The 72,089-nt window shown below is 39.7% G+C and overlaps 2 protein-coding genes and 3 long non-coding RNA genes across 6 annotated transcripts; all 5 read right to left on the reverse strand.

The window, feature by feature from the left end:
- Positions 1 to 3,562: 3,562 nt before the first annotated feature.
- On the reverse strand, positions 3,563 to 5,428 carry LOC109200018 (uncharacterized). The gene is made up of 3 exons (XM_019355392.2): positions 5,121 to 5,428; positions 4,582 to 4,696; positions 3,563 to 4,374 (listed from the first exon to the last, which is right to left on the reverse strand). The coding sequence occupies exons 1-3, from the start codon at positions 5,276 to 5,278 to the stop codon at positions 3,847 to 3,849; spliced, it is 801 nt and encodes a 266-aa protein (XP_019210937.1). The 5' UTR covers positions 5,279 to 5,428; the 3' UTR covers positions 3,563 to 3,846.
- Positions 5,429 to 14,353: 8,925 nt separating this feature from the next.
- LOC109200020 (nectin-4) lies at positions 14,354 to 16,395 on the reverse strand. Of its 2 annotated transcripts, none has more exons than XM_019355396.2 (3): positions 16,248 to 16,395; positions 14,888 to 15,234; positions 14,354 to 14,627 (listed from the first exon to the last, which is right to left on the reverse strand). In XM_019355396.2, exons 1-3 carry the CDS (start codon positions 16,303 to 16,305, stop codon positions 14,586 to 14,588), a joined length of 447 nt encoding a protein of 148 aa, XP_019210941.1. In that variant the 5' UTR covers positions 16,306 to 16,395; the 3' UTR covers positions 14,354 to 14,585. The 2 variants fall into 2 exon arrangements, with proteins under 2 accessions (XP_019210941.1, XP_019210940.1); XM_019355395.2 differs by having other exon boundaries at positions 14,866 to 15,234.
- A 2,998-nt stretch (positions 16,396 to 19,393) lies between these two features.
- LOC112845044 (uncharacterized) lies at positions 19,394 to 32,853 on the reverse strand. Its single transcript, XR_003217831.1, has 5 exons — positions 32,810 to 32,853; positions 32,541 to 32,723; positions 22,941 to 23,027; positions 22,350 to 22,436; positions 19,394 to 20,643 (listed from the first exon to the last, which is right to left on the reverse strand). It is a non-coding gene; the product is annotated as an uncharacterized LOC112845044 (long non-coding RNA).
- Positions 32,854 to 33,148: 295 nt separating this feature from the next.
- LOC109200026 (uncharacterized) lies at positions 33,149 to 35,309 on the reverse strand. Its single transcript, XR_002060251.2, has 3 exons — positions 34,918 to 35,309; positions 33,691 to 33,726; positions 33,149 to 33,398 (listed from the first exon to the last, which is right to left on the reverse strand). It is a non-coding gene; the product is annotated as an uncharacterized LOC109200026 (long non-coding RNA).
- Positions 35,310 to 43,091: 7,782 nt separating this feature from the next.
- Positions 43,092 to 44,295, reverse strand: LOC102079183 (uncharacterized). The gene is made up of 2 exons (XR_268424.3): positions 43,682 to 44,295; positions 43,092 to 43,598 (listed from the first exon to the last, which is right to left on the reverse strand). It is a non-coding gene; the product is annotated as an uncharacterized LOC102079183 (long non-coding RNA).
- Between the last annotated feature and the right edge of the window lie 27,794 nt (positions 44,296 to 72,089).

The raw sequence follows: 72,089 nt of genomic DNA on the forward strand, positions 1-72,089 counted from the left end.
CAGTAACGCATTACTTGTAACGCGTTACTGTAATCCAATTACTTTTTTCAAGTAACGAGTAAAGTAAGGGATTACTATTGCAGAAACGGTAATTAGATTACCGTTACTCTCCCGTAGGAATGCTGCGTTACTGCGTTACTAAAACCGTGATTTTTTTTGCGAGAGTGTCTCATGACAGTGACGTAAGCGAGTGCGACGTTCGTGACAACAGCTGTCTGCAGATCAACAATGGATAATATATCGAGTGCAGGAGAGAGTATGACCGTGCAGCGTTTGAAGCGTGGAAGTACTGACCTTACTTTGAGTTTGATTCCATAAAAAGTGACAAAAACATCCCACGTTGTGCGTGGGAAGAAAACTTCTTTTTACAGCGAAAAAAACTCTAAACTTCCAAGCAAGCGCCGAGTGCGCTACGACGTAATGTGAAATTCACAGAGAAACTCGCGGAGTCTTCAACTGACCGCTGCAGCACACCTGCACCAGGGTAAACCTCCGCCTACCCCAGTCCAGCTTTACAGGTGAAAATAGAGCAACAGGACCGCTGAGTCTTTGATTTTATTTATTTTCTGCTGTGTTTTACTTGCATCTATTTGAAAGAGTGAGTGTAAACACAAAAAAATATTTTATTTTATGTGCTGGAATGTGCAGAAAATAGGTTTAAATGTTAAACAAATTTCTTCCAGTCAGAGAATGTTGCATATAATTTAATTTTTGCTTGATGCATAAAGTTAAAAGATTAAAACTAATAAAACAAGTTTTAAAAAGAGACTTTTCCATTTGATTACATTTTATATGATGGATTATGCAGAAAAAGTAGAATTGGACTGAAAGATCTATCGCTTTATCACCTATTCAGGTTGTAAATCGTGTTTTTAAAAAGTAACTAAGTAACTAAGTAATTATTTTTGAAAATAAGTAATCAGTAAAGTAACAGGATTACTTTTGGGGGAAGTAATCAGTAATTAGTTACTGATTACTTTTTACAAGTAACTTGACCAACACTGGGGATAAGTGGGTGCACCACCTCCCCCTGTTTTACAACCCTGGGCCTAATGTCACCATTGATGAGCAGCTGATGCCATTTAGTTGTGAAACATATTGCTTCACATGTAAATGTGTTGTGTCTTTCCACTCACTCCACTCGATTATAACTGATTTACTTTTTTTATAACACTATATAAAAAAAACGAGAAGCACATTAATTCATAAATGTGACCTAACAATGATATAGGGAAAAAATTAACCATGTTTGCTGTTCATACGGCTTTGGGATGAAGTAAACATCTGTTGAGTAATTTAACACAATATTGTTTGATAGTGTTAATCTGGAAAGCCAAAACTCTAGCGGGTCCACCAGACCCATGAACACTGGCTGAGTAACAAAAATACGAACACCACACAAGGGTTAAGGATGTCAAAAGTGACAACAGATGTAGAATATTTTCTTTAGATGAACCGTGAGCAATGAATTGCAGAAAAATGCTGGATGTAACAAAATGATAGAATTTGAAACTCATCTATACACAGACTTTAAAAAAATAATTTGGGACAAAGAGGCTGAAAGTGAGACAAGAACAAAGCAACCACACACCCTGCATCACCAGGAGCAGCAGCCACAGTCATGATACAAGGTAGTTTCATATCAACAGAATTCAAGAGGTTACAGAAACTATCAAAAGCAGAATTATTGATAAGATCAGAGGAAGAACTAGATAAAAGCTCCACATTTTTCTTTATTCTTTTGTGGGTTGAACAAACATTTAAGCCATTTAGAAAATATGAGTAAATTAGAAACAGTCTAAACAGTGAGAAAATGATTTACCCTTTCAAAGCCACGTGTGTTATACTTGATACATGAGTTTCTGTGAATTTCTGACACTTCTTCAGTGTGATTTTATTTTCCTCTGAAAACCTTTGTGAATGGTCATTGAACACTCCATATTACAAAAAATGTGAATTTTCTGACAAATATTTCATGGTTCAGGCTCGCTTAGTCTCACCGTGTTACCTGTGTCACATGTGTCACATGCAAATTGTGACACTGGATCATGCAAAACAACCTTTGTGGCATTCGGGCAACACTAGCTCAACATCTAAACTGTATAACTCTATTAAAAAGCTTCTGTGTCCTTCACAAAGACTTTCCATTGTCTCTGTGTGCAGAGAGAAAAGACAGAATAATATTTTACACTTCACACACACACACACACACACACACACACACACACACACAAGCAGTCTAAACTGTGAGAACATCAGGTAAATGATTGACTCTTTCAAAGCTACGTGTCACGGTTCTGGGTCATTTTGACCCAGCATTTTGAGTTTCTTATGTTTTGGTTTATTTTTGTGTTGTGGATTATTTTCTGATGCTCTTGTGCTTTGTTGATTATTATTAGAATTCTATGTTTCTGTTTATATCATGATTAGTGATTAGTTCTTAGGTTTGTGTCTCATGTTTAGTGTAGGTTTTGTTCTGTGTCTAGTCTGCGTCTTTGTGTAGTGGTTTCTTGTTTCCTGTTTTATTGTGAAGGTCTGTGTCTGTAAGTGTATTCAGTTTGCCTCACTTGTCTCGTCTTGTCAATTTCTTCCAGCTGTGTTTCCCACCTGTGTGTAATCTCCCTTTGTTCTTCTGAGTGTATTTAAGTCATGTCTTCTCATGTTCTAGTCGCTGGTCTGTCTGTTAATCTCCTGTGAATCCATTGTGTGTTTTCCCTGCCGTCCACCTTCAGATGCCTCTGTTCACCCTCCTTCATGTTTGTGTTTAGTAGTTTAGTTTTCCCAGTTCAGGTTATCTTTAGTTCTGTTTGCCGTTCTCAAATTGTGTTTTATCTTACAATAAACCTCCTTCGCACCTCCACGAGTGCCTGCAATTGGATGCTCCTTTATTTATCTCCACACGGCGAGTGGAATGAGCTGTGACACTACGTGTGTTATATTTGATAGATGTATTTCTGTGAATTTCTGAGACTTCTAAATCCTCAGTGTGATTTTATTTTCCTCTGAAACAGTTGTGAATGTTCATGAAACACTCCATATTACAAAAATTGTTAATTTTCTGACAAATATTTCATGGTTCAGGCTTTTATATGTTAAAGGGTTATCATACAACAGCTTTCTATAGAAAACAGCTGCATTACTCTTGTTTTTCTCTTCTGGCTGATGCAGACAGGCCTGCAGCAGCTGCTTAACGGCAAAAACATTTCATTTCTCTTGCTCAGTAACACAGTTAAAAAGGTTTGGTTCAAAAGATTTTATGACTATTTTATTTTCTATTCTGTATGTCACTGCTGATATACTCATATGAAGCTTGTTCATCCATCCATCCATCGCAGTCTCCCTTTGAAAGAAGCCCAGACCTCCCTCTCTTCAGCCATCTCTTCCAGGAGGACAGCCAGTTGTTCCCGGATGTATAATGTGAAGCCTGAGCTCATTTCACCTCAATAGACTTCCTGTAATTTTTTGAAGAATTTCTCTCAGTTTCTTTTCCCACAGTAAACTCCCCAAGTACAGACATACCTGGATCCAATTGGTACTACTTCAGAAACATCTGTTCAGTGGCGGCTCCTGAAAAAAATCTCAGGGGGGGCAATTTTTATGATATCGACTAAAATGACCCATTTAATGAGTACATCAAACAACACAATTTTAATTTAAATTTAAAATGAACAACCATATTCTGGCCATTTGTATAGATTTGTAAAAATGAACATGAACAGATTTTTTTTTTTTTTTGAATGAATGAAAATAACTATTGAAAACAACAACTGTAAACTGATTGGGGGGGTGGGCTAAAGAGAGAAAGAGAGAGGGATGGAGAAAGAGAGTAAATATGGTTAAGGGTTCTTATTTGTACAAGAACTTTGCTCGTCTGTCTTTCTGAGTGGCAAATTTCTCGATGACCCTGGTGTTGAAATCAGGAAGTTCTTGTGTGAGTTTTTTCTCTATGGACAGCATAGCCAGAGCGTTGAGCCGATCCTGAGCCATATTGTTTCTCAGGAAAGTTTTTATCCTCTTTAAAGTAGAGAAACACCTCTCCGATTCTGATGTTGTCATTGGTGTGGTGATGAGGATGTTAAGAAGACTTACAGTTTCGGTGAATGTGTCTTGAAGGTTGTTTTCCATCAGAACCTGATAGAGCGCCAGCGCACCACTACAACTCTGAAACTCCTCGTTGTCGTAGATCAGGGACAGTTCTGTTTTAAGTCTGGCTTTGTCCAATGAGGGATAGGCTTCCACTGTGGTTTGTAGTGCTGCATCTGGAAAATTTTTGCTGTGTTGTTGGAACAAGTCTCCTTGCAACAGAGTGGCGCTGACAAGGTGCTTGGTGAAAGAAAACCTCTCCTTGGCATGGCTCATAATGGTGTCGCACACCTATCCAATAATATATAATTGGTAAGAGTTAGATTCAGTGGTAAGACTTTGGCACATGTCTCATGTTAATCATTATTCTGAAAAAAAAAATCTGTCCATAACAAAACAAAACAGTCATGACCACTATATCAAATGACATCTGACAGCATCGTCATTAGATTTTATCTGATGATCCGATTTAAATCAGACCAAGCAGCTAGTGCTTACCTCCAGTGCCAAATGGTGTTGCCTGTCTTCCCCCAATGTTCTCCGTCTCTTTGTGGGTGGGTCTTGAACAGGTCCCCTGTACTCCTCATCCACAACCAGATTAGGAAGTGCCTCCCTGATCCAATACATAAGTTTCATTAATGGCTTCTGAAAACTGAATAGGGATATATTAACCAAACACAAACCAAACAAAGGTTGTGTTCTAATTACCGGGAATTACCGGATTTAATTAATAACCGGACCTGGTTTAATGGCTGGGGGAAAACCAGTGCAAGTAAATAAAGGCCCTGGCCATAATTTCAGGAAATAGCCTATGGTATAGGCTACATCAAATCATTACTGGGAATATACTTCATCAAATATACTTAATCAAATATTTTTCATAAAATTACTTCAAAGGCTGATATAAATCAAAATTATCTGAATTCCATTAAACATTTAAGTCACAGAACACAGAATATATGCAGAGAATTTGATAGAATCTATGCATAGATAATTAACATTTATTCTAGGTTACATATTTATGCTTTTATGCCTACCTGATAGCCTGCATGCGGCTGATGAATGTCTGGGTGATCCCTGCGATGGTGACAGAATCGATGTTTCTCTTCTGTAGGTGGTTATACAGCATGTCTACATGTGGCATTATCTTGTGAAACAAGGCCAGGAAAAAACAGAAAGCTTCGTCTTCCAGCATTCTCACGAAACCACCGGCATCTCTCTTTGTAGGGGCATCAAATCCTTCACTGTTACGGATGGTCTGAAAACACCTCACCAGATCGTCTTTATGTTCATACACTGTATTCACAGCACGACTGTTGAAGTTCCAACGGGTTGCCGATGCACTTGGAAGTCAGTGCGCCACCACCTCGTCAAGCACTGCAGTCCTCTTGCTCGATTTAGTAAAAAAAGAAGCGAATCCTGCTATGTCGGAAAAAAAGTGACTGATTTGAGGGATGTGGGAGGTTGCTTGTTGCATTACCAGGTTTAACTGATGGGCATAACAATGTACGTAGTGAGCGTTAGCATAAATGTCCTGTATCTTACGCTGCACTCCTCCAGTGGTACCCCTCATTACAGCGGCCCCATCGTAGGCCTGGGCGATCAACTTTCTCTCTTGTCCCTGGGGGAGGATGAAGCGCAGCCTCTCCGATAAGGCACTGGCTATTGCATCTGCACAAGCATTGGGTAGCTTGATGAATTCAAAAAAACGCTCTTGAATACGGTTTCGTTGGTCAATGTATCTTAGCACCATGACTAACTGACAGTGTGTAGAAATGTCAGTGGTTTCATCAGCTTGAATGGCTAAAAACTTCGCTGCCTTTACTTCTTCCACGATCCTTTCTCTCAGAACTGCCAACATGCAATCCAGGATCTCGTTCTGGACTGTTTTCGAGGTGCCTTTAAATACAGTAGCATTTTCAAGGTGTTGCCTCAAGTCGTGATCAATTGATGCCATCAAGTCGACTAAACCTCTAAAAATCCCTGGATTGTCTGAGGAATCACTTTCATCATGTCCCCGCATTGCTAGCTCAAAAGCACCACAAAACTTAATACAATCGATGATTTTAGATAAAATATGACGGTTTTTATCTACCTCTTCGTTGTGCCTTCTTAAAGCAATCCGATGTCCATCATCTAGCTGCGCCGCTATGCTAGTTTTCCCTAGCACAGCTAGCTTTACACTGTTGTCCATATGAACTCGTGAGCTTTCATGTTTCTTGATTCGTTCGGAGAGGTGCTTTAAGTCGGTTTGTCCAGATTGTGTCCACGTCAAATCACACTTGTCACTTTTGAACAGTATGCACGGGAAACAAAAAAGTGCATTAGCTGTTCCACAGCCTGTCAGCCACGACTTGCGCTGGAACCAACTCCGACAAAAAGTCCTGTTGTATGCTTTTGACTTCTCCTTCGTTGCCTGGGTTAGTTGAATTTCGGGCTTGTCAGGTCCCAACTCTTTAACTTGCAGTTTTTCTGCCATTGTCCTTCTGGCAAAAGGGTAGGTTAGAAGCGATCTAACCGAATTTGGGGGAGGCTGTGCCTCAACCGTTAACAATACCGCTGCCATCGTCTCTCTCTGACCTTATAGCTCACTTAGGCTACTGACTGAGGTAAAATTCTAGAACAGCAAATCTTTGCGCGTTTTCTGCAGGGGCGCAATTTTAAGCGCCCCCAAACCATTTAATTCAGCGACGCTGATAGGTCAAATATTTATTATTTTCCCCTGGCAACCATTTAATGATAGGCTATTTCACTGCATATCAAGGGCGCTTTGACGAGTGCCCCAGAAGAAGAAAAACACCGTTTGTTGGTTGAACTTTAATGAGTCAGCTGGTGAAAATGTTAAAATACGCCTGGCTGTATATGGGCACACACATAGTAAAACTATCATTGATGAATTTTTTAAAAATATATATTTTTACTCCTCCACATTTGGGGGGGCGGAGCCCGAGCGCCCCCTATGGGCCAGCCGCCACTGCATCTGTTTAGCATGAGATGTCTCTGTGTCCCACAGCTTGTCTCCCTCCCCTCACTCCCATCCAGTCATGGCAGATGGAGGCCTAAGCCTGGTGGTTCTGGATGGGTTTTCCTTATGAGGTAGTTTTTACTTCTCACTGTGGTCAGAGTTCTTGCTCATACTGTAGGGAATCATCTGATTGCTGGAGTTTTCTCTACTTTCTTTGTTTATGTGTATGCTTATGTGCACATGTGTACGTGCACGTGACTTTATGTAACCCAGCTGGAGAAACTGGTTAAAATATGATAACCTTTATAAGGTATTAGTTTAGCTATAGAATCAATCTTTTATTTGTTTTTTTTTTTACTGTCACAAGAAGTGATGATGTGAAAACAAATGTTTTATTTACACACTTCCTGATGTGCCTAGCAGGAGCTTGTTGTGTGTTAACATGGAGAGTTGTTACCAGCCATTTGAAAAAGCCTGTGCGTGTATTGCAGCTATGTTGGTTAGACAAAAGTTCAAACACGAGTTACAATTTATTCTGTTAACTGAAGAGTACCACACTTTGTCAGGATGTAAGTAATTGTAACTTGCAGTTATTTAATTTGAATGCTGAAAGAAGTGATAGATCAGAGACTATAAACATGTTTTTAAATACAGGTCAGGTCTTTTAGTGAGCTATGAGCTCCATGAGGAAGGGCCAGTGTTTCAAGTGTCTCCAGATGCCTTTTTTGGCTCCTGACAGCTTTCACTGCACTTCTCACAGTGCTTCGCAGGCTCCTGATGAGAGACATGAGGGGGAGAGCAGTGTTGAAAATGATAAACTACCAGTGAATTGTATATTTTAGAGCTTTATATTTGCTGCGCTTGCAATTTCACTCACTAAAGAACAAAAAGTTTTCATAATGGATGCGTCCACACCACACGTTTCCCTTGCTAGGTCTGCTGACTGCAGGTGAGAAGACCTGGGCAGCAAGTCAGGGAGAACCCAAAAGTGTTGTCCTCCCTAAAAATTAAATGCTTATAAAACAGTTATGCTGTTTATTACTATACTGTTCACTGTGTTCACTCAGTTGAACTGGTGGATCCCGCTGTTTGTTGTTATTTATTGCAGGCCACATCTTGTGCAGGCTTCTCTCATCCACTGCTCACAGAGGTGTCTAATGGCCTGTGGGCCTCATTTGAATATGATGTGGGTCTGATTTGCATGGGAACAAACTTGCCTTGTCAAATACATGACAGCATCTCACACAGTTTTATTTTAAAAGCTAAATAACACGATTGGGTCTGTGACTAAAGTGAGTGCAACAGTACAGACTGGGAAGAAACTCACATTCCAGGGATAAAATGTTGGAATGAGGTGTTTACTGAGCGTCTGACAGTAAACATTAGTGTTGTGTGAACTGTGCAGCTGCTAACAGAAAATTCCTGTGTATTTAGCAGGTGGGACTGTGCATCATACCACAAAGGTTAAGAAAGATCCCTGCGTTAGACGCTGAGAAGGTCATCAAGGGAGCATGACGTGCTCTGCTCTTTCATCCTGCAGCTGCGTTGGAACGAGAGAGTGAGGGGTGAAAAAGCGCCCTCCTCCAACAAGAACGTACAAAGCTCCAGCTTAGTGATGTGCCGAGTGAGACTCTGTGCCACCCACAAGGGATCAGTGATGGAACACAGACGGCGCCTGATAAACAGTCAGGGAGTGTTGTCTGAGAATTCCAGTGTGTTTTTGAGTTAAGGTGGTCATTGGTGGGAATTTCTAATTGTGAACATTCACATGATTCTCCAAACATCACAAACACAGGAACAGTGTGTACTGCTGAGTTTCAAACTTTTCTCTAGCCCTGATCTGATTTAAAGTGACCAGTGTAAATATAATATGCAAATTTCATTTGACTAACAATGACTTGTGCACACTCTGCATGGCAGCAATACTGCTTCATAGGGTGATGCCAGTTCCTGACACATAGGATCTAATGCAAAGCTTTCTTAACTACCACAGTAAATATATCAACAACCTTTTGTTAAACAGTAAGCTCCTTTGACATATCTAATTATTCCAGTGAGTCACGAGCTTCGTTCAGCGTTCCTGTCTGGATTGATATAATGCAGGATGATGTAGAGTGCAGAGGGGGGTTGCAGCATGCTTACACATACACATGATAATGGGTAGAGTAGACTCTGGGTCAGGAAGTCTGAACGACATGTCCTGAATCAAAGCTAGGCAGAGAGATGTTTTGTTTTTCTTCTTTTCTGTCTCTTACAAAGGAGGGGGCAGACACGAGACAAGGTCGGGACGTGGACAGAAGAGGATTTGTAGCTGTGAGGAAAGACACGGCTACTTGTGGTGTTAGCTAAGGCTGACCTTGATCACTGATATCAGTTAGATGTTCTTTGTATTTATCCACAGGTTGAATGGTACTCACTGTCCCTGATGGCAAACATCTGGACATTGCAAAATATAGAACTGCACAAAGAAGTGTGTGTGTGTGATGTTTGGTGATGCATGTGTGTCTTCATCCCTAACAATACTGATGATAACGATTCTTTTACAGAAACAATCACTAAATGGGAAACATTGGATGATGGGTTTCATAAACATGTTTCACACAGAATAACTTCCTTATCTTATAAACAGCTTCTCATGGATGAACAAATTCATGTAACTAAAGTGTTAAAGCTCTCCTTCAGCAGGTGAACAACAAATGCTGTTTGATATTTCCATGTATAATCTGATATTCTTCTTCTCTCAAGTTGTTCCTGAGTATAATTACTAATATTTTGCATACAAATTTCAGACTCAGATGAAGAAGAGATGATAGTGAGAGTAAGGATGACCACTAAGTGTAAAATTGTACCTTTAACAGTGTGGAATGGTGCAAGTAGTGAACTTCTCTAAGTATGCAATGTTGTTGATATTTATTGGTGTTGAATTTGACCTTTTGTTTTCATGATGTTTGTATGATTAAACCTTAATCAAAGGGTGAGATGTTATGGACAAATTCTAGTTTATCCTCACATTTAGATTTATGTGTTTAGAATCTGTCTGTATGATTCTTGTAAAACCTTTGCCTGCTTAAGATGAAGCATGAAGTATGTGTCAGCATGACCTTGTGAAAACTTTTGCTAGCCTAACAATGTTTCACTATGTTATCTGCTAACAGCTTCACAGTGTTATCTGCTGGTTTGCTTAGAGGGATGAAGCTCAAGGCTGCGCCAGGTGCTGGTTCAGGAAACTATAGCGTAAGTTTTCTTTGTTCAGCAACAGCCCGGGTTGGAAAAAGACTGTTGTAACTGAAAAGATGCACAGAGTTTGTGAGGTGGATAAAAGGGGCGCTGCAACGCCTCAAGGTTAGAACACTCATTACTTTGAACCTTTTATGTTTTGATGTGTATGTGTGTTCTCCTGCTCGCAGTAACATCGCAGCTCTTTCCGTGTTGCAGACTTTATTTAAAAAATTCCACGACAGCTTCATATAGAAACAGCACCCTATGTTGGGTGAGTGCTGAGTGTTTGTATATGTGTGCATGAGGGTGGGAAAGCATGTTTATGTCTGTGTGTGCCTGTTTGTCTGTGTCTATATGTCAGGTCGGGTCTTAGACTCCACCTCCCTGGGCACTCCCAGGCCCTCCAAGTGTGGAGGCCTATCTCCCCTCACCACACTCCCTGCTGGTAACTGATGCCCTCAGGGGTTGGTGCATTGGTGTTTCTTGGTGTCCGGGGCTGGGCGCTCAGGTATGCACCAGCTCACTCCCGGTGGCTACTTGGCGGGGCCTGGTGCCTGTCGCTCGGTCAGGCCTCTTCCGGGGCAAAGGGGGCCCTCGGGCCTCCGGCCTCGGGGCCTGCAACTCGGTTCACTCTGGCACAGCTGGCTGCCGGCAGAGCCGGCGGGCACGCCAGTGCAGCCCCCTCTGGCTTCTGCTCCGTGGCTACTGGGTGACCCCTCGTCTGGGGATCTCCTCAGCCCTTCCCAGGAGGGTGGCACGGATGCCCCTCCGGTGGTACTCCTTGGGCTCTCGCACTCTGGGGCCTCTGGATGTCTGGAGCCTGGATCTCCTCCATGCCTGCTTCATGCCCTGGGGGACGGGGCTATGGGCCTCCACACCCTCTAGCAGACCGTTACATGGGGAAACCTTTTGTATACAAGCGCGTTGATCCACACAGGTGTGCACACGGGTGTTCACTGTTCGTAGACATAAACTACACCTTTCTTAGCTGCTACTTCAAAGCACATTGTGCGCTGTCTGTCCTGCGTGCTGCACAACAACTTTCAATATTTAGTATTTACTGCTGTTCACACTTAGCTAGATTAACGTGATGGTGTTGTGTTTAGTATGTTGCTTTGTTTTTGTTTGGGTTTTTTTGCTTGTCTTCTCTTCTTTTTCTCTCAACAGGTGATCCAGGAGATTTTTTTTTTCTCTTTGTCTTTGTAAGTGCCCTTTCTCACTGTCCCTTTTCCCGTCTGTTTTTCTTTTCCTTCCTCTCTTTCTTTCTCCCTTTCCTATCCCCCAGTCATGTCTGTCCCATCTGTAACAACTGAAAATAAAATAAATAATAACAACAAAGTTTGATCAAATGGACCAATACGGCAATGCCATGATGATCCATTTGGCAAAATAAATCCATTTGGTATCCTTGTTGGTCTTCAGACAACAATTCTGACGGCTAAAGAACCAAATGGGACAGACAAAAAAAAAAAAATGAAACAGCAGTGAATCAGTCTCACTACTTGACATCTGCTTGTATTCTGGGCAAGAATTGTCATTGTCTGGATTTTGCCTCAAGTACAGTGGGCTTTCCTACTACTCTGAACTTTTGTGTTTCACCTTTATTCCCTATAAATAAATGCACTGTGTTCACTTGGTGCCATGTGGGTGAGTCCTGAGTGTTAATAGGTCATTGTGACACTGACAACGTGGTTTTTAACATACAAAATCGGGACTCGTGCACTAAAACATTCTTAAAGATGAACAAAATGAGTCTGTTTGAAGGTTGAAAGAGATTCTTCTGATAGCAGGAATAATGGTCAAATTCACCGTGCAAAAGTCAGAAAATTAAACACTTTTTTTTCTGTTGCACACTCAGTCACAAACTGCACTCAGCAACAGCCAGAGCTGCAGAGTGCACCCACATAGCATTAAATGTTACAGGGTGATGAGCTAAATTCAACCTGAAAGAAACAGACAAACAAAAACACATCAGGACTTTATTCTGTGGACGACTGACATGAAGCCTGATTATATACCTGATTTTTATAGCAGGGTAAAGATGTGTCACAATGAAATGAATGTTTGATGTTCAAAAATGCACAAAGATCTTCTTCTTCAGAAAGAAAGAAACCAAAACAGAAACAGCAGTGATGAAGATGATTTTCACATTTCTGCTTTTATTCTTTTATTGTGATTATGAGTTTTACATGCAAGCATTTTTCACTAAACAACAAGCAATGACAGAGACACGTCACAGGATCAGACTACAGCAGTTGTTCATAAGTCCTCATTAGATTCACATTTTCCTTAAATTAATAATGTCGATCAGGTTGCACTTCAATCTTTTGTGGCTCATGAGTCTATTCATACCTGTGTACAATACAATACTTGTAGATGACAGTAGATGGCAGAGCTCCTGGCACTGCCAAAACACACATGGTACATATATAATTAACGGAGTTTCATCCCAACACCTATTCCAAAAGTTCAGTGATTAAAGTTTATCCTTTTAAGCCCCAACAGGGCTGCCTGAGCTTCATCCTTGAAAAATGACAAACCCAAAAATGAATGGAGAAAAGTCCATGTAAACAATCTTGGTATCAAAACAAAGCTTACACTGGTGAGATACATTTTACAGCAGATGTTAATGTGGCAAATTTACTGAGGCTGGAACACAGAAAGAGTAAGTAGGTTTTCTCCTTGCCTTTATCTTTATTTTTATGATTTGATTTGATCTTAATTTTGTTTTGCTCTGAGGTTTCTTCAACAGTTTTGGTATTCAGACCAATCTCTAATCTATTTTTGTGATAGTATAATGAGTGTTGAAATTGTTTTATTTATTTGTTATTATCTTAGTTCAGCTGAGGAGCGTACTACAGAGCGAGGTTAATCGGTTGGCAAATTTTGTCTCAGCTTAAAGTCAGTTTTCAGTACCAGGAAAGCGGCTGTGACTTTACCTGGATAAATCATCATGGTAACTTTTGCTGAAGCTTTAAGTGCCATATAGATTCAGTGCTGAGGGAGTACATTAATGTTAAAGCCCAGCTCTAATGTTACCATAGTGTAAACTGAGTATTTGTCTGTTTCAAGAGAACTTTGTTTTTGTGCTATTGTAAGGTGACCTTTAGGGTCTTAAAGGCGCCTATAAATAAAATGTCTTATTATTATTATTATTATTAAAATGTATAAAAGTTCTTATTGTTGATTCTAATCTTCTGATCTCTGAAATTCACATTTCTGCTGCTGAACACAAACCAAGAGTGATGGTTGAGTCAGTCCAGTTAATTAATTTCACTTTAATCTGTTAACAAACTGAAGCGATTTCCACGTTGTTTCCATCAGGCTGTTTGACAGCAAAGTTTCAAGTGTATCAAGTTCAAGTTTCAGACTCTAATCAGCAGCTATCACATTAAAAACAGAAGCACCGTGTTTTTGTTCAAGTTAGAGCTTCTGAACAACTGCAGGTCACTGCTAAATAATATCTGCACAGGTTCTAAAACTAAGCTGAATATTTGAACACTGCAGCAAAGACATCCAGTGTAAACAGCAGAATATTGTAATAATGCTGAGAGATTAGTTAAAGTGATTCAGAATCAGAATTATATTGTTTATATATTATTTAATATATTTTCAGGTGAGAATGTAGCTGTGTAAACCTCAAGTATTTGCTCAGTTTATCAAGACACCACATATTTTCAAAAGCGCTCCGACGTTTTCAGAGACGTCTGTTACCCACCAGCTCGATAGCTAGCCAGGGGTTCAAGGCTGTTTGGCTTTTTTCAGTATTTTATTTGTTCCCGAGTAAATCGGTTTGGCTGAGATTAAAGTTATAGTTTTTACACAGCTGAATAAAGTCAAGCAGACAGCTGATTATCAGAAGCGTGAGATGCTCGAGAATATACTCCAGTGTCCCGTTATATTGTAGATAGCAAGGAGCAGACGGCTGAGTTTATTAAACTCCTCCGAAACAATCTGCAAATTTCATTAAAACTTAATAAACTATCATCTTGTCTTTATTTTTAGTTAGCACATACCTTAAACACTTAAAGCTGTAAGCTAATGATAATTATATAAGAGCAGATGCTGCTGGTGCAATAAGCTGTACGTTTTACGTTCAATGGATGCATGATCTGATTAGTCGACTAATTGCAAAAATAATCGGTGACTAGTCGACTATCAAAATAATAGTTTGTGGCAGCCCTATTAAGAGGTTTGAGATATTGGGACGGGATCAGAAGTTCTTTTTCTTTTGCATTTTTATGCTTTCTGTAGATCACAAATCCAGCAACAGCAACAGCAGTGACAGCGAAGACAACCAAAACAAACAGACAGATGATCAGTACAGTGCAGTCATCCTCTGTGTGTCCTCCTGTCTGACCTGCAGGTGAGAAACAGGTGTGAGGTGTCAGCTGTCAGGTAGGTGATGAGTGAAGAACAGAACAGAATCCATTTCCTCTTCAAACTGCTGTCAGACATTATCTACTGCACTCTGATCACATCACTCAGACCAGCTGCTTTCTACAAAGTCTCATCAACAACATCTTTAGAAACAAACATCAACAACCAGGAAGCAGCTTCACCTCTGATCACACACACACTCAACTCTACTCACTCACCTGGAGGAACAACAACACTCACGGTGATGATGCAGATGGGGTCATTATCCAGATTTGCTCTCTTCCTGCGATTTGTTTTTATCGTAACACGGCACTCATATGTTCCACTATCAGCAGGTGTCACATCCTTCAGAATCACAGACACGTCTCCATCCTTCATCTGTTTGTCCTGTAGATCCACCCGGTTCATAAAAGATGGATGCTGGTTTTCTGGAACAAACACCTCATCTCGATACAAAAAAACATATTCATCTCCCAGGTCAGCTCTGCTCCACTCCACAGTCTGGATGTTGTTGTTTGCAGCTTGACATGTCAGAGTGACGTCTTGTCCAGACTCAGCTGTGATGTGTTTCTGATCTGAAAGAGAAACTTTACAGAGCAGAGAGGTTAAAGGTTTCAAACAGCTGATTACTTCGACAGAAAACATCAGCATCGCTGGACATGGACTGTACAGTTAACACTTGGGTAGCAGCATTTGGGACAATATAATGTGTTTTGATGACAATCCAGGGAATTTTCCCTTAAATTTACTCGTTTAACTGGTAAAAAGTATCTGGTTTTTTCTGAAGCTCTTAAAAGTTTATCCTATGTTAAGGAGTGTAAAAAAGAAAAAAAAGGAAAAAAAAAGATTATTAAGAAATCGAGCAAAAAAATCACAATTTGAATGATTGTTTAAAAAAAATCCACTGACCAGTTCGACAAATCAAAGAAGACATCTAAAATGCCTGATTAAATAAACATAATTATTTCTATGATCGGAACAACTAAAGAAGTCAGGAACACTCAACATTTACAACCAAGAAACACACTCGTGAATTTAAAACAGGGTTTAATTTGACTGTATTATGATGATGATGATGATGATGATTATTATTATTATTATTATTATTATTATTATTATTAAGGGCATCTTTTGGTTTTAGACTTCATAATAATACTCCTCTTCATCATGAGTGTTTTTGACTTTGTTAGACTTTGTGAAGTCGTTTGTCTCAACCATGGAAAAAGTCTGCAGCTGTGCACTTTAGTTATCTTCTTTCAGGTTCTGTGGTGCTGCTGAGCTCACTATGAAGTCCATTTTCAACACTTTGAATCAATGTCTGCTTCATTTGTCATGAAATAACAAGGGAGCAGACGTCACCTGGCCATGAATCGACTTTTATACACAGTCCTCCATCGGAAAATGAGGAACTGTGTATAAAAATGTCTGTAATTCCTAAATTCCTCATTTAGTTAACTTTGACTTACTCCAGGTTTGTGTGGTTGAATTGTAATTGTACACTTGAGATAATGGAACAAACTCCACCTAAAACTTTTATTACTGATTACAGCCTACAACTTCATGCAGACTGATTAAAGTTGGTACACAGACCACAGCTTACCCTGAGAGGTACAACCCAGCAGGCACGCAGAAAGCAGAGTACAGATGAGTCCAGCCATTCTCTTCCTCCAGGACTTTCCAGATGTTTAGACCTTTGGGTTCGTGTGTTTATTCACTGACTCTGAGAACAGCTCCTTTATTTTAACGTTTCCTTGGGAGGAGTTACTGGGAAGGATGGAGTGGGCGTGGGCTCATTTAAAGTCAGTCAATAAAATAAATTTTAAAAAAAAGATGTCAGCAGAGCAACTCCATTTATTCTTGTAGTAACAAATTTTCTTTATACTGATTTATGCCTCTACAGTCCTTTTGCTTTTCTTTTTTTAAGGACTGTTACTTGGAGTGCTGCCGGGAAAGAGGAGGTATGCTTGCTGTGCCTCCCCAACTTCCCAAATATGAGACTTTCAGGCATTAATACGTCATAAACAACACCAATAAAATGCCAACCCTGGTACTGGTTATCTGATATTAGCACAATAGAATTGACTCCTTTGTTTCTTTTAAAGGGAGACATGTCTGTACATGTTCCCTGGCAACGCAATTACATGAAGGCTGTGGCAACACCCTCACCCCCTCTTTGTGAGAGAATTTTGGTCTCTTTCACAAAGAGGTATCTCTTTTTGAGACACCACAAAGAGAGAGCTGAGTCTTTCTGAGGCATTTCCCTCAAATCCCTGGCACAGAGACAGAGGTCACTTTAAGAGCCTATGGCTACGTCCACACTAATGCATTTTCGTTTGAAAACGCATCTTTTTGTGGCCTCCCGTCCACACTGACATGGTGTTTTTACTCAAGGAAAACGCAGCTTTTTGAAAACATTCTCCAAAGCGGATACATTTGAAAACGGAGCTTCCGTGTCGCAGTGTGGAAAAACGCAGACTTTCTAAAACGCATGTTAGGCATGATGCAGTAATGTAACCAGTTAAACTGAGATAGTGGAAGGCATTATACAGCAGTTGTTTTGTTTGCTCTCAATTTTGACAGCCATATTAAAGATTAACATCAGTCTGTACATGCTCCAGATAGCTTTTCTTCAAATTCTTTAATTCTCACGTTTTCCAACTTTGTACCTTTGTGTTACTCGCAGCAACAACTCCACCTCATTGTTAGTCCATTTAAAAAACTTTTCAAAGAGCCAGAAAGTAAATAAGTGGCAGACAGAAATGAGGGAGGTTGAATCTTCTTGCGTTTCACGCATGCGCAGTACTGGAACGTAAGCGTTTTCGGCTGATTCAATGTGGACGTGCAACTCTGCTGATATGGAAAAGAAATTGAAAAAACTTTTAAATAACTTGCATGAGATTTGGCTTGCTTCATATACTGAATCATATAAGGCTTATATGATTTACTCATTAAAGTGGCCACTTTCTCATTACTTTCATATATTGTTTCATATTGTTTTGGGAAATATCCAAAACATACAACTTTCATTCATATAATTTTTCAAGGGATCTTATCTGTTTTCACTCTTCTTTTCATACAAGTTATACACAAGACAGATACAAACTTTCTAAGATTTATATATATCTTTTCCATATGGGTGTGAAAACGACTGAAAACGCTTGTGTGGACGCAGAGCTTTTTCAGACGAAAACACCATTTTCAAATCTATCCCGGCTAGTGTGGACGTAGCCTCAGAGTATTGTTTCGGTCCTCGTTTGTGGTAGTGGTATGCAATACTGCATATTTTGGTATCGATCCAATACCAAGTAAATCCCGGCCAGTATCACCGATATCGATACAGATACTTTTCAATAAATAAGGTGGATACATCATTAAATTGCTAAATCTCAATTAATTTAAGTTGTTGTCCCTGGCTCTTTTTCTCTGTCTCCCCCTCCCGCTCTGTTCCTGTGCTACTGAGAGTGTAACTACCGCCCCTCCCTCCTCTTCCCAGCGCAAAGCTGTCTGTTGTTGTTGGTGATGGGTACGGCTGGCAGCGGGAGAGCTGCAGGGTGTAATGTACTGTTACAGCAACGCTGTTATTATTGTAAGAATAAATGATGCTGCAAAGCATGAAACTGCCATCGGGTCTGCTGTGGTGGTTTAGTTATCTATTTTTTTTAATACAAATATTACAAGAAAGTGTGCAAACCAGCAAACTAATTAAATGAAGTACTGTTGAGAAACTATAATACAAAATGTACAATTAAAATTCTCAACAACAAAACAACTGGTAAAAATACAAATGATATGTAAACAACTTAAGAACCCCCAAAGTGTCTAAGTCACATCACGTGACAGCGCAACATCTAAACACAAGAGGGGGGGAGGGCGAGCAAAGCATGCCTGCTCTGTGCCGACACAGGAGCGGCGAGTCCGGTGACCTGGCTGTTTCGTCGTTGCCAAAAACACAGCATTGCAAACAAAAGCAGAACTTAAAGTAAAGAATCGATCTAACCAGGCTAGTATTGATCTGATACCGATGCCGACTTGGTATCAATATAATCGATATTTGGATCGATCCGCCCACCACTAGTTCGTGGACTGTAGTCGTGTGAGTGTTTAAGCTCAGAATAAATGGATTCAAATGTTGGATTATTGTTGGTGTTTGAGCTCACAGGTACAAACTACCATCAGTCTGCAACATTAAACAGGCACATAATATAAAGTTCTTTTCTAGTCTCACTGACAGCTCAAAGTGCTGTTGACTAACCACACATTCATGCAGCAGCTTGTTCTGTGCACTTCAAGCACCTCACCTACCTCACATATATGACCGATCTAGAATCACCAGTTAGCGACACATATTGTTCAAACGGAGGAAATACAAACCTCTTCTGTCATGTGAGAAAGTGTTAGTTTTTATATGTACTAACACACATTTACATAACAGTTTGTTTAATGAAAGTTTTGAAGAGAAGAGTCTGCTGTAAAAAAAGTTCATAACTGCATTACTCATCCTGACATCCTTTAACAGAGGCAGCAGTTAGTGCTGTCATTCAATTTAAAGCGATGTCAGAAAAAAACATGGAAATACTGCTGTAAAAGTTTATTATTACAGACTCATTGATTCTCAGTTCTTCTCAGATTTTCATTTGCTTAAAATTTGAAAAACACGCATCACTTTCACACCACTTCACAATTATATGATGGTTGTGTTGCTCCATAACAGAAATCCCAATTAAAAACATTTAAGTTTGTGTTTGTAAGGCGACAAAATGTGTAAAAGTTCAAGGGGTATGGATACTTTTTCATGGTGCTGTATATGCAGGTATTTGTGTATGTTGGTTTGTTTCATATGCCTGAAATAAAAGCTAATCATCACCTTGAGAGCATCTTGACATCCCACAGTGGTCACACTAACTGATCAGCCTTCAGCTCAGATACACATCACTTTGCCTCACACACCTTTGATTACAGCTCCGTCTGCAGCCTCCCGTCTGATCTGTTCTGTTACAGGGTCTGAATAAGTTTGGCCACATAGATGAAGGCTAATAACACATGAAGTTTCACAAATATACGTCACCCTTTACACTATTTATACTCAAACAAACGTATAAAGATACATGTTTGCTTGAGTCATTCTTTAACGTGAGAAAATTCAGGACAGAGTTTGTTTCAGAAATGCACGTTTATATTTTATACTTTCGATGACACACTGACATAAACATGAGTGTGTGTACATATTTAATCTGATTTGCTGGACCCTACGGTGGCCCCTACAGACAAAGCAAATTATTTCTCAAATCTCATCATAAGCATAACTCAAAGCTTTTATTCAACACAGTGTTTCTAAAGTCAGAAAAAAGACTATTGGATAAAGTGCTTTTTCTTTTCGTGCCTCATTTTTGTGGAACAACATCCCTCAAGATATTAGGCAGGCATGCTCTGTGGAGGTTTTTAAAGCTAAGTTGAAGACCCACTTGTTCACCCTACCCTACATGTCTTAATTCTGTGCCGTTTAGTTTTTAAACTCTTATTGTTTTTAACTTTTCTTTTAAAGCTCGGCTGGACCATATGAACTGAGATCTTTTAAAACTCTTTAAGTTTTAAAAGTTTCCAGTGATGCTCATGCTGCTTTTAATCTGTGGTTATGGTTTTATTCAGATCTTAATCAGCCACAACGACTCACATTTTTCTTCATTAATATTTGTGAAATCCAGAGAACCGCACAAGAAGAACAAGTGAGACCAAAGTTTCTTACAGAGATCTGCAGAGATCACTGCTGTGGGGAGGGCAGCACCGTCCTGCCAGGTACTGATTGTTTTCCATACACTGCATTACATTACATTCAAATATTTGTTATAATATGTGTTATGTGAATATGTTTAATGAGAAGATCAAACAGAATATATAAAAATCTAGTCTGAGCGCCTGTGTGGACCAGCAACAGGATTCCAGTGGTTGGACTGGTGGATTACTTCATGGGTAGATGCCATTTTGGTCAGATGGAAACTCTGAAAACACAAACACACACAGTTCAAACAATAAGAGTCCATTCACGGTTAAGATCAGTAAAGGTCATTTTTAGAACAGATCTTCAGCGAGGAAACAACAAACTCTTATTAAAGGTTTTACAGCCAAACTGTCACAAATAAGGTTTTAGTGTGAAAGAGATTTTGGTTTGGGCTGCAGTAGATGCTGCTGCAAATGTACAGCACAGGACACTTTACCAGAGTCAGTGGATGGGAGCTGGAGGAGTGAGGGCAAGCTCTCCTCCAGCTGCAGGGACAGATGAGCAGTTCTTTAGATGTGTGCAGGTTTGTTGAGCCTGCTCTCATGGATATTTTCAAATTGCAAGTTCTTCACTAAGCTTTGCAGTAGGGCTGAGCCATGTTATACCGTTCACGGTAATACTGGTACAATGTTAGGCAATGATAAGAAAATGAAATATTGCGATAGAATATGGGTAAAACACACATATACAGTGCTTTTTTTTTCCATTTGCACGTAGAGGCAACAGAGAATGAGAATGGGAAAAGATTGTTTAATAAAAGATTGTTTAAGAATTGTTTAATAAAAGAGATTAAACAGAATTAAGCAGAATTGGTTAAGAGTGAAGAATGAGTAGGCAGTGAACTCCGGCCTCCTTTTTGACAGCCTGCGGTTTTATACTTTCACCTGCCTTCACTTTAAACCATTTTACAAAGTTCACATGACTTCCTGTGCTCACACTGAATGCTAATGTTGGTCTAACAAACCATTAAATATGAGCATAAACCCTGAGAGCCCGGCCTGAGCTTAAGTTTTTATATTTTCATGTGCTGTTAATAACAATGAGACCATTTCATGACGATTTATCTTCAACATAATCATTCAGCAAAGCAACTTACCCACAGCCCACAGCAAGAGATTTAGTCACCTTTTTTGGTCATCATTATATAATACGAAGCATTTATAATAAACATTATTTACCTTTTCTGTGTGACGGGACTTTAGGCAACCATTTATTTTCCAGACTATGAATTATGTTTGATTTTGTTGGATTTCATTTTAAAAACTTCTTGATCAAACCATAAAGTACAGATTTTCCTTCAATTCCCAAAACAAAAAAAACACTTTATAGCAGGGGTGTCGAGCTCCAGGCCTCGAGGGCCGGTGTCCTGCAGGTTTTAGATGTGTCCTTGATCCATCACAGCTGATTTAAATGGCTAAATTAGCTCCTCAACATGTCTTGAAGTTCTCCAGAGGCCTGGTAATGAACTAATCATTTGATTCAGGTTTGATGACCGAGGGTGAGATCTAAAACCTGCAGGACACCGGCCCTCGAGGCCTGGAGTTCCCCACTCCTGCTTTAGAGTTACAACCCAAATTCTTTCAGCATCAATAAAGCGATCAGCGTGGTTGTTCACCCACATGTTACGATAAAGTTTAACATCCAGACGTCGATGTCATAGATGATTTATGAGGTTTAGCTGAGTTACAGGTTTGCTTATAAACGATGTCCTGTCTGAAGTATTTGTGAAAAAACTAAAACATGAAGTACTTCATTAACTTAACTAAATTAACTTAATATTAGTAACAATAGGAGGTTCAGTGAAGTACATCTATCTACTATACCTGTAAAGCAATGTGGTAGCTAGCCACAGAGCTGTAGTTAGGCTAAATAACACAGGAAAGATGGACGTAGACTTGATTTCCTTTGAATAAAGAGCAGCTGTACCTCTGCGCCTGTTTGGTCTGATGTCTGTTTGTCCATGAGTGATCTTGTCTCTTCTCACTGATGAGTAGATTGTAGCTGGATCGCACTCTGCACAATAAAACACATACAGAGGTCATCAGTGCAGATAGTGAAGCTTATAAAATTGCTGTCAGTATTCAGGATGTGTGTTAAAAGAAGAAGATCATGAAAAAATTTCTTAGAAACAAAAGACACTGTTGACTTTAAAGGACTTTAGATACTAGTTGTGTGTCTGAGGGAAAACACTGTTATTTTACTATTTACGTATTGCTGCATATTCACAACCGATGAATGTTTTAAGCTACAAGTACAGTAAACCTGATCTGAAAATTAAATACTACAGGTTCATGCTGTGTAATTGTGCGGTGAGTATGAACGGCTGCATCAAGAATAGGTGAGTCTGTTTTAAACACAAACAACATTTTCACAAATTGTACATGTCCTGTGTGTAAAACCATTTACACTTAAATAAAGGACACAAGTGCTTTTCTGACTACACATTCGTTCTTGTTCACATTATTGTTTTTTAAGAACATGCTTGATTTCTTTTTACCAAGTAAAGAGCAGCTGTACCTCTGGACCTGTTTGTTCTGATGTCTGTTGGTCGACAACTGATGTTGTCTGCTCTCACTGATAAATAGACCGTAGCTGGATCACAGCCTGCACAATAAAACACATACAGAGGTCATCAGTGCAGAGTGAAGCTTATAAAAGTGCTGTCAGTGTTCAGGATGTGTGTTAAAAGAAGACGATCATGAAAAGATTTCTTAGAAACTGCCAACATGTCTCAGAAGCCCTGTGGTTGCTTCATCTGTCTCAGACAAACACCCACCTGTTGTTTCTGGTGATTCATCATTAACACCAGAAGAAAACACATTTTACTGCAAAGTACCACATAGACCCACACTTTGTTACACTATATACACACTATCATCATCACTGTGTCACACAGAAAAAGCACGTGATCCATTTAAAGTTTACTAAATGATTTTCATGCAGATTTTTAATAACGTCATTGACACTGTGTCTATTTAATGGAGAAAGAGTCATTAAAGAGTTCTATTCTCTTGTTATATACAAAACATTTGACCATCTATTGATTTCTTATTGAAAATACATTAAAAGACTTGTCTCAGCTCTTTGTTAATAACTAATAATGTATCTTTTCACTTAGAAGTAAGAAGTAGACTTAATTTCCTTTCAATAAAGCACCTGTTTTTAGTCTGATGTCTGTTTGTTTAAAACTCATGCTGTCTCTTCTCACTGATGTGTAGATTGTACACAATGTGTTACAATAAAACACACAGAGAGAACATGACAGCATTTATGTAAAAGTTCAGTCAGTATATAGACTTTCAGCCACTTTCAGAAGCTCTGTGGTCATTTTATTTGTTACAGAGAAACTCCAACTGCTTGTTTTTTGTTTCTTTTTTTGTCATTCACAATTAACAGCGGAAGAACAACTCACACTGTATAGACTATACAGACACTATCATCAACACTGTGAAGATTATCTACAGACGTGTTCAGAGGAAACAACAGGAGGAAGTAGTTGCTGAGGTTTTACATGCACAATTTAAAACACACAACACCATTAATATTGCGAAATTTGTTAAATGCTGGTTCTTACTTGGCTTTAGGTGTGAATGTAAACTTGTCTTTGTGTGTTAAAGACTGATTTCTGTCTTACATTCACCAAATGTTGAGAGTAAGAAGAATTTTGACATGCTTTAAATTAATGTTCTGCACCTTTTTGCAATGGTTTAATGAAGACCTTCAACTATGCAGCAACATGTGAACAAACCAGTAGTGGATCTAGGATTTTTCTGAGTATGGGGACATCAATGGGCGACAGTATTCAAAGAGGGGCCAAGTATTAGTCCAACATCATCCAACAGCATGTACAGTGTTCATTCTAAGTTGTATTTCCTTTTTATTTCTTTGTGTACATGCAGATTACACTTGACTGTAACTCCTAAATGTGGCCAAATGTTTTGCTCCAAATGTTCCTTGTTGCCTATTTTTTGGTTTTACTGCATATAACCACTTTGAAAATATGCTCCAGTTGACATTTAACTCCAGAAAACCAGTAATCGACATATGAACATTATCTGAGCAAACGACTTATCCTTCTGAAGTAAAACAGTGAAAGTTTACAGCACTTTTAACAAATAGATAGACAGGTGTTTTGCAGTTTGCCACATTTTGCCATCGTCTGTCAGATTAAAAAAAAAATTTAGGTACTGAACAGCAGAAAGGATTGAACTTCCCAAATGGATGTTTATACGTTGTCACAGAGTAGTAGGCAAAGGACTCACTCGCAGGATTCTGAAGTACGGAGAGAAGGTGAGGGTTTATTCACAACGTGACACCAAGTGAGAATATATACATATATACAGTGAAACGGATAACACGGGGCTCCGGGGGAGTAAAGCGGGGTTCAAAGGGAAGGTCCAAGACGGGGGCACACACACGCCCCTCTTCAGCTCACTCCGAATGTCCACTCCAAAAGCTCACGCTCACTCACACTTGTCCACAGAGATCCAGACGGCAGGGAAGACGGGCAGGGGATCAAGAAGGTGCTAGGTAGTGTGACGATCCAGCGAGGAAGCAGTCTCTCTTTCCATCTTAAGTAGTTTGCCAGGATCTGTGTGAATGAGCCACAGGTGTGTGTTCAGGGCGGGTTCAGAGGCGGGGAATCAGGGCCCAGTTCCGCCCTGGTGGAAGAGGCTAAGACAAAAGGTACACACCACGACCTCTCCAGATCTTGAGAACCATGACATACGTTGGAAAATACAGACACGGTAAGTTCGATTTTACGTTATATTTCATGGAACGCTGTACATCTTTGTGGTCTGTTTTTACGGCTGGTTTGGTGAATTTTGGTCAGAGTGGGATGAAACTTGCAGTTTTGGAATCTGTGAGATCTCAGCTTTTGAGTGATGCTTTGTTAAGTGGATCATTACAACTCATCAACTTAACACACTGTATACTGCAATAGCTACACCTATACATGCTCTTCTTTCTTATTCAGCTACTTATCAATAAGTGACTTTTATATATCGATAGATAGATAGATAGATAGATAGATACATTGTATATATTGTGCTATTTCTTACTTAGTGTATTGTTGTCTTGTTACTGTTTGTACTGGAGCACTGTAACCAAAATAATTTCCCCTAGGTATCAATAAAGTATTCTGATTCTGATCAGCTGAGGCTCTGCACTGACGAGACTCCGTTGTGTTTGTTTACCAACATTTTGCAAAATGACGTAACTGCTCTCTTAACTGTTTGATGTTTTGCTGTGTTTGGCAGTTGTAGAAGTGGTTTATATGAGCTTTTAGCTAAAATTTCCACACCGGGACTATATATTACAGAGCTTTTGTTACAGCCGATAAAAGAGAATCGCCCTTCTTTTGCCTGCAGTACCGTGGGTGCTGGGCCTAAAGATTTAATGTTTGTCAGACTTCAGCTACATGAGAGCTGTGGGTAAGTAGGGATTTATGACTTGTGAACGAACTCCTCAAAACATAGAGTCTAATCAGTTGTCAGTTGAAAACAATGATATTGACAATTGACAATGACACTGTGACTGTTTTCTACAGTCCCTGGTTAAAAAGCTTTCCCTGCAGGATCATTCAAATCTTCTTCGCCTGTAAGGGCCAATGAAATTTCAGCTGGGGGCTCCTCCTCTTAGTTAGTATCTGCTGCCAGATGCTGCTTCATTTATGGGTGTCTGTCATATTTGTGTCTTTTTGCACTCTCACTCTCCTCCTCACAACTGCCTACTGTCTCACTCACTGACTGAGTGTGGAGCGATCCTTAAATATCAATAGCAACAACACAAGGGTTTCATGTTGCAGGATCAATCCCCATATGAAAATATCAATATCTAATGTGATTAAATTTGTTTTTCATCGTAAATATGACATACAGACAAAAGTAAACTCTGCAATTAGCAGAGTTAGTCAGCGATACCCTGTTAATAGGAACTACAATCACCTTCCCCCTCATTCATGTGCGTGCTATGGCTCTGTGAGAGTGTGAGCCAATGAGAAACCTGATGCACAAAACATTAGACCACAAAATACGCAATATTGACTTTGTTCACAGTTCATAACTGTGTTTACCTTCAGCATGGAAATGATGCTGTGTGCAATGTATGTGGGAAGACAGTTTAATACTGTGGCAACACAAAAAACCTTGTTTGTTTGTTTTTGTTTTTTTAAAGTGGGGAATTGGCTCTTTGCACATGACACATCACTACTAGTAGAATCCAGATAATAACATCAACAGCTTGTTAAGTGTTACAACAAATATTTATTACCCCTGGGTGGTACTACTTGAATAGGAAATGGGCTATAGCCATTTCACAAGGTTTAAAGCTGATACAAAACAATGTTTCTATACATGCAACAGCAGCACCAAACAAAAAAAATATTAAAAGATCTACTTCATTAAATGCATTAAAAGCTAAAAAATTGTACGATAGCACGAGGAAGACAGGATAAGCACTGCAGAGAATCTATTAAAAACAAACATCATGTGTTACACTTTGAATGCACAGAGATCTACACTTCAACCCAAATGAGCAAAAATATATACAAGAAAATCTTCAATGCCCATCACTGCAGTACATGCAGAAAGCAACAACAATAATAATAAAATAATAATAACTGTCTCCACACAGTGCCTTCACTGTCTGCAACACACCGTGATTAAACCACTCTAAAACAAAATCATTACATTAATTGGTGCTTTCTGATACAATAAAATATAACCAACCATTATAACCAACTAAACAAAATAAACAAACAATAGTAAGAAACAGTCTTTAGCTCTTTGCTGTCAAGGTAAACCAGTTTTAAACCAAGTTGCAAAGGACCTCTGCCCAGCAGAAATCCACCCCAACAAAGCAGCAGCTTGACCATCTGTCTCCAGGTTAGGGTCACAGCCCGATAAGTATCCACAAGAGGTGGCATAGTCCACTACAAGTTTCCCCACGGGCATGAAACAATGTTTTTTCATATCAAGCTGTCTTAAAAAAAATTAGAAGGCCAAATAACACTGCTTAGATCAGGTATTCACACAAGAGATGAACTAATTACCTGCACCTGTGCTTATAAAGGGGAAACCCCACCTACCAGGGCCAGTTCCCAGTCTCTGATCTCACATATTGACCCTATGAACTCTATGAACTCAAAAAAACACCTCCATCAGGTCTGTTTTCTGAATTTGGGTGGTTATCACACAAAATTAACAAGTGAGGTCTGAGATGGTTTGAACATGTGCAGATGATGAATAGTGAATATGTTAGACAAAGGATTCTGAAGATACAGCCAGGCAGGAGAAAAAGAGGATGAACACAGAAGATTCGTGGATTTAGTGAAGGAGAACATTCAGAAGTTTGGTGTGTCAGAGGAGGATGTTAGGGATAGGGTAAGATGGAGACAGATGGTCAGACTTTCAACATCACTCAGAAAAATTTAGAAAATGTCCCTTCTTGAAGGTGAGTTGTAATCTCTGCTCTTTCTAAAGAAGGAAAGGATAAACAAGAATGGGAATCATGTAGGCTGAAAGCTGATTTTAGTGTACAAACACATATAGAGTAAAAGGAGGTGAGTAAAGAAAAAACTCCTCAGTCCATCATGGAAGCCCCCTATGCTGGGAGTTTCCCATGACGTACTGGGGTTTGCATAAGAACTAAGAATGTTTCAGGTTCATCTGATCTGGCCAAAACTATAAGCTTTACCATCAAGAGTGCAAATCTCTGAATGCTCAACTTCATAGGACATCATAGATTCCTTCAAACACTTTTTTTATGTTACCTTACATAAAAGTCATGTCAAACAGTCAGGCCTTCAACAGTTATATTTCTTCTCATTACACTGCTGTGAAAAATGAGAACTCACACAGAAGAATACATCTGACTGATTGACCACACAGCTGTGAGCTTTATAGGAAACTTGCTGAAAAATGTTTCTACTGGTCAACATGTCAGCATGTTATAAAATCTAAAACTGGCATGCAGCAGAACTGTACTGAGAGTAATTTACCAAGATTTGTCTTTATTATTTGTACAGACTAATCATTGACATTTTATTGCTTACATTCTATTACTTTTTCATAACAGCCCTGCACTAAAACCTGTGCAGCTGTAGTGTAGCGCTGTGCGATATGACCAAAATCTCATATCCCGATATTAAGACATCTATCGTCCCGATAACGATATAAATCACAAAAATTTAACATTTTCTGTAAATGTCGGGCAGCTCGACTTGTGTGAAGTGTTTCCAGCTGGGCGTCGTATACCTGGAGTCAAGTGTTTTAACCGATGAATGAAACGATACATTTTTAGACATAAGTTGTAATGGCCGTCATTTTCTTTGTACGTATTTATTACACAGCGTGCTGCGGAGAAAAGTCTGTTCTAGCGTTTGAGTCTAAGGTTTCTTTTTAGCACCTGACGGCTCTTTGTTGCTTTTCATCTGTAAACACTCTGCATCCTCTTTTATGTGATTCAGTTTATTTTGAAAACTCTCAACAGGATCTTGAGATTTATTGTGAAAGGTTTATGTGGAAAATAAAAAAGCGGACATGCGATGGTTTTACTGTCATTGTTGGTAATGACAACGCATAAAAACAGGCACTTGTCTGTCTCTAGTGAGGTTATATTAAGTATAAGAGAAAGAGAGAACTTTAAGAAATTAATATAGTCACTACAGTGATCATCAAAATGATGAAAAAATATTGTTGTAAATAGTTTTTTTTTCGACACCACGAAACAAACGATAGCGTAAAATGAAACGATAGATGTTTTTATATCGTCATCCGATATATATCGTTATATCGAACAGCCCTATTGCAGTGTCTTCATCACAAACAGGAAACGTGCTGACCAAAGGCTAAAAACCATGCATTCCAGCATGCAAAGAACAACCTTCACGGTCAACTTAACAACTACAGCAAGAACATTTTTAGATTTTTCAACTAAGTCAACTTTTCAAAAGAAAACTACCGTTGAAACAAATTGAATCCCATATGAATATGGTAATTTGCTTATGCTGGATGTTAATGTATGTGCAAAGTATAAAAGTTTAGGTCTAGCCAATCTGTAACGCACTTTTGGGGCTTTTTGTATTGCCTTGTATCTCTTTGTGTAATCTGGCTCTCTTCTATTTTTCCAGTGTGTTTTTGCACCTTGTAGAACTGTACAATTTAGTGTGGAAGAGGTGGGAAGTGGAGCTTAAAAGCTAAGAGGGGAAAATAAAAAGACAGTAAGAGATGCAAAAAAACATGTGACAAATTAAGCAGCACGTCAGTAGATTATATATATTTCATTTCACACATTCCACACATAGTACAGCAGTATTTCATGTCCTATACACAAACCTTCCTTTCAATTAAAATAACACTGTATCTGAGCAGGAAGAAGAATGAATTCTTATTAACACCTGCCCCCTATCTTTAATAGTACAAATAGGCGCTTACAACCAAAATACACTCTGACACTATTCTACACAGCGCAAAACAAATGGTAAATGGCCTGTATTTGTATAGCACTTTACTTAGTCCCTAAGGACTCCAAAGCACTTTACACATTCAGTCATCCACCCGTTCACACACACTGTAGCCACAGGCACCCTGGGCGAACTGACATAGGCAAGGCTGCCAGACACTGGCACCACCAGGCCCTCTGACCACCACCAGTAGGCAACGGGTGAAGTGTCTTGCCCAAGGACACAACGACCAAGACTGCCCGAGTCGGGGCTCGAACCGGCAACCTTCCGATTACAAGACGAACTGCCGACTCTTGAGCCACGATCGCCCCAACAAAACAGCATAATAATAAATTAGCAATACACTAAATATCAAACTAAAGGGATAATTCTTTCTACAGTTAACTCCTGTTATTTTCATCTTCCTCATATTGGTTTATCATTTTATTCTTATAGCACATTTTCAATTGAAAAACATTTGTGCAACCCTTAAGATGATCATGGAGAGAATTCCACATTCTTATACCAGTAAGTGTTTGACACAATTGCCTTTGTGTTGTCAATTTTATAAACAAACTAATAGTTTGTTCGCTATATTTAACATTATGCATAATTCTTAGCGCTGTCCTCTGTAATAAGTTTAATGGTTTTATATTAGTCTCATGTATGTATATACATACATATATATATATATATAAAACACCCAGCACGCCCCTGCAGGCTGTTTATCCTTCAAGCTCGGGTCCTCTACCAGAGGCCTGGGAGCTTGAGGGTCCTGCGCAGTATCTTAGCTGTTCCCAGGACTGCGCTCTTCTGGACAGAGATCTCCGATGTTGTTCCCGGGATCTGCTGGAGCCACTCGCCTAGCTTGGGAGTCACCGCACCTAGTGCTCCGATTACCACGGGGACCACCGTTACCTTCACCCTCCACATCCTCTCGAGCTCTTCTCTGAGCCCTTGGTATTTCTCCAGCTTCTTGTGTTCCTTCTTCCTGATATTGCTGTCATTCGGAACAGCTACATCGATCACTACGGCCGTCTTCTTCTGTTTGTCTACCACCACTATGTCCGGTTGGTTAGCCACCACCATTTTGTCCGTCTGTATCTGGAAGTCCCACAGGATCTTAGCTCGGTCATTCTCCACCACCCTTGGGGGCGTCTCCCATTTTGACCTCGGGACTTCCAGGCCATATTCGGCACAGATGTTCCTCTACACTATGCCAGCTACTTGGTTATGGCGCTCCATGTATGCCCTGCCTGCTAGCATCTTGCACCCTGCTGTTACGTGCTGGATTGTCTCAGGGGCATCTTTACACAGCCTGCACCTGGGGTCTTACCTGGTGTGATAGACCCCAGCCTCTATGGATCTTGTACTCAGAGCTTGTTCTTGTGCTGCCATGATCAGTGCCTCTGTGCTGTCTTTCAGTCCAGCTTTGTCCAGCCACTGGTAGGATTTCTGGATATCAGCCACCTCCTCTATCTGCCGGTGGTACATACCATGCAGGGGCCTGTCCTTCCATGATGGTTCCTCGCCTTCCTCCTCTTTCTTGGGTTTCTGCTGCCTGAGGTATTCACTGAGCACTCGGTCAGTTAGGGTCATCTTCCCAATGTATTCTTGGATGTTCGTTGTCTCATCCTGGACTGTGGTGCTGACACTCACCAGTCCCCAGCCTCCTTCCTTCCGCTTAGAGTACAGCCTCAGGGTGCTGGACTTGGGGTGAAACCCTCCATGCATGGTAAGGAGCTTTCTTGTCTTTATGTCAGTGGCTTCTATCTCCTCCTTTGGCCAACTTATTATACCAGCAGGGTACCTGATCACAGGCAGGGCGTAGATGTTGATGGCCCGGAACTTGTTCTTACTGTTCAGCTGATTCTTCAGGACTTGTCTGTCCCTCTGCAGGTACTTGGTGGTTGCAGCTTTCCTATCGGCTTTTTCATGGTTCCCATTTGCCTGTGGGATCCCCAAGTAGTTGTAGCTGCCCTCAGTGTCTGCAATGTTGACTTCTGGTAGTTCAATCCAGTCGGTTCTGACTACTTTCTGTAGTCAGTATCTGTATCCAGTCTTGTCAATGATCTCACTGAGGGCGTTCAGGCCTATGCAGAACAGCAGTGGGGACAGAGCATCCCCTTGGTAGATCTCGCACATGATGGTGACTTGTGCTATGGGCTTGGAGTTGGCCTCTAGTGTAGTCCTCCACATCCCCATTGAGTTCCTGATGAAAGCTCTAAGGACCCTGTTGATCTTGTATAGGTCTAGGGATTCCAGGATCCAGGTGTGGGACATCGAGTCATAGGCCTTCTTGTAATCAATCCAGGCAGTGCACAGACAGTCAAAATTCATTGCTTGCATGAAAATCTTTAATCTTAAACCAAGTCTTAGCCTTATAACAGTCATTTTAATATTTTTTTAAACTCACATATAAGCACATTGTACATCTAGAAACAGACATAAAACACTACTGCTGACCAATTTGAAAGGCTGTTATCAGTGATGTGATATGTTGAGGTCACTGGATGTAATGTTATCTTCACCTTTCCCCCCCAAATGTACCAAAAGTTTTGATGAGGACTTAATTCAAGACAACAGTTGTTTTTATTTACAAACACCTTGTTTATAAATAATATGATAATGAAATTTCCATGAAGTTATCAAGTAATAATTCTGAGTCTTACCTTCAAGTTTCCTCTGAAAATGTTGTCTCAGAACCAGTAACACCAGTAGAACCAAAACACAGACTGCTCCAACAGGAAATAACACACAGAGAAGGAACGAGGAATAAGCAGGAGTGTTTGTAGTAATAGAGGCTGATGTAGTTGGAGGTGTGGATGTAGGTGGAGGTGAGGTGGTGTGTTTGTCTAAAATAAAGCAAACACAGTCATTAAGTTGTCGTCACATTGTGAATGTTGAAAGCTGCAGAAACACAGACAGGTGAGTGTGTCACCTGTGACAGTGATCCAGCTGGATGGAGACTCTCCATGACCGCTGATGTCACACTTGTAGAGGCCTTCATCAGACCTGGAAACATGCTGGATGGTCATGTGACCTGTAGGCTGCTTCCTGATGAGGGAGCCATCTTTATAGAAAGCAGCTGGGAGGTTGGAGGGAGTGGTCTTTGTTTTACAGAGCAGAGTGACGTCATCTCCCTCCATCACAGGGAGGACAGGACTCTGCAGGATCACTGATCCACCTCAACACAGAGACAAACTACAGCATTTCATCCATTTACACACAGCTTCATCAACACTAACTCTACACACTCAGCTTACCAGTGACTGTCAGGTTAACCATGTTACTGATGGGACCCTCTCTGGTCTCACACCAGTAAACTCCACTGTCCCATGTAAAGAGATCAGTGATTTTACAGGAAGAGCTATGCTTTTTTCCCCAGTCGACTCCACACTGAGTCCTCTGTTTTTTACTTGTGTTTCTCCTCAGAGTCCATCCAGCAGAGCTGTCGTCCTCCTCACAGCTCAGAGACACAAAGTCTCCTTTATAGAGCTGAGAGCTGCTGGGACTCACAGTCAGACGAGCTGTGAAGTGTTAAAATAAAATTAAGATGATCAATGACAATGTCTTAAAATAATTAATAATATCACAAACTTATTCAAGGAAAATCAAAAAGTGAAAGCACATGTGTGTTGTGAGGGCTACGAGAGCAGCTGTCAGATTGTGAACCCTTTAAATTCATTTAGCTACTTCCAGCAATTTTACATTGGAAACTTCCACTAAAACAATGCATATCAATCTTGACAATTTAACGTATTTGAAAAACAAAACTATTTATAAATATAATATAATAAATAAATAACTAAGGTTACTGACCTTGGTTTGCTGTGCAGCTCAGCACTGAGATCAGAACTGAAGAGAAATAAAACAGTTCACTGAGTCAGTGAGAGGAAAGCAATTTTGTTTTTCTAAAGGTAACTAAGGAACATTAAACTCAACACAAGTGGGTATGTTGTTTTTTTATACAGGATGTGTTAAAAGGACAAGATGAAGGAAGAAAAAGATGGAGATGAATAAGACGTACGCTGTGGAAACCAGGCAACAGCATTAATAAACAAGACCTGACACAGACCCAGGAAGGGAGGCCAAAGAATACACGATGAAGAGAACTCCAACACAGAGAGAACACGGAGCACTGTGGAAGATGCTGATGGCCTATACAGCAGGAAGTTTATTAGGCATAAGTAAATAAGTAAGTAAGTGTTAGAGAACGATGGCTTCACAGGCAAAACGGCCGAAGGAATCAGTGCACACACAACTATTTATCCACATTCCTGTATTAACATCAAGCAAATCTATCATGCAGCTCTGGTGCTTTCAGAGCAGCTCTGAAGGTGTTCGGTGCTAACAGGCACAAATGTGTGGATGTGGGGAATTTTGAGGCCCAGTTAAGTTCAGCCTGTTTTCTTATGTTTTCCTATTCACATGTAGGTTGGTTGATGAGATTATTCTGTTCATGTGCTCTAACCTCACAAGAGGTGCTTTATGTTGTAAGGTAAAGACGCTACAATAACCGAGAGCAATCAGTAACCTATGAGCAAGCAGTTGGAAACAGTTGGGGTTAAAAACTTTGTTTTAACAGGAAGAAACCTCCAGTGAAACCAGGCTCAGGCCGGGGCAGCCATCTGGTTATGGGTGATGATATTTCTACTAACAAGTGATTTAGCAGGCGTACCTAATATAGAGGCCAGTTAGTATACATCAACAATGGCAACCCCCTCGATCATTTAGCCTTTCACTTTTATTTTATTGCTTATTTATTATTGCATACACTCACCAATCACTTTAAACCTCTGCAATCAGTTTATTATCAAACATACCAACAACTGACTGAGTGTAACATGTCTGCACATTTCAAGTAAATCCACATTTTCTACGAGATTCCTTCTTACTGTGTAACATGGTATGAGTCCCTCTGTAGACCTGCTCTGTGTTCTCATGATGCTCTTAAGATAAATTCAGTCCAATCTAAATTTCTCGTCTTCTCCCATAATAACCCGACTAAAATACAGACACTCAAACAACCAGAGAGAATTTACTCACAGAACAGATGAAGCAGAAACATTTTCTTGTTTGTTCCTCTCAGTAATCTGCCCTTTCTCATCTGTTATCAGTGACAGCAAATAAAGCACGTCCGCTTCCTCTCTGTATTTTTCTCCTTCTATATATAAAAGCCTGTGTCACAGCCATTTGGGTTATTTAAGTACTCACAGTTCTTGTTGGATCGTTTCACCTATTCATTCTCACACCCACTCCTTCACACCCTGATGAACACAGCAGAGCTACTTGATGTCCTCCAGTATCTTGTAAAAAGATACTCTGGTATGCAAACTGGAGCAGCCAGCAATCGAACCATGAACCACAAAGCGGTTGTGGCTCAGACTGACAGTCTGTTTTATGTGGAGCTTCATGAATCAGATTCATTTGTGTTTTTATTTCTGTCGTGGGATTTTTGGAGCACCGCTGTATCCTGGTACCTTACATCTCCCTTTATAAAGGTCTCTGCAAGCTACCAACACCCACACACATTTACATGCACACACTAATGCTTACACATACACATCATATATCTATGGCCTTTAAGTGACTCCTGACCTCTTTACTGTTAATCAAACCTGATTTGGGGGTCACATGTCATCAAGTGCTCTTTTCTCTCTGAGGTAAGTCCAATCACATTTGTCCTCCCATTTAAAGCTTGTGACCTCATTTCCTCCAAATTAGTACATGTTCATGTTAGTGCATGGTTTGATTGCTCACATATCCCATCACTCTATGCTCTTATAAGGTGATCCCAGTCCCTGCTCTATAATAATAAATTCATGTAGTAAATAAATTAAATCAAAGACTGTCTATAAATAATCAGAAATATTTTCTTCAGATATTCATGTAAATACAAAAAAATATTTAATTACTTCAGTTACTTATTCAGTTTATGCATACAAATATGATTTTAAGTATTCTGTTGAACTCAAAAATTAGAATAAAATAATAATATAAATATAATAAAAATCACGGCCATCTGCCGTGAGCAGTTTGGGTGAGAGAAGGAAAACAGGATAAAGTCATGCTGTGGAAGAGAGACAGAGATAACAAGTATGATTCAATGCAGCGAGGTCTTTTAATATATAGTGAGTGACAAAGGTGACTGAATAAAAAAACTCAATGCATATATATATATATATATATATATATATATATATATATATATATATATATAGATATAGATATATATATATATATATAAAACATATATATGTTATGTGACGGCTGTGTGCAGGCAGGAAAAGGACCCAAAGTGCAGACTCCAGAGACAAACGTAAACTCAAACAGCTTTAATGCTGAACTCAGAAGGTAACAAAACTGAGACTTCCAGATAAACTTATACAGACAGAACACACAGCTAGATAAGGGTAGATCGCGACACAGACCAAAGAGAACACAGGGCTTAAATACACAGAGGGAGCAATCAGGAAATGGGAGACAGGAGGGAAACACAGCTGGGGCAAATCAGGGCTAACGAGACAAGGGAAGCAAAACCAGATACACTAACATGAAACACGGACTTTCAAAGTAAAAAAAGAAACATAACACAGAGACGCGAACTTAACAAGGGGATACAGCCGACAGGGGAGACAGAGCAACTATAGAACACAGAGACATAAATCATAAAACAGAACTCTAAGAAAGAAACCAAAGACTAGAAATGATAAATAATATAATAAACTCAAAACCTCTGGGTCGACCCAGGCATCCTAACACCAGCACGCCCCTGCGGGCGGTTTATCCTTCAAGCTCGGGTCCTCTACCAGAGGCCTGGGAGCTTGAGGGTCCTGCGCAGTATCTTAGCTGTTCCCAGGACTGCGCTCTTCTGGACAGAGATGTCCGATGTTGTTCCCGGGATCTGCTGGAGCCACTCGCCTAGCTTGGGAGTCACCGCACCTAGTGCTCCGATTACCACGGGGACCACCGTTACCTTCACCCTCCACATCCTCTCGAGCTCTTCTCTGAGCCCTTGGTATTTCTCCAGCTTCTCGTGTTCCTTCTTCCTGATATTGCTGTCATTCGGAACCGCTACATCGATCACTACGGCCGTCTTCTCCTGTTTGTCTACCACCACTATGTCCGGTTGGTTAGCCACCACCATTTTGTCCGTCTGTATCTGGAAGTCCCACAGAATCTTAGCTCGGTCATTCTCCACCACCCTTGGGGGCATCTCCCATTATGACCTTGGGACTTCCAGGTTATACTCAGCACAGATGTTCCTGTACACTATGCCGGCTACTTGGTTATGGCGTTCCATGTATGCCTTGCCTGCTAGCATCTTGCACCCTGCTGTTATGTGCTGGATTGTCTTCGGGGCATCTTTACACAGCCTGCACCTGGGGTCTTGCCTGGTGTGATAGACCCCAGCCTCTATGGATCTTGTACTCAGAGCTTGTTCTTGTGCTGCCATGATCAGTGCCTCTGTGCTGTCTTTCAGTCCAGCTTTGTCCAGCCACTGGTAGGATTTCTGGATATCAGCCACCTCCTCTATCTGCCGGTGGTACATACCGTGCAGGGGCCTGTCCTTCCATGATGGTTCCTCGCCTTCCTCCTCTTTCTTGGGTTTCTGCTGCCTTATATATATATATATATATATATACACTGATGGGTTCCTCCTGGCGCTTTGTTGAGGATTCCGATGACTTATGATGTTAAGTCTAATTGTTGAATGTTGTCATTATGCTTCTTAAATTTGTAAGGTCTGAGTTCAATCTATAGGATCAAGACATTCCTTTGTCTCTAATCACTGGCTGGAGAGGCTTTTATTGCAGACACATTCTATCTGGAAGATCTGTTTCTTGTGATGTTGCTTCCTGCTTTTATGACCCTTTTGGTGAGCAGGAAGTCATGCATACAGAGAGAGACACACATTCTCAGACACTCACTCAAACACACACACACACACACACACACACACACACACACACACACACACACACACACACATTCTCACACACACACAAGCCCGTTCAGCTATCTTAGTGAGGACCTTCAATGACATAATGCTTTCCCTAGCCCCTTACCCTAGCCCTAACCATTAAAAATGAATGCCTAACCCTAACCCTTACCATAAACAAAACCATAACCTAATTGTAACCTTGACACTAAAACCACATTTTGAGCCTCAAAAAGGTCGTCAAACTTGTGAGGACCAGTGAGTGTGTCCTCACAAGTGACTGTTGGTTCTCACAAGTATAGTAGAATGTAGCTTTGGGTCCTCACAAAGATAGCTAGACAGGAACACACACACACACACACGCACACACATTCATACAGATGTTTACACATACAGACACATAGTGTCTTGTCTTTGAACCATTTGGGGGTTTTACGGTGGGAGGTGCTTGTATTGTAACAGTTTGTCAATAAATAGGTGCCAGCGAGCTACTCTTTGAAGGAGTTGGTTTGGGAGACAGGTGAGGAGCGTGAGCTCCAAGAGCTGGTTCCGACCAAGCCTTCCCTCGCTAACGGGTTGAAGATGTTCTGTTGTGCCTTGTTTTCTTCATGATGAATAAGTCTCTAAACTAGCAGGGCTTGTGGAAACACAGACCCAACAGTTGATGAGAGAGGAGGATGTACATCTGGGGTTTATAATAGCGGCAATATTAAGTAGACAAGGACAGCTGAGTCTTAACGTGGTGACTCCCTTCCTTTATTGCCTGGCTGCAAGCCCCCAAAACACACACAAGGCACAACCACCAGAGGGCGCTGCATGAACTATTGAACTGGTCACTAATATAACAGAGGAGAGAGCAGCTGGGAAGGAAAGTGAATAGCCCATCCTGTGTTTGTTGTGAATGGTGTGCATCACATAAACTTGAGTTAATATTCCATGTTTAAGATGCTTTACTCTGTTACTTGCATGCTGTAATATTATTGTATTACATGGTGGCTAACTAGAGGGCTGACTGCTTACCTCGATATAAATATTCGTCCCCTGTGTTGGAGTTCCATCTTGTGGCCCAATTTGAGTAGTGCTTTAATAAATGTGAACCCTCTTAAGAAGTGGTATCAGATTGATGCACTGCCTTAGTAGAGTTGTTGTGGAGGAATTTGTTGCCAGCTTTATGACCCTTTAATCTGTATTCATGTTCTAATTATTTCCTCTTCTTGATCACAGGAACCAGCCCACATCACCCCTCCACATCCTCCTACACTGTGCCATATCTCCCTGTACCATCAATCTGAGTGCAAGTAAACTCCACCTGTTACAATCTACTCCCTGGATGTCAGCCTCTTCTTTGACTGAGGATAACTATTACAGCTCAACCCAGCATTAAACATATGTGCACCATTCTGCACACATACACTATAAACACACTACACTGGAATGTTGTTATATACAGTGGTCCCTCGCTATAACGCAGTTCACCTTTTGTGGCCTCACTGTTTCACAGATGTTTCTAGTGCAATTTTGCATGTTGTTTTGATTTACAGCGCATTGTGTTCTGCGTCCTGATTGGCTGTAGAGCATTGCCAATCAATCTCATGCCGTGTCTCCTGTACAGCACAGAACGCGTTCAGCTTTTCAAATTTACATAAATCTTTGATCTGTAGCAGTGTGACTCTGAAGTGCTGTACTGTATGTTTGTGAGTTTTCTCCCCAACAAACACAATAATGTCGACGAAACGTTTGCACCATCAAAATCAAACTTTACTCAACTCGTTCTTCTTGCTTCCTCTACTTCCGTACTATTGATTCATTAATGTTGAATTCTCTCACAGCTGCTCTATTGTAATGTTCTGGACCTCAAAACAGGGCTTGATCTTTGGTTTTATTCTATGATACTGGATTTGTTTTTCTATGCAGGTTTGAACTTTTTTTTTTAACTTTCAACAATTCTAATCTTTTCAGGGGATCTTTTTTTTTTGTGAACTGATGTTAATCAGATCTAAATAAGCTGGATCTCCACATCATCCATTAGATAAGGTTATCATGCTGGCTTCAAAATTTGCGAGTCCACACAGTTTATATTAATCAGTTTATTTTGTACCTTGTGGTTCAAATGTGTCAAATATCAACACTGAATGTACCTGCAGATGTTTTTGATCACATCGTACTCATTGAAAGTTCTTACAAACATTAGAGCTAATCACTTAGAACTGCCAGGAGATGTCATTTTGAGCCATCACTCCTTTGTCTCCCTACTCTCAATACTCCAAGCCCATCATGTCTGATGTTTCCCTGATGTCCCCTTAATGTCACGATGTAGCTCCAGTACTTAGTAAGGAAAATGATGACTTACAATTTTGCTTTTGTAAAATAAAGTTCTTAAATTCAGTATGTGCTGTCTCAGTTTGCTCCCATGACACAGATCTGGCAAATGTTATTTATTTATTACTAAAATGCTGTAATTACTCAGGGGTAAATCTGATATTCAAAAGAAGGTGAGGTAATGGGGTTAAATGATGCAACAATTCACATGATAAATTCAGTTTAAAGCTGATATTTAGAAGTACAGAGTAAGGACTGAAGTAAGTGTGGGGCTTCACAGATGCCAGTTAGACACTGTCCCAGTGGAACAGCTGAAGCTGCTCTTATGATCAATTGTAAATAGGCCAGGAAGAGTTTAGATATGGAAATGTTTCGGATAAGTTTCAAACATTATGGTTTCTATTACCGGATCCTCATTTTGTCTGTTTAGTGTCTAAAAACACAAGTTTGTGCTCCGAGACTGTCGGAGCCGGGGCTTGAACCAGCAACCCTCCAATTACAACATACAACACTGCCAACTCTTGAGCCACAATCAGCCAGGTTATTGCTTAAATAACTGTGATCCTCAACTTCCAGGCATGAAGAGGAAGTAGAAGTCACTGCTGTGAAGAAACTGAGGCTATAGTTCACATGGGCTCACTAAAAAAGGACATTAGAAGATTGGAAAAATTTTGCCTGGTCTCACGACTCTCCATTTTTCTGCAACATTTGGATGGGAGGTCATGGCTTCACCCTGCCTCCCATCATCACTTCGGGCTGGTGTTGGTGGTGTAGTGTTGTGAGACAATTTGTATATGACTTTTTATCACAACACACCATGTCACAAAGCTCAAATCATGTCAAAATGGTTTCCTCAATCCAGCAGAGCACCTTTGGGATCGTCGTGGAACGAGATTTACATCACAGATGTGCAGCCAATAAATCTTCTGTGTGATGCTTTTGTATTATTTCCACCAGCTTGTTGTCTGTATACTACAAAGAAAAAAGGCAGCTCCTAAAGTAAAAGGGATCCAGCTTAGTAGTATCAAATGTACATAATAAAGTGGCCGGTGAGTGTAAGCACTATGAACAGACATCGTTCACTGCTTAATAACAGCCAGGAGGTGGAAGCAGAGGAGCTTCTATTTGCACAGCACATGCAGGCCTTCACTTGACCTTTGACCTTTAGTTACAGGAGGGAAAACACTGTAAGAGAATAATGTTTCTCTGCTGAGAGGACAGACAGAGAGGGAACTGATATTGTTATTTGATTATAGTGTGTGACGCAATACACAAGAGGCCAGGATGGAAAATTTCACAATCATTTCTCTCCAATGTATTTAAGCTGTGTTTCATCAGTCTATCACAGGCTCACTACAGAGAGGCAAACAGTCATTCGTGCTGTTAAATCAAAGTAAAAAGTACGTGTTTTAGTTTAGTACATAACTAAACTATTCAAATAACCATTTGAATACTAAGATGGAAAACATATGTAAAATGGTTATAAACAAGGGCAAGAAAATGTCTCTGTTTTTGGATTAAGTGCTTTTTGGAGGCCTTTGTTTTCCAATATCTTATTCATGTTTTTTATGATGGATCAGATTTTCATCAGATTGACAGAGGTTCAATCCCAGTATCTTATCATATGTATCTCAAATAACAATCAGGTATGCATTCATGTGAAGGTTAAAATGTGTCTGCTGTTACAGCTTGGAGTGCAAAGTGCTTTGAGTGTTAGGCGAGAGTAAATATGGTTTATGTAGCCTGCAAGGCATTATACAATAAAATAATGCGATTAATACATAAGTAAAAGAAATTCCTATACAATCCCACCCTTTGATTCTTAAATCAAGAATCACATTAATACCAGAATTTCTTTCCTGACATTCTGTATATCACATCAACATTATTGTACACTTAAAGGAGTTTCACACTGTGTATCCTCACTTCACTGTTCTCCCACCACCCTTTGTTCATCTTTAATTCTCCCCACAATCTAAGCTCTCACATGCAAATGGCAACAACAATGATACAGAGGAAAGGTCTTCTCCAGAGTACTTTGCATGGCAAAGTGAAACAGCATTAGGTGGTCATTCCCAGTCACAGTCATGGCTCCTGGTGTCTGTGCCATTTACAGAGTCATTATTCCAACGCTGGTCTCCCTTTGCGCTGTCACTTTTGGAGCTTGGCACGCTCTCTTCATCCCTCCATTTCTGTTCCAACGCGGCTGTAGATTAGGAGCAGAGCAAGTCGTACACTCCTGTAGTCTTCCTCAACGTCAACGTAGAAATCTCTTTCATTTTATTTAAGATTTTGCTGTTCAAAATCTCCTCGTGACAATCCTTTGGAAGCCCAGTGGTGCAGCCCACTGTCGTTTGTCAGCTGTCCTGCAGATGGTCCCTGCTTCTCACTGGTCCTCTTGAAGCCTTCTCTCCCAGTCATGGTCTGCATCTGTACCTCAGTCAATCCTTCCATATCCCTCATGTCACGGTCTATGCAATTTAAAAATGAAAACTTCCACGGAAAACCCTCTTTTGCCAAATGTTAGTTTAACACAATTAGACATGCACAATAAAGTTGTGGATTGTCACTTAAAAATTCCAGGATCTCTCCCTTGGAGTAGTTTCACTCCAGGCCCTGTCATAAGAAAAAAACATTAGCCAGTGGTATGTCCTGCTGTAAATCATGTGATTAGATCCCACGATTAACCCTTTGCTGTGGAAAAAATAGATGTTAGCGCAGCGCATCTGTATGCACACTGAAGTAAGTGTGGGGCTTCACAGTTACTCTGTACTTCTAAATATCAGCTTTAAGGGCCCCCCACACCCCCTTTGCCGAGCTTAAAAACTGGCACCTTTTGCACGCACGCACACATGCACTCTCATGCACGCGCTTTCACTTATCCGAAAAGGGGCACTTCCTGTGGCCATGCGGTCCACTGTGCACTATAGCGGGGGGGGGGGGGTTAATTAGGTTCATCAGCCGCTGTAGGCATTTTGGCTTTTCATGGTAAATTTATACAAACAGGAATTACTTTGTGTTTTCAATCGAGCTGAAACGGCAAATTGTGTGTGTGTGTGTGTTGAATTGTTACATTGTTTCTAACAACTGAGCACTGTTGGCTGTTTCAGACTTTAAGACGCCGTTTATCTCAAGATGTTAAGGGTGGTGAGTTAGGTAAATGGCCTGTATTTATATAGCGCCTTTAATAGTCCCTAAGGACCCCAAAGCGCTTTACATATCCAGTCATCCATTCACACACACATTCACACACTGGTGATGGCAAGCTACATTGTTAGAGTTAGGGAACCCAGACGCGGCCCTCTCGTTAAAGTTGAACAGTGTCTTTATTTACAGTGAAGCCAATCCACAGTTATCCACAGTGCAAAGTCCCTTCAGTGCTCCCCTCGTGTGTCCGCACAACTCCCGTGAATTCGTGACGTCTCTCCTCCCGTCTCTCCTCCCGTCTCTCTGTCTCGTTCGTTTCCTGGAAAAAAAGGCAAACAGACGCGATTAGCCTCCCTCCGCTATCAAACACTTGTTTTACACTCGCTGAGCTCGAGTCACTACCAGGCTTGGTGAAATACTCCAGCGGTGTCTGTCACTCAGCCACACCAATAAATAACTCAGCCAACGATGGTGTGTGATTGGCAGCAGCTGGCGAGGAATCAGTCGCAGGTGGGACCGCTCAGAGTGGCAGCACTTCCGGGTCGGAGATCTCCCGTTGCTACGCAACCGCGTAACAATCGCAGCGGAGCCGGAGAGAGAAACAGAGCGAGAGAGAGAGAACAAACACACATACACACAGGTCGCCGGTCGGGGCACCGTCGGACCTGACACAAGAAATGGTGAATAAGGAGATGGAGTGATAGAGACCAAACTTTATGATATCACTTTCAGCAAGAATTTGCATCCCAAAAACCTTTCACCTAAGAACAGCGCCGTCAGTTCGCATAAATTTTCAGTTAAAATTTAAAATAATTATAACAAAAGTATGCGAGGGCTTTCCCAGACCTTCTTCAAAACACAGATGTGCAACGCATTATTTAATTGTGTTTATCAACCACGGTGCGCGTTTTAGTTTTTTCAGTGTGAATATATACAAACAGGAGTAACTTTTGTAATAGTGCTTTTTACACACTCGAGCTGAAACTGCAAATTGTGTGTGTGTTTTTAACGACTGCAGTTTGGGGAGGTGTTAAGAGATTTTTTAGGATTTTTATTATGTTATGCTTAAAAGTACATTTCATTATCTAAATGTGTTTGCTCTTTCAGTATTCAGCTTAAATGGGGAAGTTACACTCTGTGCAGACTCCTTGCAGACTCCTAAATGGGGAAGTCATACTCTGTGCAGACTCCACAGGAAGCCTGCACGCAGCACAGTTCTATTTTATCTCTTCCTGTACGTGCTCTATGAATAAAGGCTGCTTTTATTGCAGGGCGCGAGTCTCCCTGAGTCTCACCCGTGTACACGTTAAACCTGTCTGAGCGTTTTTATTCTGACCTGAGTTGCAATACAGGAAATCTCCTGAGAGGAGGGGATAGTTAAGTCGAATTTGAGGTCTTCCCAAACAAATAAATAAACAAATGCCACCAGGATTGTGTTGCATTGTAGGGTTGTTTTAACAACTGCGCTTTGGGGAGGGGGAAGAGGCATAAAGGTTTATAAAAGCCAGCGAACACAATTTCCTTGAGCCTGACACCCGCCCGTTAGTTTGTGTATTCGACCGTTTAAATTTTAAATTTAAAATACGCATTGAATTTTGATGCCATTTTTAAAACATAGATGTGCAATACATTATTTTAATGTTGTTTATCAAACGCTGTGTGCGTTTTGGTTTTCACCGTGAATGAGTTACTTTTGTAAATGCAGGATCACATTTTTTTAATGGTGCTTTTTAGACACTGATCTGAAAGATTAATATTTTTGGTAGAAGCAGCTTTGCTGGATTTGTTTTTTAACTTGGTGAAACATAGTGCGAAACTCTTAATTCAGTATTTTTACAGGTTTTAACTGTGTGGTCTTTCTGTCTTTCTGGAAAATGTAGGTCAACTTGTGAAATGAGAGCATGCACCGTGCTCTCAAGAACTGTCAGCTTTGCTCGTTTCATGGGTCCTCTGTTGATAAAACTGATTGTTTTTTTTGTTTTTTTAATGATCTTAATGTTTACAGACAATAGCGAAGGTACTGACCTCTGTCTCTTTAAACTCTAGATGTTAAATTTTAAGGCTACATATTATTTATCTTGCACTAAGTCTGCTTGGCATATGCTGTGTATAAAAGGCTCTGGACCTTTCCAAAAAGGCGTAGAGGCGACTTTAGCGTGATTAATTTATTACAATGTCAGTTTCTGGGAAGTTTTCAGTTTTCCCTCCTGTGTCTATGGCTGGTGCAAGCTTTTTGTTTATTTGTGAAACTGAGCGCGGTTGTGGACAATTCCGACTGTGCTGTTTGAATTGAGTTTCGTGTTGGATTGCTTTCTTTAATTGTTAATTCTCTGCGAGCAGTGAAGAACCAAACTAGTACTTCAAAGTTTTGAATCCGTTTTGCCCCAGTGGCCAGTGCGAAGTTGTGCTGCAGATCCCAGCATGAAAGCTGAGGGTCCAGCCAGCCGGCAGAAAGGCCAGTTGATGCCTCGACGTGCGTTGGAACCAGCTTTGCCCACACAGAGCGTTTCTGACATGCTGGCGTTGCTTATGCATAAGAGAAAAGCAACAATACAGCGTGCTTCTCTGCTCCAAGACATCCGCGGTCCTTTCACACGGTATGTATGTCTGTCAGCGCTAATCATTCAAACCCTGTTTAAAAGGCGACTCATTTGTTGTCCAAAACATTTCCTCTAAACTTGCAAAGTTACTGATTTAAAAATATATATTTTCAATTTTTAGCTGGATGTCACACTCTTGAGCTCTCACACTCTTGACTCTTGAGCGTATTTATATAGCAAAATTCACAATGGTATAACCATGTTAAATAAAAGATGCCCAAGTGTCCACCTATGCACTTTAATGCATGCCTTTAATTACCTCTATAGCTGAAAAGAGTCTGTATCCATAATTTGTGGATCTGCTGATTTGTTTTTAATGTGGCACTTTTTTTTCACGAACTGCAGATGATGAAATCCTCTTTATTTGAGAAAGTGTCCCTAAGCTATTGTTGTTCATACTTACTGAGTTCCCTAGCTACTTCTTTACTATGTCAGCAAACTTTCTGAACAGGAAAGGTATCATAGATTTAAAGACATCTTCATTGAAGCAAAGGCAAAAAAAATTGGAATGAATTTTATGTTCATATTAAAGAGTGAAAATCCAAAAGCTGCTGCAATCTTTTGTATTAATGATCTTTCTCTCTCTCTCTCTCTCTCTCTGTGTGCATGTGTGTGTGTGTGTGTGAGTGAGTGAGTGTGTGTGTGTGTACAGGAGAAAGGTGATGGCAGGAGCTTTTTTTTTTTAATGCATTTCGAATCAACTTTTTTTGTTTTACAAGAAGTGTATTTCATACATTGGAATAACTGTATTCTTTTCTATACTTTATAAGTATGAAACTAAAGATTTTAAGTTCATGCACATTGTGAAACAAGAATCTAAATCTTTCTGTCACAATGATTTCTATAAAAACATGTTGTTTATGGGGATAATGTGAAAAATCTTTTGTGGGCTCTATTAATGATCAGTGGTGATTGAAGAGGAAGCTTGAACCCAGGCTCTGGAGATTTTCATGACAAGTGACAGCGCAGACATCTACTAATGAGAGAACATGTTTTATCATCACAACAACTGCGAATTTAAGCATCGTTAAAGTGTCACTTCAGCAATGCTGCCGGGAGAAAGAAGTGTTGACTGATGTTTTTAAATAGAAGACCTAAAACATTAAACTCTAATTTCAGGGGTTTATTTTAAGTTTACAGAATATAACATCTGGTATGACAATGAGTTTTACTTCTCACTGTCCGTGTTATGTGTATCCATTTATCATGTATGTTACTTTGCTCTGTGGACTAAAATGTTTCATTGTATTCATGAAATAAACCAGAATTTCAATGTCCGAGTCTTTTACTGTTTTTCTGCTTTTGTTTACTCCAAGTTTGACAAAATCTACAGACATCCAGAGTTAACTCACTAACAATGTGGAGCAGTCTCAGTGTATTTAGCTGCTTTTTCCCTAAACACAATCAGCTGACTGAGAGAAACGCTTGTAGTCCTCACTTTGGTCATTGTGAATGTTGAAGGAGATTTGTTCCATAGACACCTTATACTAGTGTTTCCTACACTTAATCCAACACTACTATGTTCTATTTAAATCCAGATTCCTTTTATAGTTTGCAGTGAAATTTGTTAAACCATTGCTTAATGTGACAGAAGTACACGTCACTCTTTACTAACACATTGTAGATAAGTTTATTGCTGAACACACAGCTAGCAGTCTCACTCACTCTTTAGGTTTTTGAAGTTTTGTGTGTAATGGTTTAGTCTATCAAACCTTACCCTTTTCTCCCCAGTATCACAACAGTATCACTCCCAAAGTACAGATCAGTAAACAACCAATGATTCTAAATTCAGAACAGAAAGATACAGTTGGAAGATTAATGATTGTATTTTTATGATGCGTAGTAAAACTACCCCCCCTCTTCTTCTTCTCTGTGTTGTTGTTGTTCTTTTGTGTGTGTATGCTTTAGAAGTCAAAGTATACATTAGCCACACTTACAAAAAACATTTTGAATTTCATTTAGAACTGAGATTCTATGTTGTAAGCAGAAATTTTATGCTCAGCCAGAAGCGTGTTTCCCCACTTTCACAATGCTAAGGTGTCAAATCCACAACCCCCAACAGATGGTTTGTCACACGCTGGGTTCAAACACTCAAAAAGCAACACAACAGCAGGTTCAAGAAGGGCAAGGCCCCCTTTGTTTGCACAGCCTCACACACTATAGATTTTTAAAGTTGTGGTGTACAATGGTATAGCCACAGATGTGACTTTTGACAAAGATCACTCCACCTGCATATTTCTTAAGAAATGAAGCGTCTTTATTAAGCTCTTATTTATAAATGTCTACACAATAATAGACACTGTGTGCTCTGTGACATTATAGTCTTCTACTTCTGCTTCCATTGGTTTGCATTTTAAACTCCCAACCTTTCAGGTTGTTATGAACGGCTTATATTTCTAACATTTTGTGATGTAAAAGTGAACCACGCTAGTGATGTTCGATTCGTGAACGAATCGTTCAATACTCGAGAATCACTTTACTGACTCGTGAATCATGATTCACAAGCGCAACTGACTCACTGACTCATCCCTGTTGCTGTTAGCAAAGTAATTCCATTAGTAGAAATATATCTAGCTTATAATTAAAATTGTGGGGAAAACAACAACTGCAAGTGTCCAGAGTGAGGACAGACCCTGGGACCCACTGCTGCACATCATCTGTGAGGCTTTGCACCCCTGATGATCCACCAGGACAAACTCAGCAGTGTGTGAGGAAGAGGAGGAGGAAGAGCCAGCAGCAGCTGACAGATGGAGAGAATAGACAGACTGTTCCCTGTTTGTGAAGGACTGCTAGGAAAGTTTAACATAACTAATTATCTGTCCTGAATCAGTCTTATTAGGTAATGTTCACATAATTTGATCATTCCAGTGTTTTCAGTGTGGGAGAAAGTACTCAGGGCCTTCAAGTTACACACTATGAAAGGCAGCAACAAGTTTAATATTCAGAAACCTAAAGTATGTATCAGCAGCAGAATGGAGCTAAAAATAAATGTTTGTTTCAGTTCTATGAAGCTTTGAGTATTTTGGATTAGTAGCACTGCTGTGTTTGTTGCATCATATTGCTGTAATTGTTTATATGCTTTATATATTCTGAGGTAAGTTGATCTATAGTGTTACATCATATTCTATAAGGATGTTATGTGTTTGTAGACTTTCTGCCCAGTTTGACCCATTTAGCAGAAGTCAGCCTGTTTAAGGCTCTGATATCTATTCTGTATGACTTAAAGCAGTTATGACATGGTCTGATTTTCTCACCCAATAAAGGAATATTTAATATATCAGTCTGATCTTCATTCTATCAGAAACAGTTATCACAGCTCGTACATTTTCTTTTTATGCATATATGTAAGCATTGAGCCAAATGTAATAATGCCAACATATTAGACGAACAATATTTGTCTCTTATGTATAATACATCTGTATATACACTGTCAAAGATACTTGTCTTTGAGTGAAGATTTAAGGTGACAGGAAATATAAATAACTGCAACTTTAATCTTTGACCCAGAGTTCAAGCTCACTGCTGTAATATATCCTGTAATATATATATATGTGTGTATATATATATATATATATATATATATATATATATATATATATATATATACCATAATAATCTGACAATACATATAATATTGGCCATATTATATTTACATTACCACAGTGAGATGATTTTAGTCTCATGAACAACATTAGCTGATTGTTATTTACTAACTAATCTTGAAATGACTGTTCAGCACAGAAATGAAGCCCAACTATCATGTTTTACAGTCCTGTGGTCTCAGCCTCAGATACTCAACTAATCAAAGTGATGTCATGACAAAAATGAATGACCAACAACACATTTTTTCTCCTTCATTTCTGTCACACAAAGCTGTATGACACGTTTCTCGCGGTTAGTATCATGGTTGCTAGGCAACCTGAACAGCGCGACGAAGGCTAGACCGTCGCATTTCACAAGCCTCTCACTTCCGCACTTCCCGTACTTATAGGTCGTGTCCAAATTCATGGGCTGTATCCTCCTGAGGCCGCATTTGTAGACCGATTACGTCACAGCGACGCGCCGAAGGCTGTCCAAATTCGTAGACTCCTCCGAATGCAGCCAACAAATGCGTCCTCCTTTTCCTCGAATTTGAAGGATGGGTCGGGTGTGTCCTTCGTGGCCCACCATATCCCAGAATTCATAGCGCGGCCCAGCCAAACTCCAGTTTCCGGCAATGGCGGCCGCTACTAAGTTTTAAAATTACTTTTATTAATCTTTCTGGGTCACAAAATAAACTTTTAACATATTTTCAGGCGAGAATGTAGCTGTGTAAACTTCAAATATCTGCTCGGTTTATCAAGGTATTGCATATTTGCAAAAGTGCTTCGACGTTTTCGGAGACGTCTGTTACCCACCAGCTTGATAGCTAACCGAGAGCTCGAGGGTCACTGAAGCTGCTGAGAACGGCACAACTCCCGGTACATCATTTTCAGATCACCGCGGACTTTCGCTACTCAGGTTAAACGTAATATATAAGTCACTTACACAACCTAAAAATGATATTGTTGGGCTTTTTTCAGTGTTTTATTTGTTCGTGAGTAAATCGGTTTGGCTGAGATTAAAGATATTAGATTAGATTAGATAAAATAAAACTTTATTAATCCCCCGGATGGTTTTCACACAGCTGAATAAACGTCAAACAGAAAACTGATTAAACAGAAGTGTGTGATGGTCGAGAATTTATGCCAGTGTCCTGTTATATTTTACATAGCAAGGAGCAGACGGCTGAGTTTATTAAACTCCACCGAGACAGCAGTGACGTTAATCAGAAGGCTAGAACGTCCAATTTCACAGCCGTTTACTTCCAGCCTACCCGACCTTCTGAGGACCCGGCCCACGTAGACCGCAAAGGCCGCAGGAGGATGCAGCCCATGAATTTGGACACAGCTATAGTACGCACCGTCTGTAGTACGCGTAGTGTGCGTACTTCAAGCGTGCATACCCTGAATTGGGACACAGCCAGTGACTCACTCACCCCCTCCCTCCTGGCTCACAGCTTCTTCTTCTTCTTCTTGGTTGGCAACCAATGTTAAGGCACTTTACCGCCCCCTGGCTCACAGCTCAGTGAACATTTAGATGAGAAAATATATATTTGACACATTTAAGGAAAATACCAATAAAATAAAATAAAAATAAATAAATGTTCCCTTTAGATTTTTTTTGCTCTTTTTTGCTCTAAAGAAAATAGTTGTTTTCTTTTACAATCATTCATCTTAGCAGTAGGATTTACATTAAAAGAGAAACAAATTAAGTTTGACTGAAAATATACATTTTTGCACTCTCTGGTCAACTGACTCAGTGACTCAAATGACTCAAGAAACCCGATTCACTTTGGTGAGTGACTCATTAAAACTCGATTCAGTAAAAAGAATCGAATTTACCATCACTAAACTACGCAGCTTTTTTTTATTTTCTGTATGATGGGATGACTTAAGACACGAGTTATTTAAACAATTCTAAATGACAGTGTGATGGCCATAGTACTTTATGTGAGTCAAATACAGTGGCTTGCAAAAGTATTCGGCCCCCTTGAACTTTTCCACATTTTGTGACATTACAGCCACAAACATGAATCAATTTTATTGGAATTCCACGTGAAAGACCAATACAAAGTGGTGTACACGTGAGACGTGGAACGAAAATCATACATGATTCCAAACATTTTTTACAAATAAATAACTGAAAAGTGGGGTGTGCGTAATTATTCAGCCCCCTGAGTAGACTTGTAGTCAAGACCGCCTAATCCGAGACCAAGACAAGACCAAGACCGAGACCGAGTCGAGACGAGACGAGACCAAGACCAAAACCAAGACCGAGACAAAAAAAGTCTTTAAACTGCAGCCAGATGCTGCTTCGTTTACGGGTGTCAGGCATATTTATGTGTTTTTGCTTTCGCACAGCCCTCCTCACCGCTGTCTACTGTCTCACTCACTTACTGAGAGGACAGACGCACGCTCCACTTGGCTGTCCTGTCTCTCACCCTCTCTGTTTTTCACATAATGATATTATCCTATATCCTCGCATGTGATTGGCCACAATATGGAGGGATTGGAGCATAGCTGAGCCACTGTGTGAGAGCTGAGCAGCAAAAGGAAATTAAGTGAGGGTAGAAATGACTGTAAGATTATTAGGCTCTGTTTTGAGTTTTGTTTAGGACTACAACAGTAACCAAGACAGAACCAGAATCAGAACTAGATGATAGTAGCACTGAAAATCATCATAGACCTGCACTACACTTATTTTTTAATTCTACCAAAGTACACTGTTTAGATTCAGAAAAGTTTATATAATTATTTAGCCTTGTTGTTCAAACAAGCCTGCATAACTTAATAAATATAGAATTTGAAAAGTAACAAATGGTATCTAAAAAGAAACAGGTACTAGATACATGTTCTGATGAGTTTTGGCAAACAACCATTTGACTAACATGTGTGTCTCACCTGCTCTTGTTCCATCTCTGTTCTGTCCTCATTCTCCTCTCTCTCCAGCTCTCTCTCTGTTCCTCTCTCTCCCTCTTTGTGCTGACAATCAAGCCAAACACCAACATCATCAAATATACAGTTGAAACCAGATATTTACATACTCTTCAGATAAAAACACAAACACTTTTTTAATTGTAACATCAAATCAGACTAAATGTTTATTTTTTTAGATTGATAAATATAAAAAACATATTTGTTAACTTTAAGAGTAAAGAGAGAAACTATCTGTATTTCTTAATTGCAAATGGCACCAAATTGCATTCAAAATTGAGCCACACTTATGGAGCTCCACAATTCTTTTCCTGGTGTTTTGTTGACATCTCTTGATTTTCCCATTTCAAAGAAACAGGCTCTGTGTTTTGCCTTATATGCATCCACACCTGTGTCACCAATTTACTCACATGGACTCTACTAACCTATCAGAAGCTTCTTCAGCTCAGAATGGAATCGTCTGGAGTTTTCTTATTAATTAACAATAAACTTAGTGTACATGTACTCCTACATTTGATGAAAGTGATTAAAATAGACAGCTCCCTCTTTTTATTCTGACATTTAACTAATTCAAAAGATATTTCAACATTTATTTATCTAAAACAAAAGTTTACTCTAAATTGATGTTTAACAGTAAAAAATAGTTTTTATGTTTTCTACCTAAAGTGTATGTAAATATCTGGTTTCATCTGTGAATATACTGCTGTGTATTGAAATTCCTCTTGTTTTGCATAGATATACTGAACAACATACAAAGCATAATATATAAAATAACATCTACCTGAGTTTTTTCTTTGAAAGAAGCTCCTCATGTCCATTGTTGTGTTCATCAGTACACAATTGAAACCGATTTAGAGAGTTTGTTTAGCCGTGGAGGGTAAGAACTGAAAATATGAAATGTAAGCTAAGACTCTCTAAAAATTCAGTATTGTTGTTCGGCTTTTTATTTATCCATTTGTTGATTCACTCGAAGAGTAAGTAACGCAACCAACTGATCAGTTTGATATCAATCTTTTGTGATACACCGTCATATTTACATTATTAGTTCAGTACGAATGATTTGCTTTGGTACCTGGTCAAACTTAAGCTCTCCTCTGTCTGCAGCAAACTCGCAGGCAGCAGCTTCTCCCCCCTCGCTCACATGGGTGCTGTGCTCAGTCGCCCAGTGCCTGAGCTCGGATCATACCAAAATTAGGAGGAATTTACGACGGTGCGCTCTGCGCTTCGTGTGTTGTTTTTGTTTTATACAGTTGTCAGTCAGGCATCTAACTAACAAATTACACTCCAAAAAACCCCATGCTTCTGAAAAAATGACCCGGGCTTAATCCCAGTAAGCCACCCCCCCGCTCCGTTGATGGTTGACTCCAAATCTCCCGAACACTATGTCGATTTGAGAACGCAAGACCGAAACAGCGAGACCGAGACCGAGACCAAGACAAAAGTCCGTCGAGACCAAGACAAGACCAAGACAAAAGTCCGTCGAGACCAAGACGAGACCAAGACCACGTAAAAGACCGGTCTCGAGACATCCAACTCTACCCCTGAGTCAATACTTTGTAGAACCACCTTTTGCTGCAATTACAGCTGCCAGTCTTTTAGGGTATTGTTAAGGTTCAAAAATATTGAGGAGGAATCCAAAAATAACAACAGATCCAGCCGGGTGCAATTAGACGACATTTTAATGAACACATGTGTGAGTTCAACAGCCCAATCAGAGTTGAACTGTCTTACAATAGTCAGACAAAGGCTTTATAGAGGTGAGAATTGTACCGCCCCCTCTTCTGTTGCTAGGCAGACTTAATACAGCATACGTCAAAGCAAAACCACAAATGTTCTGTTAACTCTGAACACAGTTTTAAAAAGAACATCGTTTTCGGCCCGACCCCAGGTGCTTCCTGTCACCATCCTGCCAGGCTTATCTTCTGGAACATCAGGTCCACGTTCTGCACAAAATGTCACTCATGCACAACTTTGCAGTCGCAAGCAAAACATAAACTCTTACCTATATAAATGAGTCTACCTAATATGTGTGTGCGTGGGTGTGTGTGCTGTCCTTTATTTCACCCTTCACTTCATCAGCTACACCTTGTAACCTTTCCACCAGACAGAAGTCCAGCACAACTGGCCTTCTCTCTGGTGTGTCTGCCTTCTGTGTGGTGGGCCACCACACCACCTATATCATTGCTCTGACCCTCTCTAGAAATGCCAGCTCCCCCCTAAGAACACTCCATGGGTAAAGTTAGGTTCTTCCTTGGTCCCTCTCTCGTGGAAATCTGGCCTCCTGCAAAGGATAGAAAACACTTTCTCCCTGCTACGGCTTCCCTACCTTATGTCCCTCAGTTGTCCTCTTTATTCAAACCTGATTCAACCTAATGTTACTCAAGACATGAACCTAATTACATATTTGGTTTTTGACTTTACATATTATTCAAAGTTAGTCATCATTTTAAAACTCTTAAAGCGCTGCTTGCACGTCTCTGCATGTGCTTCCTGTTGCTCCCTTATCTGATCATCAACATCCTGTACACAAAACTGTCGCTGCTGCAAGTGCCTCCTGTCTGATCTAAAGTCACCTCTCACAAGAAAAATCATCATAAACACTTATTCTACTAAAGGATCAAAGAAAAAACAACCACTTTAATCACTAAGTGTAAGCACATTATCAATAGCTCCTACATAAATTTCATCATAGCATGTTATCTTCTAAACCTAATTCAGTTCATTTTCATCCTTTCTTTAAAAAATAACATCCTCTGCCCCAGTTTTACCATATCTAAATTATCCAACAACCCCAATAGTTATAAAATCATACTAAAACCCATTTCAAATTAAACAAATTAAATCTTAAACCCCTCTCTTTTTTTGACACATCTCATGTGGCAAAAAACTCAAAATGCTTCACCTAAGCCTAACAAATTAAAAGGGAAAAAAGGTTAGTCATATCATTTTTCAGAACAGCTCAGCAATCCTCCTCTCTGCTCCGGCCCTGTAAACCTGTGTTTAAGGAATAAAATCAATTTAATCATCATGTCAAATCTTCTCGACTCCTTGCTCCATCGAACTCTGGATCCTTGGAACTTCCTGGAAACAAAACCTGTACTTTACATTTCATACTCAACTCTCCCTTTATGATCCAATCTGTGTCATAACAAAAATAAACTTAAACAGAACAGTTATTCACCATGTGTTACCTCAGTTAATGGTAACTTGAGTTACATCAAACAATGTTTCCCTTTTAGCATTTACCATTCTCCCAACAATATAATGTAATCCCATACTCTAACCCCAGTAAAAAAGAAATTTTCTCCAAGCAAACATCAGCATCCCAAAATCAGCATCCCCAGAATTAAGTCTTCCACTCCTCCTGTTTGTCAACCTTTTATTTATTTCCCCTCTTGGTCCCATCACTCGCATTCACTCACATGCATTCACACATGATATTTTTTGCTGATACTGCAGCCTTCCACGCACGTCATCAGATGCTCCACATCAGCAAAATGAGCTCAATCATTTGTTTTATTTCGTTTTCCTTTTTAGGAAAATAGTTCTCTATACTTTTGACTGGATTGACTCGCTACCAATCAGGTCTCCTCCGGTAGACTCCTCCGCCGCCAATTGTGATCTGGAAAGCCCACCTGCTTTTTGTACTCGGTAATTTTGTCAGCGCCGTCAGTTCACCCCCTTTCAGGCCTTTTTTTTTTTTCCCTCTATAAAATTTAATTGACTTTTTACAGTGGCCTGCTATGGTTAATAGTAACATATTTTTCTCCACTTTAGCATTTGACATTTCCAACAATATAATGTGATACCTTAATCAAAACACAGCCAATAAAACAGAATTTTCTTAATGCAAACATTAGTAACCCAAAATGAGCAACCAAAGAGTTAAGTCTGCAGTTCCACACTCTCCTGGGGAAGCTACAGTCTCCCCCTCCAGTGTCTCTTATCCTCCTGCAAAAACAAAACAAAACAAAACAAGACAAAACATCCACCCTTTTCTTACAGGCTGGGTGAATTGTTTGTCGACATTTACTAATCCTAAAGTTGGTACAGTTTTTGTCTCAGTATTAAGTCAGTTAAAACTTTTAGTCGTCAGTCCATCACAGTCCAGTCACAGACATTCATTCACACACATTCATACCAAATGTTAATGATAATGGAGTCTCACACGCAACCTATTCGAGCATCCATCACCAGCAAGATGACGTCATCATTGTAAAAGGAAAACAATGCCTTGTTATTTTTGAACTGGATTGACTCGCTGCAATCCTTTTAGACTCAGGACTTTCTCATGTGATCAGTGTCCCAGATAAGTGAATTTCTGCCAAGCCCATTATAATCATGGAGAAAAACACTTTGCGACTGTTTCCAGTAAAAATATTTCATAGCGCTTTAAATTTCAATCTTTTAGGCCTGGTTTAAAGAGCTGATTTGTTAAATCAGGAACTCACAAAATATCCCCACCGGTGGATCACACCTCTCAGATGTCCTTATCTCACTGCACTGTAACAAAAGCAAAAACAAACGTAACCAATAAAATACTAATAAAATAACACATACTAGGGCCCGTTGCAGACATGTCCAAGCATAAAACCATCTCTCTCTCTCTTAGAGAAGGAAAACAACCCAAACCTCACCGATAAAATCAACCTCGTGCTAAGCAAAACCCAAAAATCAACCAGAAATTCACAGGAAAGTTTTTGCTTCCTCCTGGGACAATATTGTGTGGGAATGAGAACCTCAGGTGCTGTAACACCTTTTGTTCCTCCTTTAATTAAATCTCAATCACAGAAAATGCGGCAATAGTTCATCATTTTCACTCTGTACCACTGCTCCTCATCAGGCTGTGTGAAACACAGTAAACAATTCAGTCGAGGCCTGTCTCTCCCTGTTCTTTCTTTACACCCTCAGTTACCTTTTATGGGCATGCGTTTCCCACTTCCTGTTTGTGCAGACTCTGCAGAGACTTCCTGCAGGCAACAGGCAGACAAGGGCTGTGTCCCAATTCAGGGTATGCACGCTTGAAGTACGCACACTACGCGTACTACGTACGGTGCGTACTACAAGTACGGGAAGTGCGGAAGTGAGAGGCTTGTGAAATGGGACGGTCTAGCCTTCGTCACGCTGTTCAGGTTGCCTAGCAACCATGATACTAACCGCGAGAAATGTTTCATACAGCTTTGTGTGACAGAAATGAAGGAGAAAAAATGTTTTGTTGGTCATTCATTTTTGTCATGACATCACTTTGATTAGTTGAGACCACAGGACTGTAAAACATGATAGTTGGGCTTCATTTCTGTACTGAACAGTCATTTCAAGATTAGTTAGTAAATGATAATTAGCTAATGTTGTTCATGAGACTAAAATCATCTCACTGTGGTAATGTTAATATAATATGGACAATATTATATGTATTGTCAGATTATATATATATATATATATATATATATGTATATATATATATATATATATATATATATATATATATATATACATATGTATATATATGAGCTTGAACTCTGGGTCAAAGATGCAAGTACCAGTTATTTATATTTCCTATCACCTTAAATCTTCACTCAAAGACAAGTATCTCTGGCAGTGTATACACAGATGTATTATATATGAGAGACAAACATTGTTCTTTCAATATGTTGGCATTACTAAATTTGGCTCAATGCTTATATATATGTGTAAAAAGAAAATGTACGAGCTGTGAAAACTGTTTCTGATAGAATGAAGAGCAGACTGATATATTGAATATTCCTTTATTGGGTGAGAAAATCAGACCATGTCATAACTGCTTTAAGTCATACAGAATAGATATCAGAGCCTTAAACAGGCTGACTTCTGCTAAATGGGTCAAACTGGGCAGAAAGTCTACAAACACATAACATCCTTATAGAATATGATGTAACACTATAGATCAACTTACCTCAGAATATATAAAGCATATAAACAATTACAGCAATATGATGCAACAAACACAGCAGTGCTACTAATCCAAAATACTCAAAGCTTCATAGAACTGAAACAAACATTTATTTTTAGCTCCATTCTGCTGCTGATACATACTTTAGGTTTCTGAATATTAAACTTGTTGCTGCCTTTCATAGTGTGTAACTTGAAGGCCCTGAGTACTTTCTCCCACACTGAAAACACTGGAATGATCAAATTATTTGAACATTACCTAATAAGACTGATTCAGGACAGACAATTAGTTATTTTAAACTTTTCTAACAGTCCTTCACAAACAGGGAACAGTCTGTCTATTCTCTCCATCTGACAGCTGCTGCTGGCTCTTCCTCCTCCTCTTCCTCACACACTGCTGAGTTTGTCCTGGTGGATCATCAGGGGTGCAAAGCCTCACAGATGATGTGCAGCAGTGGGTCCCTCAGTCTGTCCTCACTCTGGACACTTGCAGTTGTCACACATGGAAATCAAATGTGTGATAAGCTGCAGGATTCAAACACAAGTGTAACTTATAAATACATGTTCATACTTTTATTCCACAATCAGAGAGAAAGAAACAGAGAGAGAGTGCAGGACAGACAGACAGGTGACAGTCTCAGGTGTACACACTGCTACAAAACAGCACAAGAGAAGGAGGATTTAGTGTTTGTGTTATTACGAGTGCTAAACAAGAAGAGTTCCCAGATGGTCCAGTGGACACATGTGTGACTCCTGTGATTAAAGCATCTTTCTTTCAGCTTAACGAGTGAACCGTCAGCTCGTTCAAACACACGTTAAAGTCCGTTTGGCTCGACACCACCGAACAGAGGCAGCAATATAACATAGCTAACATTAACAGTGCAGTGAATCCTGCTTGTGCCGTCATATTCAGGACTGCAAACCGAGCAGCATCACTGACTTTCAGCTTGTTGTGTTTGTGGATATATGACTGACTTTAATTATCCATAAAATCATCACATTCTCTGTAAGATTAAGGTCGACTATATATATATTTAGAAGTAGAGGCTTTAAAACCAAGTTACCGCTGAAAGTACAAACATCACTAATGTCACATAACTTTGCCGACATGTGGCCAACAGTAATGTTTTAATGTTCTTAAACATTTGCACATAAATAAGTGACATAATATTCAGTACTTACTTTTGACCGTTCACTCTTCAGCCGCTCCCTTCTGCCGTATTTTGCGGCAAAATTATCCACACCCACCGCCGTGCTATGGATTGTGGGATATATGGGACCACGAAGCGTGCACCGGACCACGCTTGATATTTGGGGAAATCGACGGCGCATTTGGAGTATGCATTTGAAGTACACTTTGAATTGGGACAGCCGTCGTCGCGTGGCGGTGACGTAATCGCACTTGAAATGCGTACTTCAAGCGTGCATACCCTGAATTGGGACACAGCCTCTGTCTCCCTTCGAATTTCACAGTCTACAAACAATCAGTAATTCTACTAAATCTTGATCTAAAAACAATACACCTTCATTTCACTCACACACATTTAAATAGAGCTCTTTCAAACATCAGGACAATTAACACTTCTTCACACACACACCACCACTCCTTTAGGTCAGTTTTGTAGCATCAGTCACACAATAATTTCTTGACTGGGTGTACCCAGTGTATACACTTCTGTGTTTTCAATCAGAAAAAATAAACTCAACCTCCCATAACCTCACTCATGGATTTCTTGAATTAAAAGCACTTTCAAACTTTAAAACATCCTATTTTACATCACAAAAGAAATATATTTCACACTCCTTTATTTCATACACACTTTTAAACGTTCTCACCTCTTTCAGACGCCATGAATCGTCTCACACACACTACCTTTTCTCTCAAACTCAGACAAATCACACAGTCACTCAAATCAACTACTGACAGCATTCACACGGTTAGAATCACTTAAAATACACTTTCATATGAGTATTTTAGACATGCCTTCCATAATCAGAAAGAGCGAGTCAAAGAGAAAAGAAAAAACTGAAACCTCTCATCATCCTCACGGCTTCTCACCACACACACATAACTGAAAATAAAACACACCCCCATTTATTACTCAAGAGAAGTTACTACAAGAAAATATATAGTGGTCTTAGATACTGTACAACACACTCAATCTATATATATGTCAAAACTCAGTCAATGACTATACATCCACAGTAATGAATTCAAACTCTATTTATACTCTCGTAATACGCACAACCAGCCTCTTAATTACAGGGATTTAAGAACATCTACAAACAACAGTTATCAAGCTAGATAACACGAAACCGAAAGCAACAATCATCTCATGCACTCCGCAGCAGCTGCCTCATTTACATAAACACACACCATCAGTGCACATCCGGTAGTGCATTGCTGACACAGAGACTGATCTCACACATAGATCTCATATTTTATATTACAGACGTCTTATTAATTACAACTGCACAGATTTAGGCCTCTTAAAACCTATATAATTTTGACAATTTACATTAACGGTCCAACCGATAAAGTCCCAGACTTTTTTGCGCCCACTTCACCAGAACAGACTCTAACTGTTCCGTCCAGATTTCTAAACCTAACTCAATTTGCCAGCATGCCCAATCAAGTGCAAAAAATAGGAGACTCTAACTCCTAGCAATTTTGGAGATTCCCAAGTCCTCCCCCGCTGTCGACGGTACTATCCCTACTCTTCAGGGTAGGTCAAGGGTCAGCGTCCTGCCCAGGCGCAAGCGTTACCAAGGAGAAAAATGCGCTTCTTAACAGACGCCGCTGTCGTTCTAGAAAAATTTAGAGTAATTTGAACCAACAATCTACATCCAAACCAGGATTAAGATTAAGGACAACCCTCAACACTTTTAGAGATTCCCCAGTCCTCCTCGGATGTTGCCCGAAACTATCCCTAGTCATCGCTAGGTGAAGGATAAATTTCTCTATCCAGCAGGGAGCGTCACCTCCGAGAAACTTCTTAAGGGTTGCATAACCAATGGGGCTCCAACCCACAAAATGACCAAATTCCCTATAATTTGTTACGGGTCCGAAATTGAGGACGAGAGTAAAACAATCATGGTCCAGAAGAGGTCGATCAAACAATTGATTTTTAATGAATACACGCAGCGTAGGGAGACGTACACTGGAACCCATCAGTTGTAAATCCCCGCCCAAAAATACACTTCAGATTGCTTTTATAACATCAGGGTATTATGACGCCCCCTCTTGCGTTTACAAGCACATAGTTTGCATCTTAAGAACATTCTTTGCCCCTTGTACAGACAATGATCTATTCTAAGAAATAAATGCAGACACAGAAGTTCCCCTTTCTGGCATCCTCTTTCAAATATGGTGATGATCTCAGGCCTTTGAGGTCCCCATGGACTTGTCCTCCTCTTTGCGTCACCTGTTGCTAGGCAAACTCAAATGCAACAAGAAGCTGAATACATTCAGGCCTTCACTCAGCTACTATTTTACTGTAGCAATATACTCAGCATATAAGCTTTTAAGATTATAGATTTAACTCAACGATTTAAAGTGGTTATAACTGCACCTGTAATAAACATGTTAATATTTGATTATGATAACCCCTGTAATACAAATTATAACATAATGCCAGCAACTTCAATAAATGCTTGGATGAAATGATAATTAATGCAATGATAAAGATGATGGTTATGTAAAATAATCCCTGTAATTCCACAATTCCCTCTCTTGACGTCTTCCAGAGACGTCACTACACTATTCCCAGGTCCACTACCTTCGCTCTGACCCTCTCTAGCCGCCCCCTGACTCAGAAAATCAGACAACAACCTCATGTCCTCTAGGTGGTCCAGCAATAAAACACCAGCTCCCACTTGAAAACACTTCATGCTTAAGTGGTCTCTGCTCCTTTTCTGGGTCCCTCTCTAGTGGAAATCTTCTCCTGTAAGGGATAGAAAACAAACAGCCTCTCTCTGCTACACCTTACTAACTTACTGTGTTCATCTCAGGTTCCTGTCATTATTCAAAGTTGGTTCACAATATCATGTTCTAGGCTCTATCCATTATATTAACTTGACTTAATCTCAATACTCTTTATGTGTGTGAGCAACGCTTTCAGTTTTCTTAAACACACCCCGAGTAAAATATACACCATCCCCCTGTCAGCCTAAATCTCCGCTAGAAAGCACACTTCAAAATTTTCTATCATGATTTACGCCTCTTTTTGCTTCAAGCATATACATAACATGCAAAAGTTACTGTTAATGCCAGTTAGACAAGTTTCCATTATCTACAACATTTTGTTTCACCCGGCTCACCCTCACAAGTTTCCTGTTCACTTATTGCATATATTCATCTTTAACACCTTTTACCTCATTAGTTGCTAAGCAGAAACAAAGCAACATGTGTTTCACCTTTACCCTGTAAAATAAATCTATATCATGTTTGTGTCTGTAAGCATATTTTGCATTCATTCATTACACTCCACGCCATTCCTGCAAGTTAGGAGCTGTAAAGTTAAAAGCTACATAAAGTCCAGGCCTTCGGCCTGGCCTATATTTAAATCATGTGTGTTTGTAAGCGTGCATGCAATTAACCTGCTATGTTCTCATCTTCCCTCAACATGTATCACCTGGACACTCTCACCAGTGAAGCTTAAAACCCTTTTGGACGGAACATCAACTCTAAACAAGCATAGTTACGCATTGTGTATAAAATGAACTCAACCTGTAAATAGAGATGTCACTGTCATGACAAACATATTCAATACTATTAAAATAATACTATACAACATGTTATTAATGCAGTCATCATAAGGCAGATTATATGATAGCAATAAAAGAATCTCTAAATCCCAACAGGTCCTGCTTTTAAATCTTCCCTGACTTTCCCTTCAAGTTCTGCTTTCTTAGTACAATCATGAGGTTCTCCTCATCCCATTAAATCTGCCATATTGATTCCTTCATGTGTAAATGTCAGATTTGGAGCTTTTTATTGAATCATCTTCCGGGGGTGAGAGACCTCTGCACAGCTCAGACGCCAGTTGCAAGAGCTCTCTGACATTAGAATCATCAGCTGTGACTTATATGGTGTTATTTCGGTACTTTACACGTCACACAGTTTTGAACGTTGTTTATATGGAGAGTTCCTCTTTTTGTGTCTATATCTATTAATATGCCTTGTGCACTAAAACTTCCTGTTTTTCAGTCTGGCTGAGCACTTGTTTGTGAGTAAAAGGTGGCCTTGCTCTACAAGCCAGCCTTCATTATTAAAGTACATAAAACAGGAATAAAATAAATGTTTTAATGTGTATCTGCTCATTATCTTAACACCAGTCCCCGTTTTTCATTTCTCCCTTGAGAGATTAACTAATTCCTATTTTATAACATTTTAACTTTACTTCAATACAATCCAATTGAATTTTATTTATATAGCGCCAAATCACAACAAAAATTGCCTCAAGGCGCTTCATAAATACAGAGAAAAACCCAACAATCTTGTGACCCCCTATTGAGCAAGCACTTTGGCAACAGTGGGAAGGAAAAACTCCCTTTTAACAGGAAGAAACCTCCGGCAGAACCATGCTCAGGTACGGGCAGCCATCTGCTGCGACCGCTTGGCGTCAGCTAACAGAGATTTTTTTTTTTTTTTTTTTTTAACAGAGAGACCTAATATTTAATAATCCACATTTCACTATTTTATTCTTCAGTTCAAATTTGGATTCTGTATTGTTCTTTATTTGTTATTATTTATGTTTAGATTGTTTATTGCTAGTCTTGGTTTGTTGTTGTCTGTTTGGGAGCTGACATAGTCTCTATGGATAAGCGTCTTTTGGTGGGGTAGCATCAGGAGAGAAGCTCCAGAGAGGCATTTTCCATGTTAAACGCTAAAATATAACAAAAAAGATCATGCTAAACAAACAAAACCTTTCGATTGGCCAACCCTATCTGTCTCCTCAACGTGTTGTATATTTTCAATGTTTCCTTATTATTTTGTCATAAAATAAATCAAACAAATAACTTAAGCTGAGTGACAGCACCTTGCGTTTACGCCGGGCTGTGAGCTGCCCTGAATCTACTTGCTACACCCCCTTTCACCCAATCTAATTTTTCAATCTTAATCTAAACTATTCCTGACCTTCCCCTTCTTTCATCTGATCATCTCAAGCACGTCCTGTACCAAATTTGCTTCCTCTTTTCAAGCCCACCTTTAATTACAAGCTCTAACACATTTGCCCTATCTGGCTGTCTCGACGTTTCCTATCAACTTACAAAGATACCAGAGTTATTCTCAGAACTCAGAGCTGAGGTTCCCCTTTCCTAAGTCTGTATGTTCTAGAAGAGAGCAAGCTGCTAGTCGGTAAACAACTTTATCATCACATAAGTTATTAGGTAAAAGTCACGTAGACATTTGCTTAGTAACCCTAAAAGAGCACATTTCATGTAGCTAATCACATATATACAATTTTCCTTTGACATATCTGTATGTGCACACCTAAATTATAACCTCTTATTCTAGAAATCAAAAATAACCTGAAAATAACACTTTCTGCCTCAGTTTTACCATACCTAAATTATCAAAAAACCTAAACATCATCAAGTAATCCTAAAACCCCTTTCAAAAATAAACCTTAAATCCTGTAACTCCCCCCTTTTTGTGACACATCTCATGTGTTACAAACTCAAAATCCTTCACTCAGGTTAGGGCATTAAAAGAAAAGGTTAGTCATATCCGGGTTGTCATATCATATTAAGTCTACATGCTCCGGACCTTCAAACCTGTTTTTAAGGAATGAAATCAAATTAATCATCATGTCAAATCTTTTCTTGGCTCCATCCACAGCCTGCATCCTTGGAACGTCCTAGAAACAAAAACCTGTGTGTTAACCAGAACTTCACATTTCATACTCAATTTCCCCACTTATGATCCAACCTGTGTTATAACACAAAATAAACTTAAACAGAACAGTTATTAATCATGTGTTACCTCAGTTAATGGTTACTTGAGTTACCTCAAACAATGTTTCCCTTTTAGCATTTGGCATTCTATAATGTAATAACATAATCCAACCCCAGTAAATAATTTTCTCAAAACAAACATCAACATCCCCAGAATTAAGTCTTCCACTCCTCCTGTTTGTCAACCTTTTATTTATTTCCCCTCTTGGTCCGATCACTCGCATTCACTCACATGCATTCACACATGATATTTTTGCTGATACTGCAGCCTTCTGCGCACGTCATCAGATGCTCCACATCAGCAAAATGAGCTCAATCATTTGTTTTATCTCGTTTTCCTTTTTAGGAAAATAGTTCTCTATACTTTTGACTGGATTGACTCGCTGCAATCCTTACTTGGTAATTTGTCCGCGCCGTCAGTTCACTCTCTTCCAGGCCTGCTTAGAGCAAAAATGAGAAAAAAGAGAGCTGATTGTTAGCTCATCAAAGTACAAAACAAAATCACCTGACAGGTTTTTTCTAAGTGCACTGTTATAAAAATTATGGGCCCTTTTAGACATGTCCATGTTTATCAAAACTCCCTCTATTAAAATGAAAAACAACAGCCCCAAAATCAAAAACAATCTCAAAGTTCACCCTTTCAACACACCGAAAACCTCGTCAAAAGATCAAAGACCGTTTGCACAATGTCACCCTTCCTCACTTTGCCATGTTTTCATTCAGCATATGATATAAACCGATTTTGACAACGTGTCATCACTACATTATAAATTTCCTGTCCAAATCTGCCCCTCTGAACAGACCTGACCACCGTAATCAAATATCCTGATACTTTACCATTATATATTTCGCCAAATAATCTTCAACAGCCACCGCTCTCTCTCGAACTGAAAGCCTCCGAGACCCAGACACAGGAAGTGTCTCTGCTCCAGCTAATTTGCATACTGAGTCACAGCTCAACAGCCAACTTGACAAGAGAAATACATGTTTAAACCTTAACACACTATTGAATTATTTTCATTTTCTTTCTATACTAATCACTGGTTTTAATCACTCAGTACGAGAGCACTCCTAAGTCACTCTTTTAAACACTACTTTAATCACTTTTCTTTTGTTTTTTCCATCTATTATATTAAACATTCACACCATTCTCTCACTCATACAAGCAGCAAGCGGATCTTCATTGCATATGCTTGTGTTCTTAGCCAGGTTTTCAATCAATGTCTCTATGCATTAAGCTTTGATTAGACAAGCTTCATGAGCTTGTCTTTGTACGGTTAATACATTTTCTGTTTGTGTGTGGTATTTTGCATCTATGGCTTCGCAGTCTGTCAGACACCTTTCCAACCCTCCAGTTAAACAGTCAGTTTTCTCCTTCCCCGAATTACTAACCCTCTGTTTTGATTTCCCACCTTAAATAAAGCACTCCTGGTCTTCAGCCAGGAGCTAGGGCCTGTTTTCCAGGTTCATGGACACATGATTCTGTCAACAATTCAACCAGAAACTTGCCTTAACTTATCCATTGCTGTTAACCTACAATTTCCTTCCGACTGGTGCGTCTGGAGAGTTGGTCCAAGTCTGCTTTACTCCTGAAAATAACAAAACTAAGACATTTTCATTATTATCACAAGTGCTTAAATAACCCATTTCTCTATCTCTGATCAGAAACACCAATTATGCCATGCATGTAAGCGTGTTCTTCCTTGCATTTTATGTTAAATGAGTGTAAGCTGCTTCTTCATTGAATTAATTCATTGAGTTCTTCGTTGCATTTCTATGTATTCATGTTAATGTACTCTACGTGTAAGCTGTTTCTTCATTGCATCTTAAATTATAATCAGTTTTACTTCATGCATTTTTCACTGAGGTTTAGATTCAAACTATCTCACTTCTGATTCATTTCAAAAATAATCTCACATGTAACAACTTGTGTATGTGTGTTTTCAATTCATTAATATAGTTGTCAGTTATTTTCTGATTATTTTTACCTTTTGTATTGTTTACCTCTTTGTTGTGATGTGGTGGACATCCCTAAACACTCATGAGTTCCGGATTCAATTTTAGTCCAAACATATCCTATATTCTCGCAGTCAAACTCGTCCAGCTTCATCTCTCACTGGTCCTTTTTCATTCACAGTGTCCTGTTCGGGCTTCAAAGCTCCAGCAAACACAGGCTCAACTCAGCTGTTGTCTTCTTCTCTGTTTCTTTACAGTCTTTCTTTTAGGTTAAGTCCCAGCATGGCAAAATATCACATTCAGTGCCTTCAGTCTTATTTTCATTTGCTCTGTTTTCTTCTCCGTTCATGGCAAATATGAGAGTCAGTGCCTTCAAGCAGACACATCACACTGTTCTTCACCAGCATGCATGTTGCATCTTTCATACTGCTGGACTCATCATTCTTCGTCAGTGTTACTGCTTTCACTTGCACTGCTTTTAGCTTCAGTTAATTCTTCAAGTCCACGATGTTCTGTCGGTCTTCATCAGGAAATTGACTGTCCTTGACTGTCCTTTGAGTTTCTTCTCAGTTTCAGGGACAAAGTGAGAGATCAAGCCGCACAATTTCGAGCCAAAGACTGGCTTATCTTCTCCCAATTCTGTTAATCTATTGTTATGGCGCTGCACTCAAGGTTCCAATGTTGAGAGAAGTCCACCTGTATTGGCACACTAAAGCATATAATTAGTATCATATTCATTTTTCATCTTAAGACCTCCATTTTGCTTCATCTCCCTCGAGTTTGACTCGCCTGTCTCTCTGTGTTCTTTCTTTACACACTCAGTTCCTTTTATGGGCATGCAAAGTTCCTGTTCACTATTTCCTGTTCTCTACAGAGTCTGTCTCTCTTTGTATTTATAGTCTAAAAACCCTCTTTAATTCTACTAAATCTTGATCTAAAAAACAATACACCTTCATTTCACTCACACTTTTAAATAGAGCTCTTTCAAACATAAAAATAAACTCAACCTCTCATACCATCACTCATGCATTTCTTGAATTAAAAGCACTTTCAAACTTTAAAACATCCTACTTTACATCACAAAAGAAATATATTTCATACACACTTTTAAATGTTCTAACCTCTTTCAGACGCCATGACTCGTCTCACACACACTACCTTTTCTCTCAAACTTCTCCCTTTTTCACTCACTCAGACAAATCATCCAGAGACATTCAAATCAAATACTGACAGCATTCACACGGTTAAAATCACTCAAGATACGCTTTCATACGAGTATCTTGGACATGCCTTCCATAATCAGAAAGAGCAAGTCAAAAAGAAAAAAGAAAAACTGAAACCTCTCATCGTCTCACACACAGCTTCTCACCACACACACATAACTGAAAAATAAAACACACCAGCCTTTATGGCTCAAAATATATACATCTATCAAAATTCAGTCACTTACTATACATCCACTACAGCAACTCAAAACTTTATTTATAACCCTCTAATAAACATAAATGGCGTCTTAAACACACGCATTCAACAATGTTTGCAGCAGTACTTGTGAAACCAACTGTGGTTTAAGCAGTTCACAGCTTCTTAATTTGCATTTTATTGCCTTCTAGGACATTCTAGTCTCTAATTCCTCTGCTTTCATATTATCTCCGTTTGACACACACAAACACCACAAACACACACTCCCCCTAAAAACCCACAAAAAACTATCCCTAAAAACACACACAAGAACCCATAAGAAACTTCATTCATTTATTTATTATTATTTTAAACCCTTAAGATGTTGTACTGTGTTTCCTCTGTGCCCGTTGCAACCTATATTAACATAAAGCCAAAATGTAAACAAGTCTGTCAAATCTAACTACTTATATATTATCGGACTAAAAGAAAAACCACTTACAATCTTCTAAAGTCCTCCTTTGCCCAACAAACATCAAACGATTTACACCTATATGTATCACTCAAAGTCAACCACAATACCTGAGAAACACCAAATGTAACTGTGTATATTATCTCAAACTGAAACAAAACCCATCTAAAAATTCTAAAACATCTTACTTCTAGACACCAAAAGAGACATCACTTACAGACATCTCTATTAATGAAATTATTTCAAAGTCAATTTCAGTTTTCAGACCCCAAATAACGGTCATAAGTATCAACATTTTATGTATCCTATCTCAAAACCCAGCAAAAGTCATACAGTCATGGCAAGAAATAAAAACTTTACTTACAATATTGTAATAAACAAAACCCAGCGTCTTAAATACAGGCGTTCAGCAATGTGTAACACTCTTGTAATGGAATTTCTTTCACTTATGTACTAATCACATTATTTTATTGTGTAATGCCTTGGTGCCACTGATTTTAACATGTCTGACACCCATACAGTAAGACAAATGGTGGGGGTCTATTTAGGAAGTTGGGGGAAGCAGACAACTCCACAGGAGGGAGAGTCTTTTGTCTCTTCAAGGACTCTGGGAGGTAGAAAGGGGGTGTAAACCTTAAGGTGTGAAACAACTGTGTACTGCCTTTTGTTCCTGGAGAAGGTATTTAACTGAGAGCCACACTAGGCTCAGGGAGACTCTGCTGACCCTGCCCCGTGGTCATGCAGGCTCTCCACCAAGCTTGGTTGTCTGTTCTTTGTGTGCTTTGATTAAAGAATGCTACCGCTCATCTGCAGGCTTTATTTAAGTGGAAAAACTTCCACAACACTCTCTATGAACTTCCTAAAACTCTAGGGACCTCGCAGCTGCCTCATTTGCATTTTCACACACACTCCGTCTAAAAATGGCCTCAGCACTTCAGCTCAGTGCTGGGTCAGACTCCTTTTGACACCAAACCTCTTACTTTATATTACACAGATACACAGACGTCTTATAATTATAATAACAACAATTATCAGGCCTGAGATTGCACAACCTACAGAATTTTGACAAATTTAAATTAACCCTCCAAGGGACAAACTCCAAGTTTTTTATTATCAATTACACAGTATCAGTTCTAAACTGTATCTGGTCGAATCCCTAAGGTCCCTAACACAATTTAAAAGCGTCTAACGCCCAAGCTCCAAGCTTTACTACCCAAAAAAAGCGCAAATACCGTTCCAAACGGTCAAGTGGTCCAACCACTAGTTATTCTGGAGTGCCCCAAGCTCCACAGTGACCAACTGACTATCCCTCGTAGAGGACGAAGGCACGCGTCCGCACCCTCGGCAAGCGTTACCTCTAGACAATGCACTTCTTAACAGACGCCGCTGTCGTTCTAGAGAAATTTAGAATAATTTGAACCAACAATCTACACTCCCAGACGAGAGTAAAATTCCGGCAGACCTATCCTTGTGGACATAGGGGACTCTAACCCACAAAATGACCATCACAAGATAGGGTCAGTGACCAATGGGACTCTAACCAACAAAATCACCAAATTCCCTACTTTCTACGTGAGACTCTAACTCACTTTAACTCTTTTTCCTTTTCCTTTGGGACTTTAACCCGGTACTTTTACTTATAACTTATCATTACTTCAACTTCAACTTCTCATGAGATTTTCACCAAAATCAAAACAGACATTTATCAGTAATTTCAGTGAGTAAACTTTTAATTTTGTAATCTCCAATTGGCACATTTCGGAAATAATTCTACAGGTAGTGCCTTACCTTTGAATAAGCCGGCTTATGTCCACTCACTTCGACCACTGACTCGTGTCTGCCCGTTCGAGCGCCTCGGACCCTCTCGGTCTCAATCTCCAAGTCTCTCTCCTCAACCCCGGCCAATGCACCAAATGTTACGGGTCCAAAATTGAGGACGAGAGTAAAACAATCATGGTCCAGAAGAGGTCGATCAAACAATTGATTTTTAATGAATACACGCAGCGTGGGGAGACGTACACTGGAACCCATCAGTTGTAAATCCCCGCCCAAAAATACACTTCAGATTGCTTTTATAACATCAGGGTATTATGACGCCCCCTCTTGCGTTTACAAGCACATAGTTTGCATCTTAAGAACATTCTTTGCCCCTTGTACAGACAATGATCTATTCTAAGAAATAAATGCAGACACAGAAGTTCCCCTTTCTGGCATCCTCTTTCAAATATGGTGATGATCTCAGGCCTTTGAGGTCCCCATGGACTTGTCCTCCTCTTTGCGTCACCTGTTGCTAGGCAAACTCAAATGCAACAAGAAGCTGAATACATTCAGGCCTTCACTCAGCTACTATTTTACTGTAGCAATATACTCAGCATATAAGCTTTTAAGATTATAGATTTAACTCAACGATTTAAAGTGGTTATAACTGCACCTGTAATAAACATGTTAATATTTGATTATGATAACCCCTGTAATACAAATTATAACATAATGCCAGCAACTTCAATAAATGCTTGGATGAAATGATAATTAATGCAATGATAAAGATGATGGTTATGTAAAATAATCCCTGTAATTCCACAAATTCTAAGTTCACTTAGCAGTCCAACTGCTTTCTCTTTTCATTCCTTTATTCTCATTACTCAGTACTGTCACTTATACTTCATTATCATTACTTCAACCGGTAAACCTCATGAAAACTTCACCAAAATCAAAACAGACATTCACCAGTAATTTCCAGTGAGTAGACTTTAATTTGTCATAATGTCCAATATGGCACAGTTTGGAAAATTCAACAGGTATGTGCCTTACCTTTGGATAAGCCGGCTTGTCACTCACTTTCAACCACTGACTCGTATCTGCCCGTCTAATCACCACGGGGTCAGATCTCTCCGTCTACACCTCCAACAATTCCCCCTCTCACCGGACGAGCCCCCAAATGTTAAGGTTCAAAAATATTGAGGAGGAATCCAAAAATA

This window comes from Oreochromis niloticus, unplaced genomic scaffold (genome assembly GCF_001858045.2).
Source record: "Oreochromis niloticus isolate F11D_XX unplaced genomic scaffold, O_niloticus_UMD_NMBU tig00002581_pilon, whole genome shotgun sequence".
NCBI lineage: Eukaryota > Metazoa > Chordata > Actinopteri > Cichliformes > Cichlidae > Oreochromis > Oreochromis niloticus.

Coding starts and splice junctions, on each gene's coding strand:
- LOC109200018 (XM_019355392.2), bottom strand. CDS start 5,278: ATGCTGGAAGACGAAGCTTTCTGTTTTTTCCTGGCCTTGTTTCACAAG. Junction 4,697..5,120: donor AGCCGCATGCAGGCTATCAG/GTAGGCATAAAA, acceptor GTATTGGATCAG/GGAGGCACTTCCTAATCTGG. Junction 4,375..4,581: donor AACACCATTTGGCACTGGAG/GTAAGCACTAGC, acceptor ATTATTGGATAG/GTGTGCGACACCATTATGAG.
- LOC109200020 (XM_019355395.2), bottom strand. CDS start 16,305: ATGGCTGGACTCATCTGTACTCTGCTTTCTGCGTGCCTGCTGGGTTGT. Junction 15,235..16,247: donor GCTGGGTTGTACCTCTCAGG/GTAAGCTGTGGT, acceptor TGCTCTGTAAAG/TTTCTCTTTCAGATCAGAAA. Junction 14,628..14,865: donor GAGTGTTGTTGTTCCTCCAG/GTGAGTGAGTAG, acceptor TCTCACCTGCAG/GTCAGACAGGAGGACACACA.